The sequence below is a fragment of the Nicotiana tabacum genome, chromosome 17 (genome assembly GCF_000715075.1).
Source record: "Nicotiana tabacum cultivar K326 chromosome 17, ASM71507v2, whole genome shotgun sequence".
In the NCBI taxonomy this organism is placed as follows: domain Eukaryota; kingdom Viridiplantae; phylum Streptophyta; class Magnoliopsida; order Solanales; family Solanaceae; genus Nicotiana; species Nicotiana tabacum.
The window spans coordinates 47,481,670-47,553,758 of NC_134096.1; the positions used below are offsets into that span (position 1 = coordinate 47,481,670).

The following is a 72,089-nucleotide window of genomic DNA, read 5'->3' on the forward strand; positions in this document are numbered from 1 at the left end:
GAATTGTGCTTTGTTCGCATTATACATGTTTAGTCGTATTCTTCAGCTGTCAATTTGTGCACACCACAAGCTCTGCAAGCTGGAGAAGCTTCTTGTATGTGTTTGTGTGTTTAACCAGTTTTGCTAATTGAACTTTTCTTTGATTTTATGAAATATCTAGGAATCGACTACACAAATTCTTGATTCTGGATATGTTCCCGTCTTTCGCTCAGGAAGCTATTCTGAGATGGGACCAAAACCATACATGGAGGATGAGCATATCTGTATTGATGATCTTCGAGAATACACTAACGTAAGTAAAGATTTTTTACACTATTGATTGATGTATTAGTGTGATTTGTTTAAGCTAAGTGTGCTTTGTAATCAAGAGGAGACGGGAAAATTATGCTTATGCAATAAGTGAAACATGACCCAACTTTAGGACATAAACTCACAAGATAAGAAGCAAATTTGTAATTTTTCCAGGAAAAGTTGGTTGAACTTTTGAAAGATATATACAAATGTAGAGGTTACGTTTTCATGCTTGCTTCTTATCACTATACAAGATATTTTATGTACAATGATTAAATTGTGAAGAAACTTAAACTGCATTTGTTAGTGCAAAATAGAAAACTAAATTCAAGGAGTATTCATTTCTGAATGAGAAAAGGAGTCATTAGTTTTGTCCACAAGTAGATGAAGATAGATATTGAAGATGAAAATGAGCAAACCATTCTGAAGGTGACAAATTTCTAAATCCAAATGGTGAAAAAGATTGATCTGGCAACACTTGAGTCGCTTTTGATAATAAATATAGAAAGACAGAAAAAATAAACCATTGTAACCTTTAACTTGTTAATATCACTAACGTTTCTTTTTTCCACTTATTCGTCATTCTTTCTTATTTTCTTTTCTATTTCTTCCGTATTTATTTATGTCTTTTTTTAGGCTTATTTTAAAAAACAAGTCGTCTCTTTTTCAACCCCTCATCTTTCTCTTTTTTTCTTTTTTCCTCTTTTCTTTTATTTATGCTTGTGGTCGATCGATCCCTCTCTTATTTTTGTCACGTCCATGTGTGGATGGCCTCTTTGGTCAAATGTGAAAGGCGATAAGATATAACCTTAAAATTTTAAATGTGTTACTCCTACTTCATATTTTATGTAATGGTTTTTATTCGATATAGAGTTTAAGATGTTAATTTGACCTATATAGGAATAACATATCGGTAATGTGGAAGATATCGGTAACGTGGAAGAGAATATTAAAGTAATGGTTGAAAAGGAAGCAAATATATTATCAAAATTAAAGTGTGAATAGTTTAATAAATTTAAATTCTTGAAAGGTAATATAAAACACCTTTTTTGGTTTTTGCAGATACAGACATGTTAGTTAAAGTTTGAGACGAAGAAAATTACCTTTGGGACAAAATGTCTTAGTGAATAACTTTTTTGGTTATATGTGTTAGACGGCTGGGGGTGAACAAAACCAAACCGCCAACCGCATCAAACCGGAAATTTGGGATTATATCTTTAACTTTGTCATAGTTTTTTTTTTTTTTTGGAATTTTTTCATTTCTATACACTATATGAAACTTTATTATCAAAAATATTCATCTTTACTTAATTACCCGGCCTGAACACGTTTTGCCTACAAATTCTATACAATTATTTAAACTAGAATCCTTTCTGCAGTAGCATTCCTTTTTTAGAAGCGGAATTTTGGGATAGCGTAGGATTCTATCGAGATTTTGCAACGCAATAATCGCAATGAATTAAGCCTGCAATTAAGCCGTTTTTCTCACTATTCTGATACTCTGCTTTTCTCTGTCTATTCTGGTTTCACAACCATAAGCGAAGCAATTATCTACAATTGTACTGAATTCCACGAAATAATGTCGAAAATAGTTATTATGCTTCAGCTAAATGGTAATTGGAATAGCTTTGAGAGATATAGAGATTTTAATGTTGACGGAATTGTAGTCAGCGAAGATTCAAATTATAGTCAATTGAATTCTGCAATCGCAGAGCATCTAATGATCGATACATCAGAAAAAATCATCGTAATCAAATACATTGTCAACGAACATTGTCCTCCAATGAAAATTCAGAACGATATGGGAGTTCGAGTATATATGGAGATGAAAAAGGAAAACAAAAGCTTAGGAATGTATCCGCTATGTATAATACGCGTAATTTCGATTTGGAATGTGGTATCTCTAATTCGAACACAATTGCAGGTTTGTTCTGTTATATCAGTGGTGATGTTTGTTTATATTTCATGTGTTCTTCACTTTTTCTACAATATTGCTACAAAAAAACTATATAACAAGTGTAGTTCAACTATTATGAATATAGAAGTATTGAATTTCACGTGTTCTACAATTCTACTACAAACTATCTACAATATATGTCAGAACTGTAGTTAGCTTTAATTGATTGCAGGTTCATCTGGAACACTTAAGTTGATTGATATGCCAACATCTCCGGCGATAGTGGAATATGAAAGTATCACCATAACAGAACATATGCCAAGTGTTATTGAAGTAGGCCAAGTATACAAAGACAAGCAAACAATTACCAGTGCAATGAAGCATTATTCTGTCATGAACAAGTTCCAATTTAGGGTGAAAAGGTCTAGTGCTAGAAGGTAGGAACAGTTCAATGGTCAAAAATCATATCTTTGTTTAATTTGTAGTTTATTTGTATTTTTTTTGTATAGTTTGTAATATCATTGTATACAAATTGTAGATAATTTGTAGTTTTTTTGTATATAAATTGTTCAATATAAGATTTTTATGCTTAAACAACCTATTATTTTGTAGCTACATATTGCATAACATTCTTTAGATTATTTTTATTCTGTAGCTACTGTCTGGTATGTGTTGGGGAGGGACAATTGTACATGGCACTTCAAGTCCACCAGCATAAATGATTCAGCATTGTTCAAGGTTCGAAAATTCAACAGTTTGCACACATGCTCTTTGATGGAGAATACATACATACAACGCAAACCTACTGCCATGGTAGTTGGTAGCATGGTTATACCAAAATATGCGGATACTAAGATAATTTACACACCAAAAGACATACAAACTGATATGTTGTCTGAACACGGTGAGAACTTAACATACATGCAAGCTTGGAGAGCAAAGGAAAAGGCTTTGAAATTTTTGAGAGGTCATCCTGCTGACTCCTACAGTCGATTGCCTAGTTATTTGTATATTCTGGAGAAGACTTATCCGGGGTCGGTAGTTAAATTGTAGAAGACTGACGATGACTGTTTCTTGTGCGCATTTGTTGCGCTTAGTACGTCAATCAAGGGTTAGGAATATTGTAGGCCAGTTGTAGTAGTTGATGGGACCTTCTTGAAGTCGGCATACAGGGGAATAATGCTAACAGCTAGCACAATGGATACAACAGGTATTGTAGATTTATTGTAGAAATATTGTTGTAAATTTATTTTTTGTATGTATTTTTTTTCCCTCTACAGTTTTATTATGAAAATTGAATTTCTTTTTGTCACATATGATAGGTAGCATATTACCAATGGCATACGCTGTTGTTGATTTAGAAAATGACGCATCATGGAAGTGATTTTTTGAGAAATTCAAACATGCATATGGTGAAAAACCAAATATGTGTGTTGTTTCGGATCGAATGAGAGTATCTTGAAGGCAACATCTATTGTTTATACCGGCATGCCACATTATATTTGCATGTAGCATATTTGGACAAATATAAGGTCAAAGTTCAAGGAGGGTCATCTAAAGTTAAGCGAATTGTACTTTTCCACGGCACGATCATACACGCTTGATGAATATAATGAAAGAATGTCAAAGATTGAAGAGATCGACACACGTGTTAAAGCATACCTATACGATATTGGCTATCATAGATGGTCTCGAGTACATGCTACGGTGAACAGAACTTGGACGATGACATCAAACATTGCAGAGTCATTGAATGCGGTAACAAGAGATGCAAGAGAGTTGTCGATAGTAGAACTATTAGAGTACATGAGAACTCTTCTTGAACGTTGGACTAATGAAAAGTTATTGAAAGCAAATGGTACATTCACATACCTTGGGAAAAAATATAACAAAGAGTTGGAGGACAACATGGCATTATTGCAGAAGCTGAGGGTAAGCTATATCCAATAACATCGGATCAATTATTCCATCAAACTAAATACTTGGAATAACTAAATACATACAGTCATTGTAGATAAAATGTTGAATAATTGTAGTTATTTTGTATATGTTTCTGATAAGTTGTTGTGTGTTTGTAATGAAATTGTAGGTGAGGGATTCAATAGATCACATCCATACAGTGATAGATAGTGTGAAGCGCTATATTGTTTGTCTTCAAAATAAGAGATGTAGTTGTGGACAATTCCAGCTTGATGAACTTCCTTGTGCACATGCTTTGGCAGCTTTAAGGCACAGGAATGAGTCTTATGAAAACTATTGTTCTCCTTATTACACGAGGGAGAGCCTCTTGCATACTTATGAAATACCAGTAGACCCGATGCCTGATGAAAGCAAATGGAATGTGCCACAACATATAGCTGAAGAAGTTGTGATGCCACCTACCGGGAAAAGACGGCCAGGAAGACCTAAAAAAAAGATACAAACCATATGATGAAGTAAATTTAAAGAAGTACAAGGTTTCATATGACAACTGCGGACTAGAAGGGCATAACAAAAGATCTTGTAAGAATGCTCCCAAGAGAAAATAAAATTTGATAAAGTCACAAGATTTTTTGATAAATTGTGTTGAGGTATTCTGGAGAATTATAGTTGAGGTGTAATTGTATTGATAAATTGAATAAAGACTGTCTCCTATAATAAAATATTTTCAGCTCTTAATGCAGTTGGTTTGTATTTATTTTGTTTAATTACTGAGTGTATTAATTTCAACCTTTCATATGTATAATACATAATTGTGGTTAAATTGTAAAGAAATTATATGCTAACAATAACGATATCAAGTACTAACAACTTTCAACCAAAAAACAAATAACAGATGTTTCCTATTCTAAGTAGTAGTATCCTGGATAAAATAACAAAACATAGGGTAAAACAATTGTAGCACAAATCTGCTACAAATAAACTTCAACTCACTTGTTCTTAGATAATAATTTGTCTACAACTTTACTACAAAACAGCTACAACTAAACAATCTAACTATAATTTTTCTACAGAAAAGGGAAACTAATTCTTCTTCTTTCGGACTTGTGTTCTCTCGTTCACAGTTGGTGCACCTTTTCTTCTTTCTAATCTTCCAGTCACCTCGCTCTCACTAATTGCACCAGTATCTTGCTTCTTCCCAGCATAATCCCAAAGTAGCGCTCCATAGCGTCTACCATGTTGATCAATATCATAAAGGTCACTGTTAGCTCTCTAATGCTGACATATTCTGCAAATGCAGCCACGTATACACCACAGTCACTGCAAAACAAATTAGGAAAAAAGATTTAGCATTCATTGTAAAATAAAATCCGTTAAATAGATAGAAGGAAAAACAGTTTTTTCATACAGTGATCCCTCTTTTTGCTGGGGTATCTCATCGACCAACCATTGAATGTCAAGAGGGTCAATAACACCTTTTTCAATATATGCCTTTATGTTCTTGTAGTTGATGTCTGGACGCTTTCCATAGAAGCCGGTGCATGATAAGTAGAGGGGGATCATAACAGAAAACTTGTTGACAACATATTTAACAAGGTTGTGATTTCGTGAAGAGACCATAGAATCATAAACATATAGAACCCTACCGGTAATGTCAAACACAACCAACAACCAATAAAATTTCTCCACAATATTTATGGGCATAATCACAAAATCAACTTGATCCCATGAAATATTTGCGAGTAACCTGTACCCCAATATGTATTCTGATACGACGTCCTGGGGTTTGACAACAGCAAGCTTCTTTTCGGCAGAAGCATTGATGTACCTCTGATAAATTTGTTCAATTCTAGTCTTGAACATACAATCAGTGGTTGTAAACCGTATCTTATTTTGAGGACCATACTTTCCTTTCTTTCTCAAATAGTATAAAATAACATCAATCTGCTACATAAAAACAGATTTAATTAGTTCTCAATGCTTCCTCCAGTTGGATAAGATATTAGATCTACCTACAGTGGTGGACCTAGGATTTAGGCGAGTGGGTTTGGCGGCCCAAGACAAACAACTAGGGTCTTCCTTTAGTGGGAGTTGAGATGACGTCACTGAGGAACAACACCAAACTTCATCGCGTTGACCCTTCCTTCTTTTTCTTTATCATTTTGCCCCAACGGCTAGTAATGGCCTAAGTCCAAAAATCACCTGTAGCCTATACGAAATTCACCCTAGTCCTTCGGGCTCCAAAGCAAACATGCACACAAAAGTAATAACATCATACGAACTTGTTCGCGCGATCAAAACATCAAAATAACACCTAGAACTATGAATCAAACATCAAAATGAATGATAATTTCAAAGAAACTCAAGAACATGAAATTTTACCAACGGAGTCCGAATCACGGCAAATCAACTCCGTTTTACACCAAATTTTGTAGACAAGTCATAAATAGTGAAATGAACCTATACCAAATTTCGGAACCGAAATCCGAGCCCGGTAGCAGCAAAGTCAACTTACGGTCATATTTAAGAATTGTTTAAACCTTTAAATTGCTAGTTTTCAACAAATTACATTAAATCAAGTTATGGACTTCCGAATTTGTTTCCGGGCATACGCCCAAATCCCAAATCACGATACAGACTCACCGGGACCGTCAAAATTCTGATACGGGTCCGTTTATAAAAAATATTGACCGTAGTAAATTGAAATGAGTTTTAAGGCAAAATTTTACATTTTCATCAATTTTTCACATAGAAATTTTTCGAAATAAGACACGGACTGTACATGCAAATCGAGAAAGGCTAAACGGAGCTGTTCGAGGTCTCAGAACACAGAAGTGAAGGTTAAATCTGAAACTGACCTATCGAGTTATCACCATTGGCGGAGGCAGGATCACCGCTAAGGAGGTTCAAAAAGAAAAAAGTTAAAAAAGATTGTAAGCTAGTAGGAATTGAACCTATGACCTTACAAAGGTTCTGAACCCCCTTGACCACTAAGCAGCACTTTTGAGTTGTGTCAAGGGGATTCAAAACTTAATATATAGATGCAAAAAATAGATTTTGCCTTATATATACAGTGTAATCTTTCGATGAAGGGGGTTCAGGTGAACCCATTCCGCCCCTAAATCCACCTGTGGTCATCACACAAATTTCCTCCACCTAGTACATTAACTACTATAAAAAATTTCAACTTGTCTGTTAAAAGTTAGTTCACAGATTAGATACGCGAAAATTATGATGCAAGCATTGTTTATAGGGGATATAATAATGAAATGATTGTTATGAGTTGGTTAATATTGAGAAGATTATCATTTTCATGGGATGATTAAAATATATTTTATAAATATTTATCTTTACGTAGTTTTACATACACACATATATATATATATATATATGCATGTATATTTATTTTACGTTTTATCCTGCATAAAACAATATATAGATTTTCACCTAACTTAATGCGCATGTATTTTAATATCGTCAATCAAAAATTACATCAGTTATGTGGAGATGTTTTTTCTTATATGACCAATCAAACATTGCATTTATTATACTTTGATTATTCTACCTTATACGGCCAATCAAATGCAACATTAGTTATGCTTCAATTGTATTTTGTTATTTGACCAATCAAACACTATATTGTATTAATTTATGCGAGTTGCTATGCTAAAATTAATCATATTGATGCAAGTAACCAAACAAACGCACTGCACTAAAATCAGCTCTGAACAAGTAGTTAAATGTTTGTATTTGTAGAATACAAAAGTGAAAGTGCAAAGGAAGTAAATGACCGTTTAAAGAAGAGCGATGTCGGAATCAAATAGCTGATGAAATACTAGTATAGGGTGATTCTGTTAGACTTAGACACGTACTATTAGAGGTGAAACTTTAGTTCCCTCGAGTTTCATTAACTAATTGACACACGTCACGCGTCCGATCGGTTCGGTTCGATTTAAAAAAATTCGGTTCGATTATTTGGTTTTCGATTTTGTAAAATAGTAACCGAAACCGAACTGAAATAAATTCGATTCAGTTCGATTTTCTAATTTCGATTCGATTTATTTCTAATCGATTTTCGATTTGAACATTATATCATAGTGAACTCTCTCTATATAATAATCGGAAAAAAATGTACAAAGTTACGGGGAGCAAAGAGACAAAAAAATCTAGCAATTGGAAATACAAACAGAAAGTTTAACATTTTATTACTCTTATAATATAAAGTATCGTATCTACCCAGGTGTCACCGTTCGATTAAAATATCATCGCTTCCGGTGAAGATTGTCGGTTGTGATGTATTAATTCATAGTGGTAGTTTGGTTTATGGGATAAGGTAAAATAAGGTGGTTTAAAATTTAAGATAAAATTTATATCAGAAACTGGGACTAAATTACTTCATCTTCTAGTTGGGATAAAATATCGAGATTAATTATTTTAGGATAAAATTATGAAATGATCAAATTATCCGTGCTATTTCCTGGTTGCTGTCTCACTTTAAATTGCTTTCAGTTTGTCTTTCTCCTTTCAAGAGTCCCATAGAGCGTCATCATTTTTGTTTTTCGACGGAGCTTCAACACTGGACTTGCAAAAATTTCTGCACTATCTAAGCCTTGGCAGTAGGCAATTTCTTCTCTTTTTAATTTTTTTGTTGTTGTCCTGTATTCTTCTAGTGAGTTAACAATTTTCTAAAGCATTTTAATACTAATCGTTATCTTACAAAATCTGCATTTGCAACATAATATAGACTGGAGTGAAGTCCTACTTTTTCATTTGGAGGTACTTTCAAAACTATAATCATAGCATGAATTGTAATCGATTTCTCATTTCAATATTTGATTAAACTAATTCTAAAAGGCATTAGATCTATTATTGGAGATCAATTAACCATACTTTTGGCAACCAAAAAATTATTGAAAACATCAAGGTTTTACTTATATTTAAGCCACTGAAATATCAAGATTAAAATTAAAATTGGAAACAAAAAATTTATCTATAGAGTACATGGGATCAGTTGTACTCATACTACACTTTGCACTTCTTGTGCAGATTTTGGAGTCAGTCCTAGCGGCGGTCAGTAGATTGCTCGGATTGGTTTCTTGACGAAGACTTGACGTAGAGATGCACGGCGTCCGCAGCCCTGAAGTCCCCTTTCATATCACTCTAGTTGTTTACCGTATTTCAGACAGTTATGCTTTCATTCAGACTTTTATTTGTAGTACTCTAGTCGCTCGTGTACTTGTGACATCAGTTCTGGGATTGTATCTAGATATCGCTGTTATTATGATTTTCTCACTCTATTTCAGTTTATTCAGTTTCTTGGTTATTATTTAATTTGAATTGTTAAAAATGGCCCAAAAAACTATTTCTAACGTTGGCTTGCCTAGCAAGTGAAATGTTAGGCGTCATCACAGTCCCGAGGGTGGGAATTCCGAGTCGTGACAAGTTGGTATCAGAGCACTAGGTTGCCTAGGTCTCACGAGTCACGAGCAAGCTTAGTAGAGTCTGGAGGATCGGTACGGAGACGTCTGTACTTATCTTCCAGAGGCTATGGAGTTTAGGAAACATGCCACTTCTTCTCACTTTGTTGTATTCTATCATTGATGATTGAACTATTCTATTCTTGTTCTCTCGCAGATGGCGAGAACACACACAACATCTACAGTCGGACAGGAGCCGGGGCCCCCTTTGACAGCTATTACCATGGGCAGAGGCCGAGGCCGAGCCAGAGGCAGAGCTTAGCCTAGAGCTCGAGCAGCAACATCCGTAGTGGAGCCTCATATTGATCACAAGGAGGAGGTTCCAGCTCAGACTGTACCCGCCAGACAAGCTCAAGTCCAGGAGGGGTTCATAGCCACTCCGGTGCTTCAGGATGCTCTAGTCCATTTGATGGGCGTTATGGAGAGTGTAGCCCAGGCCGGTACATTCCCGGTGGCACGAGCCGTCTCTCAGGTTGGGGGAGGAGCACAAACTCCCACTACTCACACCCTGGAGCAGGCGGCTCCCCAGTATCAGACTCTAGCAGCCCCGCCAGTTGGGGTGGTTCAGCCAGTTATTGCGGCACAGGCCGGTAATAGGCCCGCTATGTCTTCTGAGGCTTTGTTGAGGTTAGATAAGTTTACCAAGCTCTTTCCTGTTCATTTTAGTGGTATAACTTTTGAGGACCCATAAGATTATTTGGACGGTTGCCACGAGGTGTTGTGAAACATGGGTATAGTTGAGAACAATGGGGTCGACTTTGCAGTATTTCAGATGACTGGTTTCACCAAGAGGTGGTGGAGAGATTATATGTTGACTAGACTAGTTGGTTCGCCTGCACTTACCTGGGATCAATTCTCACAGTTATTTCTAGAGAAGTTCACCTATGTCACTCTCAAAGAGGATTATCGCATGCAGTTGAGCGTCTTCAGTAGGGTAGTACGACTGTTACCCAATAGAGACTCGATTTGTGGACCTAGCTCGCCTTGACATTATCTTGCTCCCTACTGAGAGGGAGAGAGTGAGGAGATTCATTGATGGGCTCACTTTCACTATCAGGCTACAGATGGCCAAGGAGACTGGAGATGACATTACTTTTCAGAGGGTCGTAGATATTGCTAGACGGATCGAGATAATTCGTGCTCAAGAGAGGGGGACGGTGTCTAATAAGAAGACTCATCATTCCGATAGTTTTAGTGGTTCCTCATCTAAAGACAAGGTTACTTTTGGTAGAGGCCATCCTCCCAGGCCATTTCAGTCAATGCTTCAGGAATCTCACAGTGCTTTTGGGAGTCGTGGTCCGTATGTATCTCATTCTGGGCAGCCAGCCTATAGTGCACCATCAACTCCTATCAGTGCATCTCCGACTTAGAGCTATCGTTGTAGTTATCCGGCCTGTTCGGGTCAGCTTCAGCAGCCACAGCAACAGGATGAGTGTTTTGAGTGTGGAGGTATTGGTCATATCAGGAGGTTCTGTCCGACATTATTGGGTGGCATGCCACGGTAGAGTTCTCGTGCCATGGTCCCATCACCGGTTGCGTCACCATGCCAAAGGTGGACGTCAGGCCGTTAGAGGTGGAGGCCAGCCAACTAGAGGCCGTCCCAGAGATGTAGGTTAGAGTGGTGGGGCCCAACCCCAATTTTATGCTTTCCCAGCTAAACCTGAGGCCGAGTCATCTGACGTCGTTATCACAGGTATTGTTTCGTTTTCCATAGAGATGCTTCAGTTTTATTTGATCCGGGCTCTACTTATTCCTACGTATCATCCTATTTTGCTTCATATCTGGTTGTGCCTCATGATTCTTTGAGTACTCCTGTGTATGTGTACACACCTGTGGGAGATTCTATTATTGTAGATCGCATTTATCGCTCGTGTGTGATTACTATTGAGAGTCTTGAGACTAACGTAGATCTCCTACTTCTTGACATGCTTGATTTTGATGTTATCTTGGGCATGGATTGATTGTCACCTTATCATGTTGTACTGGACTGTCACGCCAAGATAGTGACCTTAGCCATGCCGGGGTTGCCTAGATTAGAGTGGAGAGGGACTCCTGGCCATTCTACCAACATAGTTATTTCTTATGTCAAGGCTCGATGTATGGTCGAGAAGGGATGTCTAGCTTATTTAGCCTATGTCCGTAATTCGAGTGTGGAGGTTCCTTCCATGGATTCAGTACCTGTTATGCATGAGTTTCCAGAGGTGTTTCCAGCAGATCTGCCAGGGATGCCACCCGACAGAGATATTGTATCTGTATTGATTTGGCTCCGGGAACTCAGCCCATTTCCATTCTACCATACCGTATGACCCCGTCGAAGTTGAAGGAAATTAAGGAGCAATTGCAAGATTTACTTGATAAGGGATTCATTAGACCTAGTGTCTCGCCCTGGGGTGCGCCCGTGTTGTTCGTGAAGAAGAAATATGGGTCGATGAGGATGTGTATAGACTATCGGCAGTTGAACAAAGTCACCATCAAGAACAAGTATCTGTTTCTGAGGATTGATGACTTATTTGATCAGCTTCAGGGTGCCAAAGTGTTTTTGAAGATTGATTTGAGTTCGGGCTACCATCAGTTGAAGAGTACAAATTCCCCAGTAACATTTATGGATTTGATGAACTGGGCATTCAAGCGCTATTCAGATTCTTTTGTGATCGTATTCATTGATGATATCTTGATCTACTCCCGCAGTCGAGAGGAGCATGAGCAGCATCTTCGGATTGTACTTCAAAATCTGAGAGATAGTCAGTTATATGCCAAGTTTTCAAACTGTGAGTTTTGGTTTGACTTAGTCGCCTGCAGTTCAGAACTGGTCTAGATCTACTTCAGCTACAGAGATCCGGAGTTTCTTGGGTTTGGTAGGTTATTATCACCGATTCATGGAGGAGTTTTCATCCATAGCAACCCCATTGACTCGATTGACCCAGAAGGATGCCCTATTCAGATGGTCGGATGAGTGTGAGTTGAGCTTTCAGAAGCTTAAAACTGATTTGACTACGGCGCCAGTGTTGGTGTTGCCCACAGGTTCAGGATCCTACATGGTGTATTGTGATACATCTCGTATTGGGCTCGGTGCATTATTGATGCATGATGGTAGGGTGATTGCATACGTGTTGCGGCAGTTGAAGGTTTATGATAAGAATTACCTTGTTCATGACTTAGAGTTGGCAGCCATTGTTTATGCGCTGAAGATTTGGAGGCACTATCTTTTTGGCGTGTCGTGTGAGGTGTTCACGGATCATCGGAGTATATAGTATTTGTTCAAGCAGAAGGATCTCAACTTAAGGTAGAGGAGGTGGTTGAAGTTTTTGAAAGACTATGATATCACCATTTTGTATCATCCCGGGAAGGCAAATGTGGTGGTCGATGCCTTGAGTAGAAAGGATGTGAGTATAGGTAGCCTTGCGTATATTCTAGTTGGTGAGACACCACTTGCATCAGATGTTCAAGCTTTGGCTAATCTGTTCGTGAGGTTAGATGTTTCAGAATCCAGTCATGTTATAGCTTGCATAGTATCTCGGTCTTCCTTGTATGAGCGCATCAGAGAGCATCAGTATGATGACCCCCATTTTCTTGTCCTTAAGGACACGGTGCGGCACGGTGGTGCTAAGCAGGTTACTATTGGAGATGATGGAGTTTTGCGGATATAGGGTCGTATTTGTGTGCCCAATGTGGATGGGCTTCGTGAGTAGATTATTAAGGAGGCCAACAGTTCCCAGTATTCTATTCATCTGGGTGCCGCCAAGATGTATCGGGACTTGCAGAAGCATTATTGGTGGAGGAGAATGAAGAAGGATATAGTTGCATATGTACCTCGGTGTCTGAATTGTCAGCAAAGTAAAGTACGAGCATCAAAGACCTGGTGGTTTGCTTCAGAGGCTAGAGATTCCTGAGTGGAAGCGAGAGCGTATTACCATGGATTTTGTTATTGGGCTCCCACGGACTTAGAAGAAGTTTGACGCGGTATGGGTCATTGTGGACAGGTTGACCAAATCGACACATTTCATTCCAGTGGCAATTACCTATTCTTCATAGCGGTTAGCTGAGATCTACATCCGCGAGATCGTCTATCTTCATGGTTTTCCCGGGTCTATCATTTCTGATCGAGGTACGCAGTTCACCTCGCACTTCTGGAGGGTCATACAGCGTGAGTTAGGCACACGGGTTGAGTTGAGTACATTATTTCACCCCAAAACGGACGGGCAGTCCGAGTGCACTATTCATATATTGGAGAATATGCTTCGCACTTACGTTATGGATTTCGGGGGTTCTTGGGATCAATTCTTGTTGCTTGCAGAGTTTGCCTACAAAAACAGCTACCAGTTGAGAATTCATATGGCTCCTTATGAAGCATTATACGGGAGGTGATGTCGTTCGCCAATTGGATGGTTCAGGCCGGGATAAGCTCGGTTGTTGGGTACCGATTTGGTACAGGATGCCTTAGATTAGGTCAAAATTATTCAGGATCGACTTCGTACCGCTCAGTCTAGGTAGAAGAGTTATGCCGACCTTAGAGTTCGTAATGTTGCATTCATTGTTGGAGAGAGGTTATTGCTCCAGATTTCACCCATGAAGGGTGTGATGAGGTTCGGAAAGAAGTACAAGTTGAGCCCTAGATATATCGGACCCTTTGAGATTCTTGAGAGAGTGGGTGAGGTATCCTATAGGCTGGCATTGCCACCTAGTTTATCAGAAGTCCATCCAGTGTTCCATGTGTCCATGCTCCAGAAGTATCACGGTGATTCGTCCCATGTGTTAGATTTCATCTCAGTCCAAGTGGACAAGGATTTGTCTTATGAGGAGCAGCCGGTGGTCATTCTAGACAGGCAGATCCGAAAGTTGAGATCTAAGAGTTATCCTTCAGTTCGATTACAGTGGATAGGTCAGCCGATCGAGGAATCCATGTGGGAGTTTGAGTCGGAAATATGAAGTAGATATCCACACATTTTCACGAGTCCAGGTACCTTTCTATGTCCGTTCAAGGAAAAATGTTTGTTTTTTAAGGTGGAGAATGTGATGACCTGATAGGTTAATTTCAGTTATAGCCTTCACTTCTGTGTTCTGAGACCTCTAATAGCTCTATTTAGCCTTTCTCAATTTGCGTGCACAGTCCGTATCTTTTTTCAAAAAAATTCTATGTGAAATTTTACCTTAAAACTCATTTCAGTTGACTATGATCAATATTTTTTGTAAACGGACCCGGATCAGTATTTTGATGGTCCCGATGGGTCTGTATCATGATTTGAGACTTGGACGTATGCCCGAAAACGAATTCAAAAGTCCCTAACTTGATTTAACGTAATTGTTGAAAACTAGCAATTTAAAGATTTAAAGATTTAAAGATTTAAAGAATTCTTAAGTTTGACCGTAAGTTGACTTTGTTGCTATCGGTTTCAGGTTTCAGTTCCGGAACTTTGTATAGGTTAATTTCACTAGTTATGACTTGTGTGAGAAATTTGGTGTAAAACGAAGTTGATTTGACGTGATTCGGACGTCCGGTTGTAAAATTTCATGTCTTGAGTTTCTTTGAAAATATCATTCATTTTGATGTCAAATTCGTAGTTTTAGCGGGTGAGTTTCGGATAGGCTATGGGTGATATTTTTACTTAGGCCATCGCTGGTTTCTAAGTCTTCTGATGTCTGGTATTTTGTGCTTCGCGATGGCGAAGCCACTCTCGCGATCGGGAAGGGGAACTTGGGGCTGGGGTGGTTTTCTTCATCGCGAACACGGTAGTTGGGTCGCGAACACGGAGCATTAAGGGTTTACCCTTCGCGAACGTGACCAACCACTCACGAATGCAAAGGTTTAAGGGACTCTAAGGGGCAGTAGCTCTACGCGAATGCGAGCCGAGGCTCGCGAACGTGAAGGACAGAATGGACAGGCCATCGCGAATGCGAAGGCCACTTGGGCCGCCGCACATCGCGAACGCGTCAAGCCCTTCGCGAACGCGAAGAAGGCCTGACGCCTAGTGATTTAAATATTCAAAAGACGGGATTTTCTTCATCTTTCACTATCTTCACATTAGAGCTTGGTCTAAAGGCGATTTTGAAGAGAGATTTCATCCCCACTTCGTAGGTTAGTATACTTTAACTCGTTTTCTTCCATTCTCATCAACACCATTGATTTTTAACCTTAATTTATGGTCTTTCATGGTAGAAAATTGGGGATTTGGGTAGAATTAAATTTTTTGTAAAATTGAGATTTAGACCTCAAATTGAGGTCGGATTTCGAAACTCATCACATAATCGGGCTCGGGGTTGAATAGGTAATTGGGTTTTGGTCGGAATTTCGGGTTTTGATCGAACGAGCATGGGTTGACTTTTGTTGACTTTTTGAAAAAAAAAGTGTATGGATCTTAACTTTATGCATTGTAATTGATTTTTTTGGCATTGTTTGTTGATATTAAGTCGATTTTGGTTAGATTCGATTGGTTTGGAGGCGAATTTTAGAGTAAAGGCCCCGGTTGAGCTTTGATTTGCTTGCGGAGCGGGGTAAGTGTTGGGTATAACCTTGACTTGAGGGAAATAGTAACCCTTGAACTATACGTTGTGTGAATTACATGTGTAACGGCGTATATGCAAGATGACGAGTGTATATACACCGTCAAAATATATGTTTCCATGTTTTCCCGTACTTCATTAAATATCTTATTTCATGTCTTAACTGCTACATGCTTTAATTGCTTTCTATGTCGTAACTTGTTACTTGACATTTATTTACTCTTTTATTGAAATGTTTGTTTCTTCCATGATTCTATGATTAATTGCTATTTGTACACTTTAACTGTCATATATTTGGCTTGGCTTGTTGCATTGTGTTAATTGTAGCATTTCTTGATTTGGTACGTGGCTCCTTATTGCTTTGCTTTCACATTCTTTAATCGTAGAGATTCTTTTGAATTGAATTGTTAAATTGGTTACATTTATTGATTTTGTTTATGGATTGGGTTGCACGCCGTAACGGATTTGGTATATGATTTTGATATGGTGAAATAAGATAGGATTATAATATTGATTCTGATTATATGGTGGGATCGGGTTGCGCGTCGCAACGGAGTTTATATGTTATTCTTGATATTGATATGGTGAAACAAGGGAGGATTGTGTTTGTACGGTGGGATCGGGTTGCGCACCGCAACGGATTGTGTGTGTTGTATTCATTGTTGTATTGTGTTAGCTTCCAGTATTTTCATATGATATTCTAAGGAATGATATTTCTGGACTCACTGATTCCGAGGATTGAGTTGTTTTCATTAGTTAACTGCTTCGTCGTTATTTCCTATTTTCCTTTCCTATTATTATTATTATTATTATTATTATTATTATTATTATTATACTGCGTATAGGTTATTGTAAGTGACCCGCCTTTGCCTCGTCACTACTTCGTCGAGATTAGGCTCGACACTTACAGAGTACATGAGGTCGGTTGTACTCATACTACACTTTGCACTTCTTATGCAGATTTTGGAGTCGGTCCTAGCGGATGTCAGTTGATTGCTCAGATTGATTGCTTGACGGAGACTTGAGGTACAACTACACGACGTCCGCAGCCCTGAAGTCCCCTTTCATATCACTCTAGTTGTTTACCGTATTTCAGATAGTTATGCTTTCATTCAGACATTTATTTGTAGTACTCTAGTCGCTCGTGTAATTGTGATATCAGTTCTGGGATTGTATCTAGATATCGATGTCATTATGATTTTCTCACTCTATTTCAATTTATTCAGTTTCTTGGTTTATTATTTAATTTGAATTGTTAAAAATAACAACAACAAAAATACTATTTGTATAGTTGATTTGTCTAGCAAATGAAATGTTAGGTGGCGCAAATAAAAATTCTGGATCATGACAATTTGTGATAGGAATTAGGTCACTTGTTTGTTTCTGCAATCCGCTATAGTATATGTGTATTGGTGCTGATGTTACCTGCACCCGTCACTTTATAGACTTTTAGGTATTTATATATTCATCAAAGGAAACTTGTTAAACAATGGTCTTTTTCAATATTTGAAAATTATATGTAAAATGTTTGTTAATGATTTAAATTTGAAACAACTTCATATGAGTCATGACCGACCATCTGTCCTTTTTCACCAGAAATCAAACTTATTTTGACCACAAAAAAAAAGAAAAAGAAAAGAAGCCGTGCACAGATTTTTTAGCTCAATAAAATATCATTGTCACTTTCGAAGCTTGCCTTCTTTAAATGGTCTCTTGATTTTTCTCTCGCTTGACGAAAAAGTGTACATACGTGCAGCTTCCACCGCCATTTTCTCCTCCTCAAAACTCCCTCTGAATCCCATAACTTGGCACTTTGAAACCTTGAAACAAACTTCAATTATCTTTCTTTGATCTGTAATAACTGAAACAAACTTAAAGTTTTTCTCTTTGATCTGTAATAACTACAATTTCCTCGCAGTTTGAGTAATCTAAATCAATAAAGTTTTAACCTTTACTGGTATTTTGGTCACTAATTTGGATTCTTGATTTGAACTGTGAACTATGGGGTTTGAGAAAGACAAGGCAAGTTCATCATCCCATATTCTGCAAATCCCAAGAGAAGATACACCACTTTTAGCAAACACCCAACACCTTTCTTCACCTTCCAAAACTTTTGCTAATGTTTTCATAGCAGTAGTTGGAGCTGGAGTTCTTGGTCTTCCTTACAGTTTCAAGAAAACAGGATGGGTGATGGGTACTCTCATGCTTTTATCAGTAGCCACTCTTACTTACTATTGTATGATGCTTTTAGTCTATTCAAGGAGAAAGCTAGAATCCCATTTCAAAGTTGCCAAGATTTCATCTTTTGGTGATTTGGGATATGCTGTGTGTGGATCTATAGGTAGATGTACAGTAGATGCTATGATTGTTATGTCTCAAGCTGGTTTTTGTATAAGTTACTTGATTTTCATAGCCAATACATTAGCACACTTATTCAATTATTCCATTGAAAATTCAAACCCTAAAATCTTGGGATTGTCACCTAAAAAGGTGTATATTTGGAGTTGTTTCCCATTTCAGCTGGGGTTGAATTCAATCCCTACACTTACTCACTTAGCCCCTTTGAGTATATTTGCTGATGTTGTTGATTTAGGTGCTATGGGGGTAGTTATGGTTGAGGATGTGTTGATTTTTCTAAAATATAGACCTGTTCTTGAAGCATTTGGTGGGTTCAGTGTTTTCTTTTATGGTCTTGGTGTATCTGTTTATGCTTTTGAAGGTGTTGGGATGGTTTTACCTTTAGAAGCAGAGATGAAAGACAAGGACAAATTTGGGAAAATCTTGGGTTTGTCAATGGCTTTCATTTCTTTGATGTATGGTTCTTTTGGAATATTGGGGTACTTTGCCTTTGGGGAAGAGACCAAAGATATAATAACTACAAATCTTGGTAGAGGATTGCTTAGCACCTTAGTACAGATTGGACTTTGCATAAACCTTTTCTTTACTTTTCCACTTATGATGAACCCTGTTTATGAAGTGATGGAAAGGAGATTTTATGAAGGCAGATACTGCTTTTGGCTAAGATGGATTGTGGTTTTGGTAGTCACTTTAGTGGCATTAATGGTGCCAAATTTTGCTGATTTCTTGTCATTAGTTGGGAGCAGTGTGTGCATTATTTTGGGGTTTGTGTTGCCTGCTTTGTTTCACTTAATTGTGTTCAAGAAAGAACTGGGATGGCTTGGTTTGACTTTGGATTCTGCACTTGTTTTAATGGGTGCAGTTTTGGCAGTCTATGGAACTTATTCTTCCATGCTGCAGATCTTTGGAGTCAAAGCTTGAAATTGGTCTACTTACTTCCTATTACAATTTAATTGTATCATGATATATATATATATATATATATATATATATATATATATATATATATATATATATACACTCTCTGCTCTAGGTTTAGTTCAAATTAGTCCCAACGATATTGTATTTTATCTTGTTGATGTGTACATAGGAATAAGATTAGACCTATTGAATCTAGATTATGGATTCTCCTATCATGATAAGTTTTTCTTTTAGTTCCTATCTATTTGTACTACATACAATTTCTTCCACCAATGGTCATTGATAAGTGTCTTACTGTTATGCCATGGAGTAAGTCACAGTAATGTGCATCTTTTTATTCTTCTTATTGATAGGCCAAGTTGGTTCTTTTCTGAATTAATACCGGAACTTGATATAATATGATTCACTTTGGTTTTATATTATGGCTATCGTAATGATCGGCACTATAGGCAGAAGTAAATTTCAAAGCCTACAAAATTGTTTTATTTTCCCTGCACATTCATGAAAAATGATACTGTCTGATTACCAGTCATTTGTTTTCATTCCAGTTTCTCCTGTTTTACCTGCTCCAACCAAATTTGACTAATTATTCAGGGATTCTTCTAGTTGTAAAAGCAAAATTTAGAGACTATAAGAGGATTGCAGTTTCCTGCTTTAGTTTAATTAAGTGTAGCCAGTTCCAAGCTCGAATTAAAGAGAAAAGTAGTGTAAATCATCACCACATGATACAAAATTAGAGCGAAATTGATGCATATGATTTATTTGATCCTACCACAAATCCTCAATCAACTTTATCATAATAACTGACAGTCAAGTGGATACAAATCACTCTCGAACCTAAATAACTCTAAACTAGGAGCTGACTGAAAAGAACAGAACATTATTACATGTTTTATACATTGAATATGGGTGAACGCAACAAAAGCTCAGCTCACCTTTAAATAACAATAGGAGAGAAGGAAAGGGTCAAAATACACACACCCTCCCCCACCCCAAAGAAAAATGAAAGAAAAACCCAGCTAATGAGAAAATATTAGATAATACAACTCTTCGTAACACTCTCTCATGCCACAACGAAAGACTAGCTAATCACAACCAATTCACTATCCCTACAACCAAAAGAACAGACCAAAGACAGCTTTAAATAGAGGGGGGAAACGAGACCATATGCGAGCAAGGAAATCCATTACCACATTAAAATGCTTTCCAACTATCAGAATCTCTCTTTGGTGTCTGACTCCCCACTGATGTCTTAAATGGTTCATGATGGGACCCAAATGGATCTGCATCATCAAAGGATGAGAAACCATGACCATAATCTGTGTCACGGGTGCTGCCGATAGAATCAAACCTTGATAGTGACTTTTGAGGGGGGAAGAGCCCAAAATTATAATCAGAGTCTGCCGTGCTGCGAAATGAATCAAACCTAGCGAAGGAGTCACGCTGCTGGGACGAACCATTATCATACTCAGAGTCTGTAGTGCTGCGCATCGAATCAAATCTTGAAAACTCACGACTAGCAAAGGGGCCACCATCGTGCGTGTTGAAGGAATCATATCTGGAAAAGCTGCTCAAGGGCTCCTCAGACATATCACTAGATCTTCGAGGCGTAGAACTAAACATAGGTGTGCTAGGAACCGAGTCAGCGAAGGCAAATGGACTCTTTTTCTGGAACGTGTTATCCGCAAGTGGGGAGCCACCTGCATTATAGGCTGGTGTGCTAGGAACAGAATCAAAGAAAGGACTTTGCCTAGAGAACAAGTTGTCTGCCTGTGGGACTCCGGGGTTGTAACTTGGGGTGCTTGGAACAGAATCAAAGAATAGGCTTCGCTTTGGGAACTGGTTCTCTGAGTAACTGATCCCACTATTGTAACTAGGGGTGCTAGGAACAGAATCGAAAAATGGGGTTTGCTTCGGGAGTGTGATGCTGGAATTTGTGGATCCCGTTTTTATAGGCTTTAGGCCCCAGTCATCATCATCAAAAAGAGAATCCTGCAATACCGCGAAAAATTAGCAAACATAATACGGCCCTTCAAACTAAGCCCATGACAGATGAAATATTTCAAGCACCACAGATAAGCAGAAAATTGTCTAGACCAAAATGCAGTAGACATGCAGTGACAAAACAAAAAGGCATGCAAAAGGATGCTTAGGCCGAAGAAATGTTGGTGGCCCCGGAAGATGTTTTTCCTATAACCTAGTAATTGAAAAAGCGAAAGAACGAACATCTGACGTATCCATTTACCTTTTTCTTTTCTTTTTTTCTTATAACAAAAATGAAAGAGATGTATCCACTTACCTTAGAAGCAGAATTGAAGTCCCACGCAGCATCTGCATCACGGCCTGTATCAAATGCACCCCAACCAGATTCATCAAAACTTTTGTCCCCAGAGAACACAGACTCAGTTCCCCAGTGTTCACTGCATTAGTAAAGTATACAGAAGTTCAGATTTCTAAGAAAAGTTAGCAGATTAGAGAAGCTGAATCCATCAAAGAATATGACTGAATAATAGAATAGGTGTGACATTATTTGGAGAATACAACACCATGAGAGATCAAATCACCAAAAGAGAAGAACAAAAACAACACATTACCTTTGGGCAGCATTGGGTGAACCATCAAAAGTACTGTCCTTCCTATTCAGTGATTCTTCAAATTCTTTTGACGGGCTCTCAACTGCACTACTTCTGGTTGGACTATCAGCTGGACTTCTTGCTGCATGGGCAGTCTCCACATCACTCTCTCTAGCTTTTACTGGGCTTGGTAACTTCTCTGCCTTTGCATCAGTGCCAGCATCGGCAGATGATTTTCCAGTATCATGGTCATTCAAAGAAGATGCTTTCTCCCGAACCAATGGGCATTTTGGTTTAGGAGGGGCAATGACATTTTGTACATCGAGAGTGAGCTCTTTCACAAATGTGAAATCTGAGGACAATTATTCAACAATACAATGGGTGTATCATTTTGGACAACTTGAAAAAAATTAAAAAAAATAATAATAATAATAATAATATTGCTACTAATGTGCTATGCCCTCTGTGAAGCTGAGGATGAAACAAGAGAACACTTATTCTTTGTGTAAATATTCCGAAGAAGTATGGAGCAGGCTACGGATATGGCAGGGAATATCTAGTCAGCCGAAGGAATGGTCTATAGAGCAAAGTTGGGCAGAGACATATGCAAGAGGGAAGAATGGGAGTGCCGAAATATACAGAATTGCTCTAGCTGCTTGTGCCTGCTATATGGCAAGAAAGAAATCTCATAATCTTCCAAGACAAAAGGAGAAATGCCGACGTCCTCATCAGGATGATTGTGCAAGATATACATGCTCGGGGGGTTGCAATGTGAAAGTTGCTGGCACAGCTGAAGACATTGAATTGGTATACTTAGTTGTAATGGTGTTGTCCACTGGTGCTGGTTAGAATAGATTGCTCAGAGAATTAAAAGTTGGAGAAATCTGTCAGATAGAACTTATGTGTGATAATCAAGTTGCCCTTCATATTGCGTCAAATTCAGTGTTCCATGAGAGGACCAAACACATTGAGTTTGACTATCACTTCATCAGAGAGAAAATACTCTCGGGAGTTATTGTTACAAAGTTTGTGAAGTCTAATGATGAGCTTACAAATATTTTCATCAAGTCCCTCATTGGTCCTCATATTAATTACATAGCTCGGTACATATGATTTATATGCACCGGCTTGAGGGGGAGTGTTAGAAAGCTAGTATATAGTAGTATGTATAATGTCCCACATTGGTAGAGAAGGGTTTAGTACTGTGTAAACACCCTATGTAAATAGGGCTAATGTAAGACACAAATGTATACAAGAAATTCTTTCTTCTCATGTCTTGAACTCTCACACAAGCTTTAGAGGTTTTTGCTTTGTATGTAAATATTTTCTCCCTGGTAATGAAATCTTACTTACCCACAGAAAGAATTAATAATAATATAAAAAAAAAAGCACAAAGCAAAGGGAGGAAAAGAAGATGATCCGGTGGTCTCTATAGGCACTATGAAAGTCAGTCTTTTAATCTAAAAATGATAAGCTGATAAGATGGTCTCTGGACCACTTTGGAGGCACTTTGAATGTTTGATTTTAAAATGACGTTTTACAGCGTACCTTCATCATCAAATTTATCCCACTCTCCATCCCAGTCAGCTGCCCCCTCTTGGATGCCCGGTTGCCAACCTTTACAATTATTACTAATATATCAGAAAGTATTAAAAAATTAAAGCAATGAAAATCAGAGCAGCTTAGGCAAAAAAATACAAGAATCATCAAAATGGCATGTTATCCCATTTTCCCACCAAGATACAGACCGTTAGATGGACACACACAGCTCTTCGACATCAGAATTAGTCCCAACTCATGATCTAGATGCACATGGTCTCTTTAGAGAAATTGAAATATATACTCCTTTTAACTTGTATACATGCCACATATTACATTCTCATACTATCAACAGGTGCTTTTTTATTTTATAATCAACAGGCTAGAAAACTATAAAACTGAAAGAAATCCTAATGCAGCCAGCAAGAAATTAATAATGATACCCCCAATAAAGTACTACACTGAACTTGGGTGCCAAAAGGAAGGCTTCGGCTTGAGGCTGAAGCCAACAAAAGTAAAACATAAATGGCACTTTAAAGAACAACTAAACAGCCGGGTAGAACCCAAAGCAAGAGTGAAACTACGAGCTAAAAGCAGGCGTGCCTCTCTTATAAGAGAATATGATACCATCCCCCACTTTTGGCGCACTTGTTTGATGAGCTAAGCCATTTCTCGCGAATACCAATAACTCATATGGGATCAATTCAGAACCAAAAATAACAGGGAATGCAGGAAATAAATTTTCGACAATGTTTTTAATCTGGATTTTATGGTATCAAGAATAAGAACATATAAAATAGCTCAATGAAAGCACACATAATTGCAAGAACTACAAAAAAAATACTAGCGCAAGTACCAAATGGAAGCTCAAGCAGAGTAGTTGGTTTGGCCCGTAGCCCATAAGTTTTGCAGCGTTCGTTCAATGCTTTTACTAGCCCCTCGAGGTCTGCCTGAATCTGATTAGCACGGTCCTACAAAAGCCAGAGTTTAAATCTGAAATGTTCTAGCTATCTCCAGCAAATCTATTAGTGGTAAAATATAGCTACCTGGATACCATCAGTTTTGCCATCTTGATCCATTTTGACAATCGTTCTATAAAGCTCCATTTTTTTCTCCTACAAAAGGTTCAGCAGAATTATACAATATACTAGACGCTAGCACATCAGTGAATTGGGTTAGGAAGAGCCACAAAAATACCTGAATATCCCGAAATGTGGCCTCCTCAATTGTCAACTTAGAAGCAACATCTCCAGTCTGCTTGTATTTCTCTTCATATTTTTTAGCCAGTAATTCGACCTGTAAAATGGTCAACTTTTATTAGTTAACAAATCATTGGCCGTGTGCTCAAATTTGTTGTGTTCAAAATAAGCTTTACCTCTTTTTTGTCAGCAGAAGTTCTTTCGGTGATCTCATTTAGTCTATTATCGCATCGGCTTTTGTATAGAATCTGATGTAAAAGGCCAAAGAAAAGCAGACAGTTTTAGTGATGTGCTTTCAACTTCAGCTATCCATTGCTGAACACGGCAGCAAGGAAACCCACCGATCAGTTAATATAAATTCACGGCTTCAGGAAGAACAGCACAAAACCAAGGCTATAAATAAATGTATGACATGATTACCCTAGAGCATATAAAGATATAATCACTAATTATTCAGAACTTGGCAAGCCATAGCCATAAGACAAAAACTGGTAATTCACGTGGCCTGAATGAAATGGAACACCTTTAAGCTGGTGTATGATATATGAATAATAAAAGACACTAAATAGTAAGTGAATTTCAGGCTCAAAAGTCAAAAGATTAGTTAAGGAGCCAAGTAGAAATAGTGGAACTGTGACCTGCACTCTTAATCTCAGCTGAATCTTATCATCCAAGACCCCGCTGCATTTTATGGTTATGGGTCATAATTCTATATTCGGCCAGATCTAGACACCCATAACTACTTAGTATGTGAAGGTTCCTGCTGTTAGCATGGTGTACCAAAATAGTGCAGCAGTGAAAAACTCAGGAAAAAAAATAGCTAGTCAAGGTGTGCGCAAGCATTAACCTTATGTTTGTGCTAATCTTAGTGCAAACTTTACCAAGAATCCAAGCGGCCATGCAAAGTCATCAAAAAGATTGAAACTGACTTATTACTAGGATGGACGAAATCGGTTGCATGTAGCTGCTTGTCTGGCACTATTTGGTCACTAATGAGATAACAAGTCAAACAAACTAAACACAATCAGTAGTACACATAAGAAGGAAATTCTACCCTGGGAATAACACCTAATATGTCCCCCAAGGGCGTGGCGGGACCAATTTCAGGATTTATGTCCCAGCTTAGAAACATTGAGAGATCTATTTTATTTTATTTTTAATAAATTAAACATTGAGAGATATCTGAATAAAACCGAGAGAACTTTAGATACATAACGATCAAGATACTCACTAATTCTTGCATCTTTGCATGGTAGAACTGAATTTTTTCTTTGGCATCTAAAATTTCCTTCTCCAGGTCCATGACCTGTGATTGGCATTATGGCATAAGAGATAAAGGAATAACCGTCAATTACTATTGGTTATTAGGAGTACTCATCAATAAATCAAGCTTTAACTGACAAAAGAACTTAAGTATCAAGTTAGATCAACATTTTTTAAATCAAATACGAAGATTCAGCATTGTTCGTTAACAGCACCAACTTTAACTGGTAAAGAACGAAATTTTATTACCAATGGCTTCAAAGCAGCATTTGCAATTCCACAAAGTCCAGATATTATGAGCATGTGAGAAATATCCAAAAATTTACTGCTTATGAAATTATGACGGACCAGACACCATGTCAGTAGCATATATTTTTCACAATCTGAAGCAAACATAATGCTTTGCCCGCAAGGTTACAGCATAGTTTCTATTCTTCAGTTCCTAAACAGAATTACGCTTGCCTTTCCATACATCAGATCCAAAATAAAGTAAACACAACAAATGACGTAACAAAACACGGAAGAGACCAGATAGTCTCTTGGAAGATTTACCCTGTGGTATATTACACACTTCAACAAGTAAACATTAGATATGAGATTTGACAAAATGACCACCACTCTAGTACCTAGTGAAAAAGATCCATCCCAAATACCAGTGTTTCTCTCACTGGTTGTTCATAATTCAGGAAGCAATTATAGAAAAGAAAAGAAAAAAAAACAGAAAGGGGGATTTGAGCCAAGTGAAGGAGACTGGAAAAAACATTTGAAAAAACATTTATAGTCGACCTTCTTCTCTGCATCAGTTGCTTCCTGGAACTTCGAGTTCAATGAATCCTGTTCCTCTGTACTAAGTTGGTCAACCAGATGCTTCTCCAATACTGGAACTTTCGGCTTCTGTTTACTAGGCTGCACAGCTTCATCAGGCTGGGGAATGGGAACTGGACGTGGAGGCTTCCCCGGAGCACCAGAAGCCACTTGGTGTGCACCCCTTGGCCCCTGTGTTTGCTGGAAACCTAGAGAGGAAGAATGACGAGACTAACTGAATAGATGGAATTCACAAGTGAGATACTCGATATAGATACAACAAAAAACCCAGTGTAATCTCACAATTGGAGTGTGGGGAAGGTAGTGTGTACATAGACCTTACCCCTACCTTGTGAAGGTAAAGAGGCTGTTTTCAATAGACCCTCGGCTCAAACGAAAAAGAAGCCATAGCAATAAGCAGTAACAATAACAAGATACGAAGATACCTGAGCGAAAGAGACAACATGAAGTAATATAAATCTAAGAATCACAAAATACGAAAATATAGGGCAGCCGGAGCGAAATCAGAGAATACAAGAATAATACTAATACTACTAGTATGAAAAAGAAATACATTTGACTCCCTACCCTAACTCTCGACCTCCACACCCTCCTATCAAGAGTCATGTCCTCGCTAAGCTGGAACTGCACCATGTCCTGTCTAATAACCTCTCCTCAATCCTTCTTTACCCTACCTCTATCTCTACTCAGACCCACAAAGGCCAACTTCTCACACCCCCTCACTAGGGCATATGTGCCTCTCCTTTTCACATGCCCGAACCTCTTAGCCTCACTTTTTTGCATCTTTTCCTCCACGGGAGTCACTCTCACCTTGTCTCGAATATCTTCATTTCTAACCTGATCTCTCCTGATATGCCCACACATCCATTTCAACATTCTCATTTCTGCTTCTTTTATTTTTTGGACATGGGATTTCTTGACTGGCCATCACTCAGCTCCATAAAATATAGTCAGTCTAACCACCACTCTGTAGAACTTACCTTTTAAGTCTTGGTGGCACAAGAAATACCAAATGCCTTATTGATTGACATACTAGTTATCCCACTCTTGTAATTCCTTTAAATTGTATTATCAATTTTTCACCATATAAATGAGTCCGTGAAAATAGTAACTAAGATTTAGCTTCCTTCTCTAACTCAATAACATAGAAAGTGATCTGAAATTCTTACCCCTCTTATAGAATATCACCGGTTTCTATAAAAAGAAATAATCCATCTACCACATTTATCTACTACATTCTCGTTAAGCATTCATCTACTACATTCTCTTTAAAAAATGTACAGCATTGTTGTAGTACAAATAAAAAATTTCATCGTTAATTTCTGCTTGATTCTATCCACATGCTACGGTACACTAACAAAAAATGCATACATGTGTGCCGATCATGTACTTGAATAAGTGGATATGAACACCAAACACAAGGGAATATAAATCTTATAATTTTCGCACTGTTCAATGGAAGGTCTTATATTAACAAATCTAAAATTCTAAACCACAACTATGATATTTTTTATAAGCCTAAACCACACTTAGAGATATTAACCATTATTAGATCAAAGAAGAAAAAGTTTTTTGTCAAACTTCAGAAAAAATATTTAGCAACCCATATGAGTAAGTTGTGCTTTTTAGGATTAATATTTTTAATAAAAAGCAAAAACAAAACGTTGAGTAAATCCAAAGAAATGAAAGCAGAGAACATTGATTTGTCTTGCTTCAACAAACTCTAAGATTATTGAAGCTCTTCCATGCACACCAGCACCCCCTTCAAATCCACCTTTCTCTTCCACAAAACTCCCTGTTATATATTTGAGATAAAAGGTTCTGAGGTAGACATTTGAAAAGGATCTTAGAAAAATGTTCCATGAATGTATTCACAACAACAAAATAATTATGCCTCATTTAAAACTAGTCAGTTCAGCTCGAATCGCACCTCATTTCAAACTAGTCGGTTCGCCTGGGAATCATCAATATTCATTCCACTCCATTTGGACCCGCTTAATTTCAACAATAATTTGTCTCTAGAGGCAAATATGGTTTCTCTAGAAGTTCTCCATATTTTCTATCTACATACAAAACGTTAAACAAACTAGAGAGACTCTTGGCAATCACCGAACATAAGTGTACTTCTAACATGACTAAATCTTAACCTTAACCAATTGGTTATAATGGTATCGCCTAATATGCCTTTTGTTTTTATTGTGTTTTGCTTTCAATTATGTACGACTATATTTAGAGATTGAAAGGTCTTTTAAAACAACTTCTCTCAATGTAATTTTGATGAATCTTATCCTTTTTAATACCTTCAGACATCGTAATGCCGCATATGTGGCACCAAAAGAATGGTGTATTTTGGAGGTCTACGTCGATGAGTTGTCAAGCGAACAATGTAGAAAAGCACCAGAGGTCTGCAGAGCTTTAAGCACAAAGTGCAATTAAGGCTTAGGGTTTAGCAAAGAGAGGAACTAATGAGGAAAAAAAACATAAATGTATGGGAAGAGAAACTAATCGCTGGATTTAACATGACTAAACCTTAACCTCAGCTAATTGATACAATGGTATCGCCTATATTTCTTTTGCTTCTATTGTATTTAGTTCTTATTTATGTATTTTAAAAGATTGTAGGTCTTTTAAGACAACTTCTCTCAATGTAATTTTATTCCATCTTATCCCCATTTAACACCTTCAATCATCGTAATGTCACACCAGAGACTAGCATATTTGGAGTTGTACATAGAATAGCCAAGCAAAGGCATAGAAAAGCCCTAAGGTCTACTGAGCTTTAAGCACAAAAAACAATCAAAATTCACACCACATGTTTTACTGAAGAAAGGAACTAATGAAGAAAAAAAGAAAACCATATATGTAATACAAGAAAAACTAATAATAAATGGGAGAAAAGGATTAGGATAGAACAATTAAAAAACTACAATTAAGAGAAATACATGAAGTAAAACATCACGTCAATCAAGTTCAAGAAACATTTAACATCTTTTATTTAGATGTAAAGATGAAGTTTACAGCGATTAGTTTTCTTATGCTAGATTTATAATTTGTTATTCCTAATTACTAAACAGTTCATTCATAATGTATTGTTAACAATTTATCACTCTACCAACAATATTTATTACTTAGTGTTGGTATCGTAATGCCTTAATACAACGATGCCTGCAATATAGCTCCACCCAAGCAAGGCGAATGTGCAGAACCTGATTAGCTAGCTTCAAAACTTAAATGCGCCTTAAGCAAGCCTCTAAGAATACTGCTACGTATGACATGGTCATACCATCTCAAGTGACCATATTTCGTTTTATCATCTGAGTGCTACTTGTACTTTATATCAGATGTGCTCATTTCATATATTGTTTAATAATGTGTGACTGCACATATATCTTATTATTCACCTTTTACATTTTGTGAATATGTTGGGCCTTAGATGCCTAATGCTCAACTGGCTGGTCACATAACCATTATTTCTTTGATGAAGTCTGGTCTCATAACCATTATGTTCAACTTGTCTTTCACTTTTGTAGGTTTTTCCTATCGCATAACACTCCTCCATTCCAGAAATACTGTTTTTGTTCTTTTTTATTTAAATAGTACATAAATCTACAACCAGAAAAAGGATAACATAGTTTGAATAAAGCCCCAAAGTAAAAATACATTCCGCGTCACTAGGACAACAAACAGAATTAAACCTACGGCAAAAAAAGATGCCAACATCAAAAACCAGTACAATCTGTGAAATATGTTTTACTTCGATATTGTCTCATCTTTCAGTGCTTCGATCTATTGTATAGAAGATTGGATGTCTTTCATAGAGAATCATACCTTTCTGTATATTATCTACTTTTTGGTATACCTCGCTTTCCCATTATCAATAAAATAAAACTTTTTATATAGTTCATTATTTGTAATGTATTGAATCCGCTTGACCGAAGATACAGAAGCGGAAAGATGGCAAAGCGGGTTCATATATTTCAAGAAGGTCGTGATTTCGAATCCCTGCTGCTATTGTTCTGTGGTTATATGTGATTCGTGCGTGAGTTTTACGTCTTTACTCCATCCGTCCTAGTTTTTCCTTCCTTTCTATTTCACTTCTTTTTCTTTTCCTTTTCTTTCTATTTGACTTTGCAAATGTATGTATTTTACTTGTTTTCTTTATTCTCATCCAATAAGAGTCATTTAAAAGTTCATTTTACGTTTTAAGAAATTAAAACTTCGTGATTTTGCTTCTATTTAATAAATTTGTTAAAATATGCAAGTATAATGTTTTTATATTATTTATACTTTATTGATTTAGCTTATGTTCAAATTAAATGTTTTGGATTCCATTGGAATCGTTAGCTTATAAGTTGCTTTTCTTTAATAATTTGTGTTAAAATGTTTATAACTCTTTATATTTGTTGTCTTCTTCTCAGTAAATAACAACTTTGCTATTTATAAACAAGAAATAGATTTTTCTTAGAGTTCAATAAAAAATTTAGAATTATTAAATAGATTTTTTTAAGTTTAAAAGGCAGTTGATATTTTTCAAATTTAAATTAAATTAGATAGATAATTACAAATATTTAATTAAAGTTTTATAGTTTTTGTTAAAACAAATTAAAAAATTCAACGTTATTTAATAACTAGCGAGCGCCAACTCCAAGTTCAAAATGGTTTCACCTTGAGTCCGAGTTATGAATAGGGGAAAAGGAATGCACATACATAAATCACATTTGTCGGGCACAACGACGTCCATATTTTTATTTATCGTCTTTTCAGATTGAACCCGCTTGTATAAAATTCCGGGTCCACCACTGCTCACAAACCATGTCCAAAACATATATGTGCATAGTGTAAAAAGGGTGAAATATACCTGATGTGTGTCTCCAAGCTGTCGCACCATGTGTTCCTGTAGGCTGACCAGAAGCAGGCAATAACGACTCGTCAAAGATAAGATTAGCTGGAAGGACTGAAGGAAGAGGGCGACCTTCCCTGTGCCGCTCCATCAGGTAAAGTGCAATGCAGAATTCCCTCAGAGAAAGCATGCTGTCATTGTCTTGATCCGATAAATCCCACACCTGTTTTAAGACCTCTGATAAACCAAAAGCAAACTGCATTAATGTCCCAAAGGACCAAGTAAACACCAGTTTGGCTTTAAGATAGAGACCAAGATATTCTAAGATAATTGTAGGCAAGATTCTCAAAAGAGTAAGAGATATGCTATCACACTCTAAGTAGGTCGTACAAACAATGTTCCAAAGAGCCAAGTGACCAATAGCTTAGCATTGTGACACAGCAAGTACAATGCCTCAAAGCAATTGTAGCGACAAGTCTCAAAGAAGTGAGAATCATATGCTTTACCACTAATTTGCTGTTCCTTTTTTTAACATGGTATGCTCTACCACTACTGTTTACTAACATTGTAAGTTTCTGTTGCAAAAGCTACTAGCTGTTGAACGGAAACTGTAAAGCTAGGAAACCTAAAGTAAAAGCCCCAAGAATGGAACTTCTTTGTTCAGGGAAGAATGTACTTGGTGAATTCCATTTTCTGTCCAGTTTATACTCTATACGACGACTTTCTTATTATCATAAAAATTATATTTCATATTTGTTTTTTAGGATATTACAAGTAATTATGGTAGTCGCAGTAAGTTTCAGATTATTACTCACTTCAATAGCATACATGGTCCAAATGTGTCTTTAGTAATCAATGGTCTTTATCAAAAAAAAATCTTATGCTCAATGTTGTTATCCTCAAGTCCCACTTTTTCTCGCAATCCATTTGTAGCTTAATCCAAACTCACCCACTTGTAAGGTGCTCAACAGAGTGAATTACACCTTTTAACAAGCAATAATGCAGTGTCCACAGGACCTACTTTATATACAAAGTAACACAATTATTTTCTTCTATCTCTAGAAATACGATTGGGACTCAAATTAACTCCTTAATCTCCGTGTCCAGCATGTAAAATTAATGGACAGAGTACTGCTATTATGACGTTAAGATTCTTTATGGCAAGGCAACTTCTACCAATAACTAATCTACAGATGACAACTGGCTCAATCCATCAGTGAGGACTTGTCCAATAACAGGACATTTTGGCATAGGTAGAATGTCTTTTTACTAAACTATTTAGACGTAATGGGGAATCTCTACATCCAAATAGTACACAGTGCCATGGCTCTTTCAAAGTGATAGTTCTAATGGCACCGAGTCCATCCTACTAATACTCCGACCAATGATCCAGCAGCAAAAATTTGATTCTGGAAATTAAAATTTCTTCCACAAGACAGTGACTACAACTCTTCCAGTGAGATTCCGGAGATCCAAACTGTTTTTTCTTTTTGGTGACTGAGAAGTCTCTGAGGGCCAATGGCGCACGGTTTGAAACTCGATGGATAATGGGCCCGTCATTCTATCCTTCTCCACTTAAACACCAGGCTTTTGTCTGCAGCAGGGTTCAAACCTGTGACGTGCGTCTAACCCACACATCACAAGTTGCGCTCTTACCACTATACCAAAGCCCTGTGGGCTTCCGGCAATCCAAAATTTTCCGACAACTTTTCGACAACCATTTCCTTTTCAATGACTCTTTCTATATAAGCAAACTCAAGTTGGTTTCCCTAAGACAAGTAAAGTGAAGTAAATATCAAGAGAAAGGGAAAAACTAACAAGAGAAGTAAACATAAGTCAGAAAAGGATAGAATTGCACCATTTGCTGAAGTTTTGAGCAGTTTGAATCCAATAAACAGTTCAAGAGGTAACAAACCTAAGCGCTTACTCTTAGTAACAAGAAGGATCGAACAGAAGGACACGGAATCTAAGAGCTAAATCAGAGAGAGCAAATCGCACCTCGAGGCAGCTTCCAACTTAGAAACAGGCTCCGTGCCTCCGTGCCAGTAATTTTTCCATCCCTGTCTGTGTCCACTGCCATAAATACTTTGCTATACTTCTGATAGTCAGACTGCGTGATCCTTGGCCACGGAAGCTGAGACTGGCCTGGAAGAGAATTTCTAGCTGCACTAGGAATTGCAGCAGAACTTTGCACTTGAAACTGTTGGTTCGGTCTCACAATCAAATGAGCTTGCTGGTGCTGGTGAACCGGTTGCTGAGGAAGTGTAGTCTGCGAATCAACTGAGCTAGCCTTTATAGGAGGTTGGGGCCCTGTAGGTGTTGGGACTGTGGCTGATGAAACTGCGGAAGATATAGTTGGTGTGGAGCTTTGCTTGGGTTGAACTGACGCAACTGAAAAAACATCTCCAAAGAGTGAATCCGATGGAAATCCATTTCCTGCCACTGGAACGGCTTTAGGAACTTTAGCATCAGGCAGGTTACCATGCGACAAAGTTGCATCATTTGATTTTGATAGATCTAGTTGCAGTGATGACGTGGTTGCTTGTTGGGTTTGTTGTGCAGAAGGCGTCAATGCAACAAGACCAAATGCATCCTGACTTCTAGAACTGACACTTGTATTTGGGGCTTGGGAACCAGGACCTGCTTGTGAGCCACCATTCCGACCAGCAGGCAAATCAGTGGAACTGGGAGGGCGAGAAGCTACAACAGTACTTCCAACTAGCATTCCTTGACCAGAAATATTTGGTTGAGATTGGAAACCAGGGCTTGGATTCGAGGGCCGAGGAGGCCTCATGTAATGACTTTGCTGAGCTGGTAAGCCTTGTTGACCCCTAATGCCAAAAGTTTGAGATGCTGTTGGAGTAGCACCACTAACTGGAGGAACTGCAGCCCCAACCTTATTAGTTGGTTGGGGAACGGGTACAGCTGCAAGGTTTATTTGGGGGGCAGGAATTTTAGCTGAAGCTGGAGTGAATAGTGCAGCCTTCACTATTTCTGGAGTCAACTCTCGTTTTTGTGCCACTGTGACGAGCTTAAGAGCATTATAAAATTCTTGGCGACCAAGGAACCCAGTACGACTTTGATCAGCATAGGTCCATATCTACATAAAGCAAAAGAAAATGTGAAATTTAGTATTAAAAATAACATTAGTACATCGATAGCTCCAGATATCTAACAAGAGTCAGAGAGACTACACAAACTACTTCTTCCCCAACTTGACTATGTTGAACTTGATACCTAGACCTGACTTCTAGCAAGCAGCATATTAATTGCAGAGCTACTTAATACAACACCAGCTAGAATATCGAGACACGGTTCAACAATCACAGGCTGAACCACAAAGTTATTTGTCACTCTTTTTCCTCTGCTCAAGTTTACTAAAACATATTTTACTAACTAGGTCCTGGATTCACCAGTAAGCTCTTTCTTCTTTCCCTCAGTTTGTGGACCACTATTATGTATTATTAGAATTGAAACTGAAGGTTTCAAATTATCAAAACATAGCTATGGTTGTGACAGTTCTTGTAAAAAAAATCATCTCACCACTGGAAGAAACTTTTCAGTATCTATTATCCATTATCATAATTCCTCAAGTTCCTGAAAATTAGTTCGGTATAATAACTGCAAAAACTTACTTTTTGCCAAACAACTGAATAACCATATATTCCATCTCAGCGCACCCCCTTATACCTATCATGCGACAAAATTAGCAGCTAAAATGATCTAAAAAATTATACCTAACGTGCTTCAAACAATAGAGCAAGAAAAAAAAAATTGAAGTACGTAGCAATCACGTGAACTTCATGGCTATGTGAAACAGTTCAAACTTAAGCGCATTGAAACAGGACCAGCTTGCCTAATTATGAAAACTTAGTAGCATAACAAAAATTATATTAATTCTATTTCTTCTTATTAAACGGCAGGTGGCAAAAAAACAAAATGCAGAAATGAAAAAACCTGAGCGAGGACTGGTTGAGGCAAATTGGAGCCTTTGAAAAAGGCAACAGCCTCAGGGCCACTGATCCGACCATCCTGATCGAAATCAGCTCGCCGAAAATAGGCCTCAAATTGATCCATATTCGGCGCAGCCATTAGTAAATTGATATACTGCTTTTACAAATCCTTCCAACTTATTGCGACACTGAATTAGATCTGCGAGTAAAGCAAGCGTTATCGACTCATTTTATGAATGATATAAAAATTCGAAGGGTTTTAGAAGATCCGACGAGTTCGCCGACGGCGACTTGCCGGTGGAGTAGCGGCCGGTGGGGGCGGGGAATAGAGAGGATGATGTGGCAAAGTGAGAAAACACAGTGCATCCACCGTGGTAGCTTTTTTGTCTTTTGATCAAAGCTTTGTGTTCTTCGTTTAAACGGAATAGGGCCAAAAATGCCACTAACTAACTGAAATAGCTCAAAATCAAAAATGTAATTTGTTTGTTTTTTGTATCAAAAATATCCCGTCTATTTTTTGAATCACTCTTAAACTGTTAGTTTTGTGTCAGTCTAATTGGATTAGATTTACTTACATAGTCATCCACCTAAGCAATCCAATATGTCAATTTTTCCAGAAATTATTTTCCGAAAAAATTATTTTCCGAAAATAATTCTCTAGCTGGATTCTATTCATTTTAACCCTTTTTGCGGTAAATATTGAATTTTCTCAAATTTGAATTGAATGATGTAAATACACTGTGCGAAAACAATAATGCCAATTATTTTGCAGCAAAAGTATATGAATGTTATAAAATAAAGATTGTAAAGTAAATAAATCGAAGACAAGTATATAGGGAGATTGATATTTTTATTCAATTTCAAACTGATGTACATAGTGAACTGAATTCTCCTCTATTTATAGAAGAAATGAAGTTGCTACTACAAGCTGCTTATAAACTGCTACTGTGTAACGACCCAACCGGTTGTTTTGAGTATTTGCACTTCGCTCGATAATTTACGGACATGAGTAGCTCCGTATAATATATTATGACTTATGTGAATCGTCGGTTTTGATTTTCAGGTTATTCAGAATCGAATTGGAAAAATAGATTTCATTGTTGAAACTTTAAAGTGGGAGAGTTAACCAAGTTTGACTTTTTGTAAATTTTAACCTAGAACGGAGTTTTGATGGTTCTGGTAGGTCCGTTAGGTGATTTTGGACTTAGGAGCGCGTCCGGATTGCGATTTGGAGGTCCGTAGTGGACTTTAGCTTAAATGGCAAAAGTTGAATTTTTGAAAAGTTTGACCGGGAGTGAACCTTTTGATATTGGATTCGGATTATGATTCCGGGAATTGGAATAGCTTCGTTATGTCATTTGAGACTTGTGTACAAAATTTGAAATCAATCGGACGTGATTTGATAAGTTTCGGCATCGGTTGTGGAAGTTCGAAGTTTCAAAGTTCATTGATTTCGAGTTGAGGTGTGATCCGTCATTTTGATATTGTTATATGTGATTTGAGGCCTCGAATAGGCCTCTGTTATGTTATTGGACTTGTTAATATATTCGGACGGGGTTCCGAGTGGCTCGGGTGAGTTTCGGACGAGGTTCGGATCATTTCATTGCATTTTGGATTTTTGCTGAAGGCTGCTGGTTCTGGTGTGATCGTACATGCGGCTGGTTTTGCGCAGGTGCGATGGTTGCAGAAGCGACATAGGAGTCGCAGAAGCGTGAAGGGGAGCTGGGCGTGAGGATTGCAGGTACGGGTGCTTGGACACACCTGCGAAACCGCAGAAGCGGCTTAAAGGCCGCAGGTGCGAGGGATTTGCTGGGTCAGTTGTTTTCGTAGAAGCGAAATTTTTACCGCAGATGCGACGAATTGTCCGCAAATGCGGAATGGCTGGGCAGAAGCTATATTATCGAGAGTTTTGGTTCTTTCTTCATTTTGGGAGCTATGGGGCTCAGATTTAGGCAATTTTTACCATATGAATTGGGGTAAGTATTCTCTACTCGGTTTTGGTTATATTTCATGAATCTACCTTCGTTTTTGGTAATTGGATTGTGAATTTTAAAGAGGAAATTGGGGTTTGAGCCTAAAGTTTCATAATATGAATTTTTGAATTTTGAACATCGATTCGAGGTCGGATTTGAGTGAAGCTAGAATGGTCGGACTCGTAATTGAATGAGTTGTTGGATTTTGTGAGTTTTGTCGGGTTCCGATGCGTGGGTCCAGGTGTAATTTTTGGCCAGTTTTGGGTTTTGATTAAGGATTCGATCTTTATCATTTGAAATTATTTCCTTGGGCTTTATTTGATGTATTTGAGTTGCTTTTGACTAGTTTTGAGTCGTCTGGATGTCACTACACGCGTGATGGCATCTTTGGAGTATCGCTTGGCTTGCTCGACATTGGTATTGGCTCGTTCGAGCTAAGTAACTCTTCTAAACTTAGTGCTGAGGGAATGAAACCCCGCAATATGTGTTATGTGATTGGTATTGAGGTGACGCACATGCTAGGTGACGGGCGTGTGGGCGTGTACCATGTGAATTGGGACTCTGCTGCTTCTATGGCACTATTTAGTGGTCCTACTTTGCTAATATCCGTGTTTCCACCATGTGATAAAGTAGTTAAGCTGTCAATCATACTAAATATCATGTTTAGGCATTATGCTTATACTGTTTGGACCCCGAGTGGTCGTTTCTTACTGTCATCTCACTGATTTTATTGATATTTCGTATTCAGTCATATCCATGCATTCATATCATAACTCAGTCTCGGATATTATTTATTGATACATCATATCATTATTGTCGGGCTAGTTTCATGACATTGTGAGCCCGTGAGTGAGACTGGAGAGATTGATGCCTGAGTGAGGCCGGGGGCCTGAGTGAGAGTGACATTTTGGGATCGAGCTGCACGCCGCAACATATTATATTGATTACATTTTATGGGACCGGGCTGTACGCCGTAGCGATATATTGATTATATTTTATGGGATCGGGTTGCACGCCGCATCGATATATTGATTACATTTTTTTGGGATCGGACTGCACGCCGCAGCGATATAGCGCTTGGGATGAAGGAGCCCCTGCAGAGTCTACACACCTAAGTGGGCGCAGTCAACTATGCATATGTGGATCGGGTTACACGACGCAACGGGTATTGTACATCGCTGAGTGATTGAGTGTGCTGAGCTTTGAGCATAGTGAGAGAGGATGCGAGACAGTGAGATTGAATACTCTGAGAGTGTGAATACATGATTCATCTATGAGATGCATGGCATTGACATGCACACATGACATACAGGCATAAAAATGCATTTTTTTCTCGTGCTATACGGTATCACGTCATTCATGACGTTTTTTTTTACACACATTGATATGTGGGTATAGAGAGGTATTTCACACTTGCTATCTGGAAAGAAAATGAAACATCTTATATATTGTGGAATGGATATTTGGAAAAAAATTACAGTTTTCAAACTTACTCGTATTTTTGACATTTTCGGTAAAGGATTTGGGTTTTCACTAAGATACTTGAAAAGCATGACTATTTTCTGGAATTTTGAACGAGATGAGCATTTTACTTCTGAGATACATCTCTTATTACATGTATTATGTTGTTATGAACTGTTGTGGAATATTGGTATTGTACCCGATCTTGTGTTAGCTCGTCACTACTTTTAACCTAAGGTTAGGTTTGTTACTTACTGAGTACATGGGGTCGGTTGTACTCATACTACACTTCTGCACCTTGCGTGCAGATGTTGGTTGTTGTTGTTGCTGTGTTCGATGGGAGCTGGATTGAAGATGTACATGCGTCCTGGTTGTAGCTGCCCCTTGTTCGTGGTTGCTTTAGATCTATAAAACTCGGTTTATGTACTTTTCAAACAGACTATGTATTTATTTCATTTTAGCTTTGTAAACTCTATTCTTAGAAGCTTATGATTTGTACTACCAGTCCTTGAGAAATGTATAAAATTCAGTAAATTACTATCGTTTATTTGTCTTGTTAATATCATTGAAATTGGATAGTTACTAGTTGGCTTACCTAGCGAGTTGGGTTAGGTGTCATCACGGCTAGTGGATTTGGGGTCGTGACATACTGCAAGCTGTTGTGTAAGCTTCTTGTAAGTTCTACTGCAAGCTGCTTGTAAGCTGCTACTGTACCAGATATAGATAATCTTCTACCTGGGGTAATATTTATCCATAACGGAGTACCGAAAGGATAAGCTTTTTCAGGAGGCTTATTTCCAACAGAGTACTAAATAGATAAACATATTTACGGCGGAGTCCCATATGGATAAGCTTCTTCAGGAAGCTTATTTACAGCGGAGTACTAAATGAACACCCATAATATAATATATTTATAGCACTCCCCCTTTGATGTTCATTAAAAGATATTGTGCCTTGTTAAAACCTTACTAGGAAACACCCAATGAGAAAAATTCTAGTGAATGAAAAAGAGTACACATATTTAGTAATACGCAATTCTAGCTGCCTCATTAAAAATCTTACAAGAAAAAACCCATGAGAAAAACCTTAGTAAGGAAAAAAGAGTACAACGCATATTTCACTCCCCCTGATGAAAACCTTGTTCCAATTATTTGAGTCTTCGCATTCCAATCTTTCTTGTATACCATCTTCTCAAAAGTTGAAGTTGGCAAAGTGAACAAATCTCCTGGATTGTCACTTGAACGGATTTGTTGCATATCGATGTTACCATTTTTCTGAAGATCACGTGTGTAGAATAATTTTGGTGAAATGTGCTTTATTCTATCTCCTTTTATAAATCATCCTTTTAATTGGGCTATGCATGTAGCATTGTCTTCGTATAATATTGTGGGTTTTTTATTGCATTCCAATCCATATTTTTCTTGAATAAAATGAATCACTGATCTCAACCATACACATTCCCTACTTGCTTCATGAATAACTATTATCTCAGCATGATTTGAAGAAGTAGCAACAATAGATTGCTTTGTGAAGCGCCATGATATGACAGTACATCCACATGTAAACACATACTCAGTTTGAGACCGAACTTTATAGGGATCAGATAAATTATCTCCATCTGTATAACCAATACGATATGCACCACCTTTGTTAGCATTAGCAAGATACATAAGTGCACCAATTGCACTGAGATAAAGTATTTCAGGACCAATGAGTTCCTCATCCTCTTCTGGAGGTCGGAACGGATCCTTATTTATTTCAAGTGATCGAACACCCATCGATGTACTTAATGGGTGCACTTTGTCCATGTAAAACCTTTTTAAGGATCTTTCTCTTTAGGCATATTGATGGATAAAGATCCAATCTGCTAAATATTCAATTTGCAGATCAAGACAAAGTTTTGTCTTTTTAAGATCTTTCATCTCAAATTCTTTCTTAAGATATTCAATTGCCTTTTTGGAACTCTTCTAGAGTTCCAACAAGATTTATGTCATCAACATAAACAACAAGTATAACAAATTCTGATGTCATTTTCTTTATAAAAATACATGAACAAATAACATCATTTATGTAACCTTCTTTCAGCAAATATGCACTGAGGCGATTATATGACATGCGCCCAGATTGATTTAACCCATAATTTTTTTTTTGTAATATTATTGAGTACATTTCACGATACTTTGAATTATATGCTTTAGGCATTTTAAATCGTCAAGGGATATTCATATAGACTTAATCAAATGAGTCATATAGGTTATGACTTGCATTTAAATGGCATGACATCTTCAGGTGTCTGGACTACAGGTCCGATCCTCACAATCTTTTATAATATTGTGAACTATATTGTATCAAATATATCGTCGACGATCATTTTTTATCGGTTCCTAAGCAACATAACTTGTTGAGATCTCATCACTTTCTTTATTTTCAGGTACCTAAACTTCTTCTAGAGTTTCATGAAATGTTATGTCGTGGGCTCTTCTAAAACTCATTTGCTCCTATAATTTTTAATGATTGTTACCTTTGAAACCGATCGGTTTACTATGCTTCATGCATGCAGTAAACTTTATCCTTCAGGGACTTTAATTTTAATAGGAGCATTTGCAGCTTAAATATGATATTTAATTTTAGATCATCAAATGCTTCTGGCATTTGACTTGAATTATCTTCTAAATGAGGATCATATTAATGATAATTCGATTCATATAGCATATTTTCTAGCTGTTTATTCCATCTCCAAATGTTAGAAAAACAAACTCATATCCCCAATCTTCTTTGGGAAGCCTATCTTTGTGCATTGTGGTAGAGAAATTAATCATATACCACACATCAAAAGTTATTAGATGGTAAAAATATTTGGTTTCTGATCCTAAACCAATTGTGAGGGGATGACTTATCATATTTTATTGGTCTGATGCATACAAGTATTGTTGTATGCAATTTAAAAAATCTTAGACCAACACATGAGGCTTTGTTCTCATAATCAACGGTTTAACCATTAATAGGAGGTATTCAATGCTAAAGTAGTTTGGATATAAACCAACATCATCAAGATGAACTATCTTGATTTCATAATCTGAAAATTATGCTCTTAATTGAGAAAGGCAATTTCAAATGCCAAACTGCAGGTTGACAATAAAGACACATGTAACCATCTCATATATGCATTTATAAGTGGTTCACATGATAAGTGAATGGACCCATATTCACCATTTATATATTTCAGAATTCATGGATTTTAGTCCCAATTTTAGCTGGTATAATCAATTTATTATGAGAACAAACAACACAAGAGAATTCTTGAAGAACCTTCTAGTTCTTCAGTATATTCTTATCTGAATTCTCAAATGGCTCATTTAAAAATGGCAAATAAAAACTTCAAGTTTATCATAGCATGTGCTATATCTTAGTAAGCTTCTGGTTTACTATGGCATAAACTTGTTGCATTAGTAAACTTCTGATTTACTGTGGCTACTTTTGTATCAGCGAATTTATGATTTACTATAGCTACTTTTTCCTCAGTAAAACTTCTGATTTACTGTGACTGTTTTTGCATTAGTAAACTTCTGATTTATTGTGACTACTTTTGTATCAACGAATTTCTGATTTACTGTAACTGCCTTTGCATTAGTAAACTTCTGGTTTACTGTGGCTACTTTTGTATCAGCGAATTTCTGATTTACTGCAGCTACTTTTGCCTTAGTAAAACTTCTGATTTACTGTGACTGCTTTTGCATTAGTAAACTTCTCACATACATATTATTTTATTCCGTATGATTGTGGAAACATAAAGATTTTCAATCTTCCAATTATTTGTAGTCTCAATATGATAGCAATTTATATTAGTAAATTTTAGGTTTACTACAACATATGTTTTGACCATAATCATATAATATGAATGACAAATTTGCATATAATCTCTTCGGGAGCCTTCAATTTATTGTCTACAATCAAATATTATTCAGGCACTACTTGTGTCATGTGTCTTCTAGACAAACAGTTAGCTCTCCAGGAGCTTTTGATAAATTTTATACTACCAAATATTGCTCAGACACTTCTGGTATCATGAGAGAAAATCATAATCAAATAAAATATAAAACAATTATTTAAGCACAAGAAAACACCTCTTCATAATATTTTCCTACTTCAGGAGGAAATTTTAATTGTGTTACTTCTTCAGGAGCAAATTTAAAATACGAAATATTGAGTATATATTCTCTCAATCATATTAACTCTTATGGATGTGAATTGTAATATATTTACATCAAGAGCGCGTTCCTATTTACGGCTTCATTAATATTATCACTTCACTTCAGGGAATGGATTAATATTTATCAAAAATTCTCATCCTTCAGGAAATCGAACATAATTATCTGAACGCGCATTAATCACACCAAATTGTGATGCTTCAACTTCTTTTAAAATATTTACTACTTTAGGATCAAATCGAGGCGTGCATGTAATATAGAGAATATTTCTCTAGCTTATCTTTAATTGTAACCATAGAAAGCCTAAATTATCACTTCTGGTGGTCATAGGCATATACCACTTCTGGTGGTTAACAAAAGTTAGTTACAATAAGACGATATAAAATATATAATCACTTCTAGTGATCTTACATTTCTCATGAACTCTACTGGAGTTCAAGCGATGATCTGCAGGAGCAAATTTGTTGCCTCTCACAATATTTGTCACTCCTAGTGATAATAGGAAGATTGGCTGGATTTAAAAAAAATCACCTTTTGGAGGTGACAAATCTCTTTCAATCATTAGCCATACGCATACACCGATACAAATTTTCTCTCTTACATGATATGCATGATTGCTCTTTATAACACATTTAGTAGCTAAGATGAGTAATTAATGAAATAAATAATACTTGATACCTCCGAGCAATCAGTGCTTCAACACCAAATAATCATAATAGCTGGAAATATACAAGCTAAGCCTTTGATTTCTCCAACGATGTAGAGACTTGCTTTTCTTCTAGATTTTCTATGTTGGGCACCATCTATTAATTCCCTCACTATTGTGACTTTGAATTACTTCTTATCCTGAAATAGAAAAACTAAATTCAAAGTAAGTGCTCGATATGGTAGAGTCTCGTGCTGATAAAGTGTTATAAAATAAAGATTGTAAAGTAAATAAATCGAAAACAAGTATAGAGGGAGATTGATATTTTTATTCAACTTCAAATTGATGTACATAATGAACTGAATTCTCCTCTATTTATAGAAGAAAGGAAGTTGTTGTGTAAGCTGCTACTGCAAGTTACTTTGTAAACTGCTTGTAAGCTGTTGTGTAAGCTGCTTGTAAGTTGCTACTCTAAGCTGCTGTGTAAGCTACTTGTAAGCTGCTACTATACCAGATATAGATAATATCTATAACGGAGTACCGAAAGGATAAGCTTCTTCAGGAGGCTTATTTTCAATAGAGTACTAAATAGATAAACATATTTACGGCGGAGTCCCATATGGATAAGCTTCTTCAGGAAGCTTATTTACAACATAGTACTAAATGAACATCCATAATATAATATATTTATAACACTCCCCCTTGGATATTCAGTAACAACAAAGGATCGTCTTATTCCTTACTATTAAGACCTCTTTCCTTACTTTTTGTTCTACGAAAATATAATGAAAAATAGTTTGATACTTTATATTACTTTCAAGAACATTTTTTATTTCTCATTTGGTATTCTAATTGAAACTTTGGATCAATTCGAATTCAAAGAGACTCATTAAACGGCAAGTACTCTTATCAAGATTATTTTTGTACACAAGGCTCAAAAGAGAATTCTAATTTTAAGGATGATCGCTCTTGTTCGAACTAAATATAAATAAGAGTTCGAGGCTTGAAATGGAGGTTCTTTGTCGGGACGTAAGAAATAGCACACAAAATACAGATAAGAAAGACAAAAATAGATTTTTAACCTTAAAACGTTAATGGCTAGGAAAGTGAGCAAGTATATTATTTTATTGACAAAATTACAGAATAATGCACTCCATAAGTTGACCTTGCAGTACTTTAGCCCACTTACAAGTTTGTAAATGTATAGCCAAATATTAAGAAGCTTAGATCTGATTTTTTTTTTTTTTTTATTCTCTATATTTTCAGGCGTGAAACATCCGTGAGTTTCCATTCTCCTTTTTCCTCAAGTTTCTACATACCTATCACACCTAAAAAAATGCAAATAAATAAATAAATCGAGAAATCTAAAATCCTATCTCCTTTAATGCTAATCTTGCTAAATTTTGAATATAATTTTGAGAGAAATTTGAAGCGGGCATTGTTTGAACTTATTAGAAATAGTCTAAGTAGGCTGTATACAAAGTTTGAAGTTCGTTTGATGGGGATTTGAACTAGTTTTAAACAAGAATTGCAAGTGAAAATCGTACAAAAATTTCGCCAGTACACTTTTATACAATATTATACACTTTTATACAAAGAGGTACATTATATATAGCTGTAAAAGTGTATAAAGATGTATAAGCACCATTGTGAAAATATTAGTGATACATTATGTATATAGGTGTAGTAGTAGTAGTAGAAGAAGAAGAAGAAGAAGAAGAAGAAGAAGAAGAAGAAGAAGAAGAAGAAGAAGAAATGTGAGAAATTCACCAAATACTTGTAAATAATGTATCAACCTTGTATAAAATAATATATAAGAGGTGTTTATATACTATTATACATTATTTATACAATATTATATACTATTATACAAATGAATCCTATTAATGGAGCTCCACGGGTTCTTCTTTTTCCCGGGGCATCTTCTGAAATTCAACTCAAATCTAACTTAAATCTGCTTCAAATCACTTCAAATTTGAGTTTTGAACTTCCCTTGATGATCCCAATCAATTGGGACGACACCCAATCCAAACACCTAACAAAATCGAAAAATCCAATTTCTGAAATTGAAAGCTTCGAACGACCTTTAATGGTGACTCCAAAAAATAAATTCTCTTACGTAGTATTTTTTCTTTTCATCTAAATAGTGGTTATCAACTTTGAATCTGGAAGGATAATTGAATAAATATAATGGTAGAGAAATTTTGGGGTGCAAAATAGTGAAAGATGAAAAAGAAAAACAAAGAAAAGAAAAAAAAATTAAATAGGGTGAACTTACTGGTGAAAAGTAATTTTCAGATTATGTATAACTTGTACCATATCAGGTAAGAGCTTCAAACATGGGTCATTTTTTGTTTGACGGTTGGGCTAAGTGACAAGTAGCGTAATTCCCCCTATTTTATTCTCACCACAATCTTGATAAATATCTCTGTGTCATGATCAAAACACTATGCATGGAGCCAACAACCGAAAGGTGCGAAGATCTTAAATATTTCATCACAATCTTTGATGATATTTTCTAAAGTTTGAGAGGTGATATAATATCTTGAAACCTAGCCGTTGACTCAAAAAGTTAAAAGCTAAAAGAGCTTAACTTTTATGAAAATCAAATTATCCTAAATGGGAAAAGGTCAATATTGGGTTGTTTCTAGATAAACAACAGAATTTAAATGTTATTGCAGTTGAAAAATGAAGGATGAAGAAACATTGGACCAGTGAATACGAGGTCCATTTTCTCCACTTCCTTTTCTTGTCTTATATATATCCTTTTCATCATTTGCGAACAGGCCATAAATACACAGGTTTAAAATAAAAATTTACAATGCAGAAGTATATAATTTGGAAACAAAGTTATAAATGTACATTTTGATAGACGAAAATGGATAAATGTTGAAATGTATTTTCCTAAAATAAAATATTTAAGTCGTATGGTGAATGAAAATGACAGTTGAACATACCATAAATTTGCACTTCAATATATTCATATCAACACTTGAAAAAGTAACCGCGGCAATTCAATAATTAATAGTAGAAATAATGTTATATGTTAAAGTTTTATTTAAAAGATTAACCTACACCTACATTGAAGTGCGTACATACATTACTTTTCATGTTACTAATCGCGATTAATATACCCTATTATTTGTAATTAACAATAAGTGACCTAATCTTGTTTTAAAAAAATATCAACGTATAAATGCTAAGCACATATTTTTCTCTTAAGAAATATACTCTCAAATTTTAACATCTTATCAATGATTTATTAATTTTGCTAATCGGTGTTTGTTTTACAATTTTATTCATTTCAACCTCCACTTGAAATAGAAAATTTGAAGTTGAAAAGTTAATTTAAGAAATATAAAACTCATAATCTAAACATAATTTCCACTTCCAAATATTTTTCTTCAACTTCAATTTCAAATATTCATTTTTTTTTAACTTCGCCCAAATATTATCCAAACAGCCATATGTCACGACCCGAAGTTCCCAATCTCGGAACCGTGATGACGCCTAACATCCACTTGCTAGGCAAGCCGACATTAAATAAGAAATTAATCAATTTTTAACGATTAATTCAAGATAATGATATTAAACGAGAAATAAACTCCGAAGTTAACACGGTGTGAATATAAGCAACGTGATACTAACTACTCCTAGAAACCCGGAGTCACAAGTACATGAACAACTAGAAGTCTATAAGCCTAGTTTGAAAGAATACAATTGTTCGAAAGAGATAAACACTAAAGATATGAAATGGAAGGGGACTTCAAGATCTACGAACGCCAGCAAATCTACCTCGAGTCTCCGTAGTGAAAGTGATCCGAGCCAACGTACCTCTAAGCACCGCTGGGACCGATACCAATATTTGCACAAGAATTGCAGAAGTGTAGAATGAGTACAACCGACCCAATGTACTCCGTAAGTGTCGAGCCTAACCTCGACGAGGTAGTGACGAGGCTATGATAAGACACCTACATAAAAATCATGTACAATCAACTCTCTCTATAACAATATCGTTTGTTCCGATATATTTTGGCTTTTATAGTGAATGAGTGTTATACACATATAGCAACATTTGGAGTTTAAATATATTTTTGTTGTTATAGATAAAAAACAATTATCCAAAAAGTAATTATTTTTTCTTTTTTAATGTTACATATAAAAATTATTCAAATTTAAAATCTCAAAAGATATGCATATTTCACTAGTCAAAATATTGAGAAAGCTAATACATTATTAATAAATTCTTAACTAAATATATAAGATTTAAACTCTAAGACAAATATTTTAAAGGTACCTACAAATTACTTTTTTTCAAGATTGATGGAAGAACTTTATAATTGTAGCTTGTTTCGTAGATTTTATTCTCTTACTAGCGCTATAACGCTTGAATTGGTAAAGATTCATGTCCAAATTTTTAGCAAAAACGTATCCAATTGTTTTCTCTTGAAGACAATCTAAGAGCTTAACAATTATATTTTCTATCTAAATATTTTTAGGAATTTGTCCAATGAAAAAGATATTATTTACAAATCTTCAAATCTTATATATTATGCACGATAGAAACTTTATTTAATAGAAAAGAGAGTAATCTCAAAGATTCTATATGGCTGTTATAGAGGGGTAATTTTACAAAGGGCGTTCTACTATAAATATGGATGTTGTTGTTATAGGTAAAAAACTGTCATAGAGAGGTAAAATATAACTTAAAAATTGGCTCTGAGGAAAACTTGACTTTTATAGTGAATGGCTATTATATATGGATGATGTTATAGAGATGTGTGGTTGTACAAGTATATATAAAGCAACAAAATAACAAGAACGATAAAAATATCAACTGGTGAGGGACATGCGAAAGGGGAGATATCATAGAAACTGCAATTACGAAATCACCAAAAAACGTCCATCGAAATAAAAAATAATGTAACTAAATAAATCACCAAAACCGAAATCCAAACAAGGCAATAAAATGAAGATGAATGACACGACATCACCCTTTGTGCTTTTACTCTCGTCCTCACCATGTAATATCATGAATATAATAGCACGTCATCACCCTTCATGCTTTTACTCTCAAATCTCTCAATATATGACAATGAATACAAATAAAGCACGACAACACTCTTCGTGCTTTTCTCTCTTCCTCACCAAGCAACAATACATATCCGAATAATAAAATCAAGGCGACAAACAATTTCACTTCAATTATGGTGCTATGATGTCACGACCCAAAATCATAACCTGTCGTGATGGCACCTAACGCGGTACTAGGCAAGCCGACATTCCACAATATTCCAACACTTAAAAAAAAGGAATTAAAGCAGTTTAAACAATGAAAATTCTCATAAAACGGGATAGAAACCCCAAAACACAATGCGAAAGTTCCCAACAAACGGGGTGTCACAGAGTACATGAGCAACTATACATCACAAGTCTGGAAAATACTGTCTATGAAAGTCTGAAACTAAATACAATAAGAGGAAAGATAGGAATGGAGAAACAAGGTTTGCGAAACGCCGAGCAACTACCTTGAAATCTCCAGAAGATCAATTGTGCGATGAAATCAACATCCACCGTGTTTCGGAAACACTTGGATCTGCACATGAAGTGCAAGGTGTAGCGTGAGTACAACCAACTCAGTAAGTAACAAGACTAAATAAAGAACTGAAAGTAGTGACGAGCTTCACAGTTAAAGTTTAATTACAGTGATTTCAACATAGGAAGGTAGGCATGCTTTCAAGTTCGACAATTAAGGCCAAAACAATAAATTCATGTCAGGTTCAACTGAAACAGAAGATAATATCTCTCAGAAATTTCAAGACAGTGATATATGACAGCTAAAGTGCAAAAATAATGAAGTCAAATGCATCCTCACAAAGCAGCAGTCACTTAGTCGTCTCATTCACTCCAACCTCACAATCACTCATTCCTCACAGTCGCTCAGCACTCCGTACTCGGCACTCGTACTCGGTAGGTACCTGCGCTCACTGGGGTGTGTACAGACTCCGAAGGGGCTCCTTCAGCCCAAGCGCTATAACAAGCCAATCATGGCATATATCAATGAAACATATTGCGACGTGCAACCCGATCCCATAAAATATCCTCACAATCAGGCCCTTGGCCTCACTCAGTCATCAACCTCTCCAGTCTCTCGGGCTCTCAGAAATCATGATAACTAGCCCAAACAACAATGATATAATGCATCAATAATGAACAATTGAGACTGAGTTGTAATATGCAAGTAAAACTGTGGCTGAGTACAAAACAACAATTTGGTAGATAATTCAATATGTACACGACCTATGTGGGTCCCCACAGTGTCAACACATGGTCTAAACATGATTTCTAACATGATTTGCAGTTCAATTTCTCTAATAAGTGAAAAAATGTACGGATAACACCAGATTATTCAACTACACAGTTCCATATGATTGGCCAAGCCACAAATCCTCTGGTGCACGCCCATACGCCCGTCACCTAGCATGTGCGTTACCTCAAAACCAATCACATGACACATAATACTGAGTTTCGTACCCTCAAAACCAAATTTAGAACTGTTACTTACCTCTATCCGAGTAAAACTCTACTCCAACACACCCTTGCCTCGCGAAACGACCTTTGAATCTAGCCATAAACAATTCTATATAATCAATACGTGCTAAAGGAATCAACTCCATAAGAAAATGCTAAGTTATTAATCAAAAGTCAAAAATCAACTCAAAAATCGTCCCGCGAGCCCATGTCTCGAAATTCGATAAACGTCACAAAACCTGAAGCCCATTCAACCATGAGTCCACCCATACCAAAATTACCCAAATCCGACACCAAAATCTCGATCAAAACCTTAAAATCCAACTTAAGAATTTCCTCCCAAATTTCCACCCCAAAATCACTAATTTAATGATGAAATTAAAGACATAATCATGAAAATTAACCAAAACTAGGTAGGAATCATTTACCTTAATCACCTACTTGAAAAATCTCTCCACGAATCGCCTCCCACCGAGCTCCCAAATTAATTTTTGTGTTATGAACTCAAACTCTTGTTTTGAAATATCTAAAGTTCTGCCCAGTGATCCTTAATCGCGATCTTGGAAATAGCCTCGCGATCGCGAAGCACAACTCAGCTGCCCCAGAAATTAGGCCTACGCGAAAGCGGAGACCTCAACGCGAACGCGGACCTCTGCTTCCTCTAACCTACGTGATCGCGTCTCCACTCCTGCGATCGCGAAGCACAACTGTGTGAGAACCAGTTGCCTCCTCTACTTCGCGAACGCGACAATGCTCACGCGTTCGCGATGCACTGACTAACCAAATCTACGCGATCGCGTACCACCACTCGCGAACGCATAGGGCAAAAATCACCACTGCTCCAAACAAGCCTATGCGATCGCGGCCCCTTTCATGAGATCGCGTACAAGGAAACCAGATTAGAGACACCAGAAAACTTCAGCCACAACACCAAGTTCAAAATTGATCCGTTAACCATCCGGAATCAACCCGAGGCCCCTGGTACCTCAACCAAACATACCAACAAGTCTTAAAACACGATATGAACTTAGTCGAGCCCTCAAATCACTTCAAACAACATCAAAAACACGAATCGCACCCCAATTCAAGCCTATTGAAACTAAGGAATTTCAACTTCTACAAACGACACCGAAACCTATCAAATCGAGTCCGATTGACCCCAAATTTTGCACACAAGTCACAAATGACATTACAGACCTACTCCAACTTTCAAAATCGGAATTCGACCCCGATATAAAAAAGTTCACTCCCAGTCAAACTTTCCAAAAATCCAACTTTCACCATTTCAAACCTAATTACACTACGGACCTCCAAATCACAATTCAGACACGCTCTTAAGTTCAAAATCACTCAACGGAGCTAACAGAACCATCAAAAGTCCATTCCGGAGTCGTTTACTCATAGGTCAACATCTGGTCAACTATTTTAACTTAAGCTTTCAACCATAAGACTAAGTGTCTCATTTCCTTCCAAAACCCCACCGGACCCGAACCGACTACCCCATAAAGTCACATAACAACTATAAAGTACACAATGGGAAGTAATTGGGGGAACAAGGCTACAATTCTCAAAATGACCGGCCGAGTCATTACATCCTCCCCTCTTAAACAAACGTTCGTCCTCGAATAGGTCTAGAAACGTACTTGGAGTCTCAAATAGGTATGGATATATGCTCCGCATCTTGCGCTCGATATCCCAAGTAGCCTCCTCAACTAGATGTCCTCCCCAGTGTACCTTCACTGAAGCTATATCCTTTGACCTCAACTTTCGAACCTGCCAATCCAAAATGGCCATCGACTCCACATCATAAGTCAAATCACCATCCAATTGAACCGTGCTGAAATACAAAACATGAGACAGATCGCCGGCATACTTTCAAAGCATAGAAATATGAAACACTGGATGCACACTCGAAAAACTAGGTGGCAAAGGAAGTTTGTAAGCCACCTCCCCAATCCTCTGAAGTACCTTAAACGACCCAATATACCAAGGGCTCAACTTGTCCTTCTTCCCGAACTTCATAACACCCTTTATGGGTGAAACCTTGAGCAACACCTTCTCCCTAACCATATAAGCAACATCACATACCTTCATGTCGGTATAACTCTCTTGTCTAGACTGCGCTGTTCAAAGCCGCTCCTGAATCAATTTAACCTTGTCCAAAGCATCCTGAACCAAGTCAATACCCAATAGCCTAGCCTCACCCGACTCAAACCAACCCATCGGAGATCTACACCATCTCCCATACAAAGCCTCAGACGGAGCCATCTGAATGCTCGGCTGGTAACTTTTGTTATAGGTAAACTCCGCGAGTGGCAGAAATTGATCCCAAGAACTCCCAAAATCGATGACACAAGTGCATAGCATGTCCTTCAATATATGAATAGGGAGATCGGACTGTCCGTCCGTCTAAGGGTGAAATAATGTGCTTAACTCAACCTGGGTACCAAACTCTTGCTGCACGACTCTCCAAAATTGTGATGTAAACTGTGTGCCCCGATCTGAAATGATGGATACTGGCACACTGTGAAGGCGAACGATCTCTCGGATGTAAATCTCAACCAACCGCTTCGAAGAATAAGTAGTCCCAACTGGAAAAAAGTATGCAAACTTGGTCAGCCGATCCATAATCACCCAAATAGCATCGAAAGCAATCCACCCGGTCTCTGGTGCTCATACTTCACCTGCTAACAGTTGAGGCACCGAGCTACAAACCCCACTATATCCTTCTTCATTCTTCTCCACCAATAATGCTACCTCAAGTTCTGATACATCTTTGCGGCACCCGGATGAATGGAATATCGCGAACTGTGGGCCTCCACAAGAATCAACTCACGTAACCTATCCACATTAGGCACACAAATCCGACCATGCATCATCAAAGGCAATGTAATAGACGATAAACCCTTCATGAAACGACAATAATAATCGGCCAAGCCGAGAAAGCTCTGAATCTCCGTAGTTGAGGACGGTCTAGGCCAATTCTTAACCGCCTCTACGTTCTTCGAATACACCTGAATCCTCTCACTGGACACCACGTACACCAAGAACGCCACCGATCTAAGCCAAAACTCACATTTGGAGAACTTAGCATAAAGCTTCTCCTCCCTCAACCGCTGTAACACAATCCCCAAATGATGGGCATGCTCCTCCTGGCTGCGAGAGTACACCAAGATATCATCAATAAACACTATGACAAACGAGTCAAGATAAAGTTAAAATACACTGTTCATCAGATGCATGAATGTTGCTGGGGCATTAGTCAGCCCAAAAGATATCACGAGGAACTCATAATGACCATAATGGGTCCTGAATGTTATTTTTAGAATATCCGAGTCCCGAATCTTCAACTAGTGATACCTAGACCTCAAGTCAATCTTAGAGAATACCCTCGCTCCCTGCAGCCGATCAAATAGATCATCAATGCACGGCAAATGATACTTGTTTTTTTATTGTAACTTTGTTCAACTGCTTGTAATCAATGCACATCCGCATAGTACCATCCGTCTTCTTCACAAACAGAACCGGTGCACCCCAAGGCGACACACTAGGCTTAATAAACCCCTTATCAAGAAGTTTCTGAAGCTGCTCCTTCAATTCCTTCAACTCAGTTGGTGCCATACGATACGATAGGATAGAAATGGGCTGAGTGCCCGATACCAAGTCAATACCGAAATCAATATCCATGTCGGGCGGCATGCCCAGCAGGTTTGCAGGAAACACATCCGAAAAATCTCGCACCACCCGAACTTAATCAATAGAAGGAGTATCAACACCAACATCCCTCACAAAGGCCAAATAAGATAAATAACCCTTCCCAACCATCTGTTGGGCCTTCAAATATGAAATCACCCTACTGGGAACATAGTCTAGAGAACCTCTCCACTCAATCCTTGGCAACCCTGGCATCGCCAATGTCACGGTCTTAGCGTGACAATCCAGAACAGCATGACATGGAGACAACCAATCCATACCCAAGATCACATCGAAGTTCACCATACTAAGAAATAAAAGATCAAATCTAGTCTCCAATCCCCCAATAGTCACTACACACGACCGATATACACGGTTCACAACAATAGTATCACCCACTGGCGTAGATACATGAACAGATAAAACTAAGGACTCACATATCCAGATAATGAGCAAAATACGATGATGCATACGAATAAGTGGAACCAGGGAGGCATCCTTGTGGAATACTGAGACAATACCTGTGATCACTGCATCGAAAGCAACAACATCTGGTCTGGCAGGAATATCATAGAATCGGGCCTGGCCTCCACCTGATCGGCCTTCTCCTCTTGGGGGACCCCTAGCTGACTGAGCTCCACCCCGAGCTGGCTAGGCGGGTGGTGAAGTAACTAGTGCTGAAGTTGCAGCCTGACTCCTCTGCTGCATTAGACCTCCTAGACGACGAGGACACTGTATCCACATATGCCCAAACTCCCTACACTCAAAGTGACTCCCCGATGCTGGTGGTGGGGACTGAAGGGAGCCCCGAGCACCGGGGTAACTGCTAGAAGGACCCGGCATAGATGAACCCTGAGCCAATAGAGCAGGAAACGAACTCTGAGCTGGAAGGACATTGAGAGATGATTGACCATGATGAGAATTGTATGAATTATGGCTGGATGGTGCACACGGTGAACTGGACGAGCCATCTGAGCGTGCCTATACGGACGACCCCTGCCGTGGTAGAATTGACCCTAAAAAGGAGCACCGCTGAAACCACCCGAGCTACGGGGCCTCTTGGTCTTCCTCTCTCCGCACTCCTAACTGTGGAGCATCTCTATCTGCTGAGCAACATCGACCACCTCATCAAAAATAACACCAGACACCCTCTCCCGAGTCATAAGCAACTGCATCTGATACGTGAGGCCATCAATAAACCTCTTAATCCTCTCCCTATCAGTGGAAATCAACCATACTGCGTCTCGTACTGCGTCACAGACATGCCCTCCTGACGTAACTGCTCAAACTGTCAGCGCAGCTCCTCCTGCGAGACTACAGAATGAACTTTTCCAACAAGAGAACGGAGAACTCCTACCATGTAAGTGGTGCTGCACCGACCGTCCTGCGCCTCTCGTAAGCCTCCTATCATCTGAAGGCAGCCCCAATGAACTGAAAGTAGTGAACGAGACCCCACTGGTCTTCAGAATACACGCAGTGCAAAGAATCCACTGGCACTTATCCTAGAAACCCTAGGCATCCTCTGTCCCAGCACCGCTGAATGATGGAGGCTGAAGTTTCCCAAACCTCTCAAGTCTCCTCCGCTCATCATCAGTCATAACGGGGACCACTTGCTCTAGAGTACGGGAAACGGAGGTATGAGTACCTCCCCCGGCCTGAGAAGTGGCTGGTGCGGCATGAGCCGAAACCAAGGCCAGTGCAAACGGTCAATATTTGGGCCTAAGCCTCCTGAAGGCCTGAAATCACAATGAGCACAAGTGGTGCTTGAGCTGGCCCTACTGACTAAGACACATATGGAACCTACTCCTGAGCTGGAGCAACAGGTGGATTTGCAGGTGCCGTTCTAGCTGTTGTACGAGCTGCACCTCTGCCCCTACCGCGACCTCGGCCTCTCGTGGCCCTAACTGGTGGTACTGGTGGCTGTCCTTTATGTCTGGTAGCACGTGTACTCACCATCTGTGAGAGAATAGAATACAAAAGTTTAGTTACCGGAGTCAACAAATCCGCACGACAAGAATACAAGAATATGAAGTTTCCTAAGGGTTAGACAACCTCTCAAAGATAAGTACAGACGTCTCCGTACCGATCCACAAGAATATACTAAACCTGCTCATGACTCGTGAGACCTATGTAACCTAGGCACTGATACCAACTTGTCATGGCCCAAAATCCTAGCCTCTCATTATGGCGCCTAACGTGGTACTAGGCAAGACGACATTCCACAATATTTCCAACACTTTCAAGAGAAAATGAATTAAAACAGTTTAAACAATGAAAATTCTCATAAATGGGATAGAAACCCGAAAACACAACGCAAAAGTTTCCAACAATCGTGGTGTCACAGAGTACATGAGCATCTATACATCACAAGTCTGGAAAATACTGTCTCTGATAGTCTGAAACTAAATACGATAAGCGAAAAGATAGGAATAGAGAGACAAGGTCTGCGAAACGCCGGGCAGCTACCTTGAAATCTCCAAATGATCAATTGTGCAATGAAATAAACACCCACTGTGTCCGGAAACACCTGGATCTGCACACAAAGTACTGGGTGTAGCGTGAGTACAATCAACTCAGTAAGTAACAAGACTAAATAAAGAACTGAAAGTAGTGACGAGCTTCACAGTTAAAGTTCAATTACAATGATTTCAACATAGGAAGGTAGGCATGCTTTCAAGTTCGACAATTAAGGCCAAAACAGTAAATTCATGTCAGGTTCAACTGAAACAGAAGATAGTATCTTTCAAAAATTTCAAGACAATGATATATGACAGCTGAAGTGCAAAAATAATGAAGTCAAATGCATCCTCACAGAGCAGCAGTCACTCAGTCCTCACATTCACTCCAACCTCACAATCACTCATTCCTCGCAGTCACTCATTCCTCTTAGTCGCTCAGCACTCGACACTCGTACTCAGTAGGTACCTGCGCTCACTGGGGGTGTGTACAGACTCCGGAGGGGCTCCTTCAGCCCAAGCATTATAACAAATAAATCATGGCATATATCAATGAAACATGCTGCGACGTGCAATACGATCCCTTAAATATCCTCACAATCAGGCCCTCGACCTCATTCAGTCATCAACCTCTCCAGTCTATCGGGCTCTCGAAAATCATGATAAGCAGCCCAAACAGCAACGATGTAATGCATCAATAATGAACAATAGAGACTGAGATGTAACATACAAGTAAAACTGTGACTGAGTACAAAATAACAATTTAGCAGATAATTCAACATGTACACAACCTCTGTGGGTCCCTACAGTGTCAACACATGGTCTAAACCTGATTTCTAACATGATTAGCAGTTCAGTTTCTCTAATACGTGAAAAAATGTATGGATAACAACAAATTATTCAACTACACAGTTCCATAGGATTAGATGAGCCACAATTCCTATGGTGAATGCCCACACGCCCGTCACCTAGCATGTGCGTCACCTCACAACCAAACACATGACACATAATGCGGGGTTTCGTACCCTCAGAATCAAATTTAGAACTGTTACTTACCTCAATCCAAGAAAAACTCTACTCCAATACACCCTTGCCTCGCGAAACGGCCTCTGAATGCCTCGAATCTAGCCATAAATAATTCGATATAATCAATACGGGCTAAAGGAATCAACTCCATAAGAAAATGCTAAGTTAATAATCAAAAGTCAAAAATCGAGTCAAAAGTTCATTCAACCACGAGTCCACCCGTACTAAAATTACCCAAATCTGACACTAAAATCTCAATCAAAACCTCAAAATTCGGCCTAAGAACTTTCCTCCATTTGCCCCCAAATGTCCACCCCAAATCACTAATTTAATGATGAAATTAAAGACATAATCATGGAAATTAATCAAAACTAGGTAGGAATCACTTACGTCAATCACCCACTTGAAAATCTCTCCAAAAATCGCCTCCCACCGAGCTACCAAATGAATTTTGTGTTATGAACTCAAACCCTCGTTTTGAAATATTTAAAGTTCTGCCTAGTGATCCTTATTTGCGATCGCGGAAATAGCCTCGCGATCGCGAAGCACAACACAGCTACCCCAGAAGTTAATTCTACGCGAACGCGGAGACCCCCACGCGAACGCGGAGACCTCTGCTTCCTCCAACCTACGCGATCGTGTCTCCCCTCCAGCGATCGCGAAGCACAACCGCGTGAGAACCAGTTGCCTCCTCTCCTCTTCGCGAACGCGACAATGCACACGCGTTCGCGATGCACTGACTAACCAAACCTACGTGATCGCGTACCACCACTCGCGAACGTATAGGGAAAAAATCACCACTTCCCCAAACAAGCCTACGTGATCGCGACCCCTTTCATGCGATCGCGTACAAGGAAACCATATCAGACACCAGAAAACTTCAGCCATAACACCAAGTTCAAAATTGATCCGTTAACCATCCGAAATTAATCTGAGGCCCCCGAGACCTCAACCAAATATACCAACAAGTCTTAAAATACAATACGAACTTAGTCGAGCCTTCAAATTACTTCAAACAATATCAAAAACATGAATCACACCTCAATTCAAGACTATTGAAACTAAGGAATTCCAACTTCTAGAAATGACGTCGAAACCTATCAAATCGAATCCAATTGACCCCAAATTTTGCACACAAGTCAAAAATGACATTATAGACGTACTCCAACTTCCAAAATCAAAATTCGACCCCGATTTCACTCCCGCTCAAACTTTCCAAAAATCCAACTTTCGTCATTTCAAGCCTAATTCCATTACAGACCTCCAAATCACAATCCAGACACGCTCCTAAGTCCAAAATCACGCAACGTAGCTAATGAAACCATCAAAACTCCATTCCGGAGTTGTTTACTCATAGGTCAACATCCGGTCAACCATTTCAACTTAAGCCTTCAACCATGAGACTAAGTGTCTTATTTCCTTCCAAAACCCCACCAGACCCAAACCGACTATCCCGACAAGTCACATAACAACTATAAAGTACACAATGAGCAGTAAATAGGGTAATAGGGCTACAACTCTCAAAACGACCGGCCGAGTCATTACATATGATATCAAACTCAACTTTCAAAATATTCAACATCTTTGAAATAAACAATAAATACGAAACGAATAATTAAAAGAAGTAACATTCTAACCTAAACATGAAAAACATAGTCAATGAAACAATATAATATAAAGAAATAACTTTCACCTGCATGTTTTAATTCAATGACAACGCATACATACTCGTTACCTCACATATATGTTGTCCCCACACATAAAACACATAGAAAATAGGCCAACAAGTCCTAATACCTCAAGTCAAGGTTAACCACGACACTTACCTCACTCTGCAACCAAATTAATGCTCAACCACGACTTTTCCTCTAGAATTAGCCTCTAAACCAATCAAATCTAACCAATTATAGTTTGAATAATTCGTAATAGGCTTTAGAAACTACTCACGAGTGAAAAAGATTCAATCTTTAATGATTTTGGAAAAAGTCAACAAAAGTCAATGTCATGACCCGAAATCTCACTCAGCGCTGCTGGGACCAACTTCGGTATCTGCACAAGAAGTACAGAGTATAGTATGAGTACAACCGACCCCATGTACTCTGTAAGTACCGAGCCTAAGCTCGACGAGGTAGTGACGAGGCTAAGGCGGGCCACTTATAATAACATGTACACAGTAATAATAATAACAAGAAAATAGGAAATGGAAGTAAAGCAGTTAACTCATGAAAAAGAACTCGAAATCCAACTACTAGAGAGTCAAGAATAACAAGTCTCATAATCTCATATCACAATACCGATCCAAATCCAACAATCACAAACAAGTACCACATATATAATCAATTGCGGTGCGCAATCCGATTCTACCATATCATCATTTGTCAATACCATAATCCATTCTTATTCCACCATTTCAATTCGTTACCTTCCAATTTTCGTTGCGGCGTACAACCCGCTCCCCAAACAATTTCAATCAACATAAACAATTCAACAACCAAATATACAAGAATTTTTACATCAAGAAGGTAAATGTACGAGGTAATAAAGAACCACATAATAATCAAAGAATCTCTAACAACTCGAAGTCTCAACTTTACCAATTCATCGGTATCTATCAATTAAATAACTCATGCAAGTGAAATCGCATTATAGAATGCAACAAATAATACAAAACAATAAGACAAGTAAAGCATGTGACAATTTAGATATACAAGTAGAGACGAGTAGCAAATAAGCATATAGTCATGGAAGGGATGGACAATTTAATACAAGAATAATTAAATGAAAAGTAACAATTATGGCATAGAAGTCAAATAAAGCATGTAACAATTAAGGCATGAAGCAAGATATATAATGAAATAAACGAAAACATGGAAACAAATATCATGACGGCGTATATACATCTGTCACCTTGCATATACACCATTTTCCTCATATAATTCGCATAACACATAGTTCAAGGTTCTCTAATTTCCTCAAATCAAGGTTAGACCCAACACTTACCTCACTCCGCGAATCAAAGCAATCAACCAACCACGACTTTGCCTTTCGAACAAGTCTCCAAACCAACCAAATCTAGCAAATTATCAATCAAATGATTCAAACTAAGCTTTAGAAACTACTCATTAATGAAAGAGGTTCAATTTTGATCATTTTTTAAAAAGTCAACCCCGGGCTCGCTTGGTCAAAATCCGAGGTTCGGACCAAAACCCGATTATCCATTCACCCTGAGCCCGGTTATCTGATTTGTTTCAAAATCCGACCTCAATTTGAGGTTTAAATCTCAATTTTACAAAAACTTTCTAATTCTACCCAAATCCCTAATTTCTATCATGGAAATCATAAATTTAAATTTGAAATCTCATGAAAAGTAATGGGTAATTGAAAGGAAATAGATTAGAGTCACTTACCAATGAACTTAGGAAAAAAGGTCTCTTGAAAATTACCTCTAGAGTGTTTAGGGTTGAGAAATGATGTAAAATGAGGTAAGTCCCATTTTCCCTCTCTCTTACCCAATTGCAAATGTCGCAATTGCGATGTCTTGTTCGCAAATGCGAGACAAGGGTCGCAAATGCGAACACTGTCATAGAAGCGCAGAAGCAGCAATTACGACAAAAGGTTCACAATTGCGAACAAACCTACCTTCGCAAATGCGGACGATTCCTTCGCAATTGCGAAGATCACTCAAGAGCACACTGAGTCGCAAATGCGACTCTGAGATCGCAAATGCGACTCTGAGATCGCAAATGCGACTCTGAGATCGCAAATGCGAACATTTTCCTGGAAATTGCGAGATTAGCCCAGCCCATGCTCGCAAATGCGAATATTTTCCTCACAATTACGAGATTAGCCCTGCCTATGCTCGCAAATGCCAGCTATTGTTCGCAAAAGCATGACTCACAATTGCGAGCCAAACCTCACAGATGTGAGATCTGTATCAGACACCAGAAGTGTTCCATGCACTAGCAGTCTTTACACTAACCATACTCATCTGAAACACGTCTGAAACTCACCCGAGCCCCTCGGGCTCCAAACCAAACATGCACACAAGTGTAATAACATCATATGAACTCGCTCGCACAATCAAATTACCAAAATAACATCCAAATCTACAAATCAACCCTCAAAACGAATGAAATTTCAAAGTAAACTCAAGAACAATTAGAATCACATATAAGCGTCTGAAGCATGTCAAATCAATTCCGAAGTGCACCAAAATTTGTAGACAAGTTTCAAATAGTAATACACACCTATTCCAAGTTTCAACATCAAAATATGAACTCGTTAACTGTGAAGTCAACTTATGGTCAAACTTAGAAAATTTCTAAACTTTCAAAATACTAATTTTCGGCAAAATGAGTCAAATCAATCTAGGGACCTCCAATTTCAATTCTGGGCATACTCCCAAGTCCAAAATCATGATTCGGAACTATCGAAATCGTCAAAATACCGATTCGAGGTCATTTTCATAAAATGTTGATCGTGGTCAACTCAAGTTGTTTTTAAAGCCAAAAATTATATTTTCTTCAAACTTTCACATAAAAGCTTTTCAAAAAGTGACACGGCCCACGCACACAAACCAAGAAATATTAAACAAAGCTAATGGAGGTCTCAGAATATGACAATAAGGGCTAATACTCAAAATGACCTATCAGGTCATTATAGTAAACCCCGAGCCCGCTTGGTCAATACTCGAGATTCGGACAAAAACCCAATTACCCATTCACCCCCGAGCCCGATTATGTGATTAGTTTCGAAATGCAACCTCAATTTGCGGTCTAAGTCTCAATTTCTCAAAATCTCCAATTTCTACCTAAATTCCTAATTTTTACCATAAAAAAGAATAGATTAAAGGTTATAATCAATGGGTGTTTATGGAAATGTAAGGAAACAAGTTAAAATCTACTAACCTATTAAGTTGGGATGAAAAATATCTTCAAAATCGCCTCTAGGCCGAGCTCAAACTTAAAAATGGTGAAAAATGAGAAGAATCTCGATTTTGAAATGTTTTAAATCACTGGCGTAAGGTGTTCTTCGCATTCACGAAGGACCTGACGCGATCGCGCACAACGGCTCGAATGGCCTTTGTGTTCGCGAGATACGCTCCGTGTTCGCGATGGAGTATCAGCCCAGCCTTCCCCCAGACCCATTAACCCATTGCGTTCGTGTGGGTGAGGTCGCGTTCGCGTTCGCGAAGGATAGTTCCCCCGCTGCTTTGCGTTCGCGATCGCATCCTCGCATTCACATAGAAGGAATACACCTCTGTCCCAATTTCCCTTTCGCGATCGCGAGAGCGGCTTCGCGATCACGAAACATATTGCATAAGACATCATCATATAGCTTAACCAACATTTTTTTAAAAGTTCAAATGCTCTGTAGCTTATCCGAAACTCACCCGAGCCACTCGGGCTCCAAACCAAACATGCACACAAGTATAATAACATCACATGAACTCGCTCGCGTGATCAAAATAATACCTAGAACTACGAATCAAACATCAAAATGCATAAAATTTTCAAAGAAACTCAAGAACTTCCAAATTAACAACCGAGCATCCGAATCCTATCAAACCAACTCTGTTTTGCACTAAATTTTGCAGACAAGTTTTAAATAGTAAAATGAACCTATACCAAGTTCCGGAACCGAAATCCGAACCTGGCAGCAATAGAAATCTTTAAACCTTCAAGTTACTAGTTTTCAATAAATCAAGTCAAAATCAAGTTAGGGACTTCCGAATTCAATTCTAAGCATACGCCAAAGTCCAAAATCACGATGCAGACCCACCGAGATCGTCAAAATGCCGATGATCGTTTACACAAAATATTGACCGTAGTCAACTCAAATCATTTTTAAAGCTAATTTTTTTTTAAAAAAAAAAATTCACATTAAATCTTTCCTGAACAAGACACGGATTGCGTACGCAAATCGAAAAATACTAAATGTAGCTAATAGAAGTCTCGAAACACGAAAATAAGGGCTAGAACTCAAGACGACCTATCGGGTCGTCACACCAGAACGACCTCATTTTTAAGCCGTTTCCGAAAAATAAAGCATTTTGCAAAGTTTTAGCTAAGAAGTTTCAATTTTTCATAAAAACTTATGTAGATTATAAATTTTGGGAGTCTTTCATTACAAGTTCGTAAAAGTTCATATAGGCACCTTAACTAAGGGGTTTACCTATGAGACACTTCAGCCTCTATCAATGTGCATCTACAAACACACATTGCTCACATGGCACTACAAGTGTTTTACACATCTTGCCAGCTCGTGAAAGGCCTGGGTTACACCTCCAGATTCCTTATTCTTCCTTGACAACTAGATTCCTCATTGCTCCCCTTTTTCCACCATTAATTTCTGGCCATTTCTGTTGTACTTCTTTCAAACTCATTTTTCTGCTATTTTTCCAAACCTATTTTTTCTTCTTCTTCACACTATTCTGTTCAGGCTCATTTTTAATCACTCTTTTTTTGGGTGAATCCCCACAGAGTTATCCCAATAAGTGTTTACAATATCATACTGTGATTCCATAGCTTGAGGTTCTTGTAAATGTAGTTATGATCGATCACCACTAAAATACAGTACTTGTTTAGATTTAACTCATAGTTTGGAAGCCTTGAATCTGTTAAAGATATCATTATCATCGCTACTATTAAATATGGTGTTGGAATCAGACATCAAAATGCATAAAATTTTCAAAGAAACTCAAGAACTTCCAAATTAACAACCGAGCATCCGAATCCTATCAAACCAACTCTGTTTTGCACTAAATTTTGCAGACAAGTTTTAAATAGTAAAATGAACCTATACCAAGTTCCGGAACCGAAATCCGAACCTGGCAGCAATAGAAATCTTTAAACCTTCAAGTTACTAGTTTTCAATAAATCAAGTCAAAATCAAGTTAGGGACTTCCGAATTCAATTCTATGCATACGCCAAAGTCCAAAATCACGATGCAGACCCACCGAGATCGTCAAAATGCCGATGATTGTTTACACAAAATATTGACCGTAGTCAACTCAAATCATTTTTAAAGCTAATTTTTTTTTTTTTAAAAAAATTCACATTAAATCTTTCCTGAACAAGACACGGATTGCGTACGCAAATCGAAAAATACTAAATGTAGCTAATAGAAGTCTCGAAACACGAAAATAAGGGCTAGAACTCAAGACGACCTATCGGGTCGTCACACCAGAACGACCTCATTTTTAAGCCGTTTCCGAAAAATAAAGCATTTTGCAAAGTTTTAGCTAAGAAGTTTCAATTTTTCATAAAAACTTATGTAGATTATAAATTTTGGGAGTCTTTCATTACAAGTTCGTAAAAGTTCATATAGGCACCTTAACTAAGGGGTTTACCTATGAGACACTTCAGCCTCTATCAATGTGCATCTACAAACACACATTGCTCACATGGCACTACAAGTGTTTTACACATCTTGCAAGCTCGTGAAAGGCCTGGGTTACACCTCCAGATTCCTTATTCTTCCTTGACAACTAGATTCCTCATTGCTCCCCTTTTTCCACCATTAATTTCTGGCCATTTCTGTTGTACTTCTTTCAAACTCATTTTTCTGCTATTTTTCCAAACCTATTTTTTCTTCTTCTTCACACTATTCTGTTCAGGCTCATTTTTAATCACTCTTTTTTTGGGTGAATCCCCACAGAGTTATCCCAATAAGTGTTTACAATATTATACTGTGATTCCATAGCTTGAGGTTCTTGTAAATGTAGTTATGATCGATCACCACTAAAATACAGTACTTGTTTAGATTTAACTCATAGTTTGGAAGCCTTGAATCTGTTAAAGATATCATTATCATCGCTACTATTAAATATGGTGTTGGAATTTTAAGCTTGTGTAATTTAAAGAGGCTGAACGAGAAATGGAGGGAAAATAAAATATTTGAGTTTCCCTTGGGAAAGAGACATTGTTCCATATCGGAGAAAGAAAAGACTTTTGATGAGTATATATATAATTGCTCTTCTTCTACCTCTTAAAGAGTTAAGAAAAAGGCAAGCCTCGCTCCGTCGTCGTCGCTCGCTCGGCTTCGACTTCGGTCAAAGATTGATTGATTAATCTTTTTGGACAAAATTTCTTTCAATTATTTAATTAATTAATTAAATAAATAACGAAAAAATCAATCCGGAATAACCCATGACCCTCGACCCGATTCGGTCAGGCCCGTTTTCTTTTCCGGATTATTTTTAAAAAAAAATTCCCGCAATATTTCAAACACCCCTTTTCCAACAGCCATGACTGTTTCTGAAAGGTTGCAAACCTTTTCAGAAACAATGCCAGCAACTCTATAAATAGAGTTTGAATCCCAGAATCTTTCCTTACGAAATTTTATAAGCTTCTTCTTCTTCTACACAATATATTTTAGTGTGTTTTACGACCATTGAGTGGTTTGCAGTTAATCAGAATTTTTGGTACTAATATACTAGTGAGTTAAATCGTTATATCCTGGGAGGATATATTTCAACACCTCGGGTACTTGAGGGGAATAATTTCCTTAAGGATACACTGTGTATTCAGTGAGCTCGATTTATTCCTATACTGTTTTTTGTTTCCAGAATCTATTTCGTTAAACAAGTATTACTCTATTTTATTTTTTTAAAAATTTAATTATTTATTATAGCAATACAGAGTAATAACACAGGAAAGAATTGAGAGTTATGACTAAGGAATTTATCTTAAAGCCTTGACTAATATGGTAAAAAATGTTTCTGCCAAATCTTGGGAATAAACAATCAAAGAAAAGAGTAAAAAAGATCTAATACTATTGTTCTCATCTTGTTGCGGTTGAAGTTTAATTAAAGCCCATTTGTGGATTTGAAGAAGCATCGCCGCTGGGGAAAAACACTGCTGCCAGCAAAAATGGAGATCGCCGGGAATCTTTTTGAAAGATCCAGATCAGATTTTTCTTCCTCTTTCTCTTTTTTTCTTTCCAGGATAATGGAGTTTCTTCTTCTTTAGATTCAAACTTGACATAGTTACTGTAAAAAAATTATTGCTGGAGAGGTGAAAATTTGGGAATCTTTTTTTTCGGCCAACTCCTCCTGCCCACTTTTTTTTTCCCGACCACTCTCTCTCTCTCTCTCATTTTTCAGAACTTTGACTTTTGTTTGCTGACATGTCTTTTTTTGTTTGTTTTATTTACCATGTCAAGAGCAAGTGTTATTCACGCACTCAATTTGGCGTAGGATTGTTAAGTTTGTGTTCAGTAGGCACAAGTTAGCTGAGAATAAGTGTTCAATAGGTCACTGCTTTCGTTCAAGTGTCTAAACGAAAAGTTTGTACAACTTTGAGGGAATGTCTATGTATTCAATTTAAAATTAATTTTTTTTAGTGTCATATCAAAAGCTAAACTTGCGTTTAAAAGGCCAAGGAAAATGTCTAAAACTTATCTTGAAGTTTGGAGCAGAGTTCTAACATTTTAAATTAAACTTAATGTGCAAATGAGCTGGGTATAATAAAAGTTTGAGTTTATCTTAAGAATGTTGAGATTCTTTTTTAATTTATTTTCCTTTATTTACTTATTTGACAAGAGTGAGTTATTCTATTAGTGAACATTTTCCACTTTCAACCAAGAAGTTATGAGTTCGAGTCATTTCAAGAGTAAGGCGAGGAGTTCTTAGAGGGAGGGAGCCGATGGTCTATCGGAAACAGTTTTTCTACCCTAGGGTAAGGGTAAGGTCTGCGTACAAACTATCCTTCCCATATCCTACTAGTAGGATTATACTGAGTTGTTGTTGTTGTTGAGTTTTTTAAATTTAAAAAAATAGCATTGTTGTATAAAACCTTAAGCAGGATGTTGTAATATTTGTCATAGCTTTCTTATCATGAGTTTAACATAGAAGGATTGATGTTCTGGTTGGTGTTTCTGCGGTTAACATGACCAATCAGGAGCCTTTTGATGCATTTCTCCCTCCAACTAGGCTGTATATTTCTGTCACGCACTCAATTTGGTGTATGATTATTAAAGTTGTGATCAATAGGCACAAGTTAGCTTAGAATAAGTGTTCAATAGGTCACTGCTTCAAGTGTCGAAATAAAAAGTTTGAACAACTCTGAGGAGCTGTCTATGTATTCAGCCTAAAATTTTAAGTGCCATATCAAAAGCTAAACTTGTCGTTTAAAAGGCCAGGGAAAAAGTCTAAAACTTATCTTGAAGTTTGGAGCAGAGTTTTAACATTTTAAATTAAACTTAATGTGCAAATGAGCTAGGTACAATAAAAGTTTGAGTTTATCTTAAGAATGTTGAGCTCCCTTTTAATTTATTTTTCTCTGTCTACCTATTTGTCAAAGAGGAATTTTTTAAATAAAAAAACAACATTGTTGGATAGAACCTTAAGCAGAATGTTGTAATATTTGTCATAGCTTTCTTATCATGAGTTCAACATAGAAGGATTGATGTTCTGGTTGGCATTTCTGCAGTTAACATGACCAATCAGGATCCTTTTTGATGCATCTCTCCTACTAACTAGGCTGTATATTTCTGCCCCGCACTCAATTTGGTGTATGATTGTTAAATTTGTGTTCAATAGGCACAAGTTAGCTTAGAATAAGTGTTCAATAGGTCACTCCTTTTCAAAAGAGAAGATAATACACAAGAAGAAAAAAGACGTCTAAATTTTTCTTGTGATATAACTAGAAATCTAAATTGCTCAAGTTTTCATATTTGCCACACGCATAGGCAGTGACTAATTGGAAATGTTAATGTGAACTATTTCAATTGGTTAACTATTTTAGTAATTGTATGGGTCAAAATCTATATCTAGAATACTTAAGTCATGATAGTATTAGCGAAACATTCCCAGGCCGACACGTGTCGAAGTGGTTTAAGGAACAATGAAGGTCGTGGTCGAAAAGTCAACAAGGACTGAGGTCGAGAAGTCAGCAAGGATAGAGGCCGATGTCGAATACCCTTGACAGAGTTATAACGGCTAGTTTCAAGATAAGACATTAAAGAGAATATTCTAGTAGATATTCTCTGCATTTGTACTATTACGATTTCTAGGAATAGTACAACATGTTAGAAATTACACTCCCCGTCTTGGCCGGTGGCGTGACGCTGGACACGATATTCCACATCATGGATCAGGCCACCGCGTACAATGCCATAGTGGGACGACCGTTGATACATCCCATGAGAGCTATCCCCTCCAGCCTATACCAAGTAATTGAATTCCCAACACCTTCGGGAATATTCAGCATACGCGAAGAACAACGTATATCCCGGGAGTACTACCGCATTGCCTTAGATACCACGACAACCCAACAGAAAAAAACAGAGAGAAAAAGAGGCATAACAATCAACATGCCCGAGGTCGACACAAGATGAGACTAAGGACGTTATCATGGATCCCAAAATGGTCGAGGTTACGGACTCGACCATAGATGACCCTGACCTCGTTAAATTAAACCCCAATGACTATAGCAAAAAGTCCTACATCAGTTGCAAACTTTGAGATCCAGGTAAATTCTGTCAATTCTTAACAACTAATGCAGATTTGTTTGCCTTCAGCCATGCAAATATGTCGGTCATCCCCAAGGAGATCGCCACACACAAATTAAATGTCGACCCGTTCTACCCCTCAATAAGGCATGCCAGACGTAAATTCAATCCCGCTATCAACGATGCCGTCCACGAGAAGGTGGAGAAAATATTAAAAAATGGTTCCATCAGGGAATCAAAGTACCCCAAATGGATCGCCAACAAAGTGATGGCCAAAATGAAAAATAGGAAATGGCAGATGTGCATGGATTTCACGGACTTAAATAAAGCGTACCCAAAGGACTCGTTCTCGTTGCCACACATCGACCAACTCATCGACGCAATGGTCGGACATGAGCTGCTGAGTTTCTTGGATGCGTCCTCAGGTTATAACCATATACTTATGTAAGAAGAGGACCAGGAGAAAACCACGTTCATCACCCACAAGGGAACATACTGCTATAGGGTCATGCCATTTGGGCTGAAGAACGCAGAAGCCACATATCAAAGATTGGTCACGAAGATGTTCAAAGACCAGCTCGGCAAGACCATAGAAGTATATATAGACGATATGCTGGTCAAGTCCGTAAAGGTAGAGGATTATATCGATCATTTAAAGGAAGCTTTTGATATACTAAGACGGTAAAGAATGAAACTAAATCTATAAAAATGCACGTTTGGTGTCACAACGGGGGATCGAGGTCAACCCAGACTAAATCAAAGCTATCGAGGGGATACGAGAACTCTTGACTACCAAGAAACAAGTCCAAAGGTTGACTGGTCGAATCATCACCTTATCGACATTTATCTCGCGGTCGTCTGATAGATATGACAAATTTTTTGGCGTTCTCATAAAGGACAACTATCTCAAATGGACTCTCGGGTATATCCAAGCTCTGCGAGAACTGAAGGCATATCTATCATCACCACCTCTGCTTTCAAAGCCCGAACCTCGGGAATACCTCATCGTCTATCTAGCCATCTTTGAAGTAGTAGTAAGTGCAGTACTATTCTGCAAAAGCAAAGGTACGCAATCTCCCATCTATTACATTAGTAAAACACTCGTCGACGCCGAGACGAGGTACCCACACCTCAAAAAACTAGCTATGGCATTGGTCATAGCTTCACAAAAGCTTAGACCCAATTTTCAGTGCCACCTTATCTCGATCACTACAACATTTCCCCTGAGAAGCATTTTGCATAAACCCGAGCTATCGGGGAGGCTGGCCAAGTGGGCTATCGAGCTAAGCGAGCATGATATTACATACCAACTGCAAACATCGATAAAGTAGAAAGTTATTGCTGAATTCATCGTAGACTTTAGTGCAAAGATAATTCTTGAAGTCAAGAAGGAAGCCGTCCACACTTCCCTCCAAACGCAAGACCTCTGGGTCTTATATACCTGTAACGACCCAGCCAGTTATTTTGAGTATTTTAGCCTCAATACCCTATAGTTTTCTCCCTATATGATATGGTTTGGTTATGTAACTTGCCGAGGTGGTTGGTTTTGGTTTCGGGTGAGTTTCGAAGTGAAATGGGACACATAGTCTCTAAATTGGAGGTTTAAGTCGTAGAAGTTGACAGTAGTTTAACTTGTGAGAAGATGACTCTGGATTGGAGTTTTTATGGTTCCAATAGCTCTGTAGGGTGATTTTGGTCTTAGGAGCATTTTCGGATGTTGATTTGGAGGTCTGTAAGTCATTTCGGCGTGAATTGGCAAAAGTTAGAAGATTTTGAAAAGTTTGACCGAGAGTGAACTTTATTGATATTGAGGCCGGATCACGATTTTGGAAGTTAGAATAGGTCCTTAATGTCATTTATGACTTGTGTGCAAAGTTTGATGTGAATCGGAGTTGTTTTGGTATGAATCGACGTTGCTTTCAGAATTTGGAAGTTCATAGTTGCTTAGGCTTGAATTTGGGTTGCGATTCATAGAATTTAAGTTGTTTGATGTGATTTTTGGCCTCGAGTAGGTCCTTTATGTGTTTTGGAACTAGTTTGTATATTCGGACGGGGTCTTAGGGCCCCCTGGTGTGATTCATATCTAATCCGGAACAAGTTTGAATTTTTAAGATTACTGAAGCTGGGCTGTTCTGGTGTCATCGCACCTGCGGAGGGATTGACCGCAGGTGCGAGCTCGCAAAAGCGAGCTGGTGATCGCAGGTGATAAAATGGATTAGCCCAGTTGGGATCGCAAGTGGGAGGAGTGGACCGCATCTGCGCGTCCGCAGGTGCGGAGAGGTGGTCGCAGATGCAAAAGAAGCTTCTTGGTCTTCTTCGCAGAAGCGGAGAATACTCCGCATGAGCGCACTCGTAGGTGCGATGTCTTGTCCGCATAAGCAGAGTTTCTGAGTTAAGTGAAATCCACACCTGCGATGGAAATTCCGCAGGTGCGGAGCCGCAGATGCGGCAGTAAGATCGCATGTGTGATTTAACTGGGCAGAAAAGGAGGAAAATTCGAGGGTTTGATTCATAATTCATTTTGGGACTTAGAGAGCTCGATTTGGCGTGAAAGTTCGAGGTATTTTCAGAAAGAACTTTGGGGTAAATAATTCTAACTCATTTTTGTTAATTCACATGAATCTATTGATAATTTCATCATTTAATTGGTGCTTTGGAGTTGAAAATTGGAAAAAATTGGTAGAAATTCCTTAGGCTAATATTTTTAGTTTTGAAAGACGAAATGAGGTCGGATTTGAATAATTCTTGTATGGTTGGACTCAATATCTAATGTGTGTTTGGTGTTTCATAATTTTGGTCGGGTTTCAAGACGCGGGCCCGGGTTGACTTTTTGGGGTGATTTTTTAATTCTTTGCAAAGATCGTAATTTCATTGTTTGAATTAGTTTCTTATAGTTATATTTATGGTATAAAATTGTTTTGGCTATATTCTAGCCATTCAGAGTTGGAAAATTGAGGGAAAGGCCTTCTAGTTGATTGATTTAGTGTGATTTGAGGTAAGTGACTTGTCTAACCATGTGTGAGGGAAAATTCCCCTTAGGATTTGGTATTGTTGTGATAATTATGATATGTGAAGGCCGTGTACACA

At 37.8% G+C, this 72,089-nt stretch overlaps 3 protein-coding genes across 3 annotated transcripts; 2 read left to right on the top strand and 1 right to left on the bottom strand.

Annotated features, from left to right (window-relative positions):
• Positions 1–3,808: 3,808 nt before the first annotated feature.
• Positions 3,809–4,619, top strand: LOC142171830 (uncharacterized). The gene is made up of 2 exons (XM_075235535.1): positions 3,809–4,120; positions 4,278–4,619. Exons 1-2 carry the CDS (start codon positions 3,809–3,811, stop codon positions 4,617–4,619), a joined length of 654 nt encoding a protein of 217 aa, XP_075091636.1.
• A 13,173-nt stretch (positions 4,620–17,792) lies between these two features.
• Positions 17,793–19,658, top strand: LOC107781506 (amino acid transporter AVT3C-like). Its single transcript, XM_016602220.2, has one exon. The coding sequence runs from the start codon at positions 18,085–18,087 to the stop codon at positions 19,360–19,362; it is 1,278 nt and encodes a 425-aa protein (XP_016457706.2). The 5' UTR covers positions 17,793–18,084; the 3' UTR covers positions 19,363–19,658.
• Positions 19,659–20,110: 452 nt separating this feature from the next.
• LOC107781505 (uncharacterized) lies at positions 20,111–35,980 on the bottom strand. The gene is made up of 13 exons (XM_016602219.2): positions 35,559–35,980; positions 33,600–34,701; positions 31,620–31,838; positions 26,723–26,949; positions 25,905–25,979; positions 24,850–24,921; positions 24,672–24,770; positions 24,521–24,589; positions 24,331–24,445; positions 23,484–23,552; positions 21,957–22,287; positions 21,662–21,782; positions 20,111–21,354 (listed from the first exon to the last, which is right to left on the bottom strand). Exons 1-13 carry the CDS (start codon positions 35,691–35,693, stop codon positions 20,557–20,559), a joined length of 3,432 nt encoding a protein of 1,143 aa, XP_016457705.2. The 5' UTR covers positions 35,694–35,980; the 3' UTR covers positions 20,111–20,556.
• Positions 35,981–72,089: the final 36,109 nt, after the last annotated feature.

Bases quoted from the DNA above. Each gene is read 5' to 3' on its own strand.
- LOC142171830 (XM_075235535.1), top strand. From the start codon at position 3,809: ATGTCAAAGATTGAAGAGATCGACACACGTGTTAAAGCATACCTATAC. The intron at 4,121-4,277 runs GTAAGCTATATC...ATGAAATTGTAG, and splicing joins CATTATTGCAGAAGCTGAGG to GTGAGGGATTCAATAGATCA.
- LOC107781506 (XM_016602220.2), top strand. From the start codon at position 18,085: ATGGGGTTTGAGAAAGACAAGGCAAGTTCATCATCCCATATTCTGCAA.
- LOC107781505 (XM_016602219.2), bottom strand. From the start codon at position 35,693: ATGGCTGCGCCGAATATGGATCAATTTGAGGCCTATTTTCGGCGAGCT. The intron at 34,702-35,558 runs GTTTTTTCATTT...TGCTTTATGTAG, and splicing joins CTCAACCAGTCCTCGCTCAG to ATATGGACCTATGCTGATCA. The intron at 21,355-21,661 runs GTAAGTGGATAC...GCGGTATTGCAG, and splicing joins ACTTCAATTCTGCTTCTAAG to GATTCTCTTTTTGATGATGA.